This window comes from Somniosus microcephalus, chromosome 3, assembly GCF_052327205.1.
Source record: "Somniosus microcephalus isolate GS21.2 chromosome 3, FLI_Smic_1.0, whole genome shotgun sequence".
Lineage (NCBI taxonomy): Eukaryota > Metazoa > Chordata > Chondrichthyes > Squaliformes > Somniosidae > Somniosus > Somniosus microcephalus.
The window spans coordinates 212,718,791-212,790,025 of NC_140989.1; the positions used below are offsets into that span (position 1 = coordinate 212,718,791).

The window sequence follows — 71,235 nt, forward strand, 5'->3', positions numbered from 1 at the left end:
TAAGTTACTTTCTCTGAAAGTCATAATTAAATACATACATTCATACACATAAGTAAAGGAATATATACATACACGCAAAGGAATATATACAGACATACATACATAATTACTTAAAAGAATATATTACTGATGAAAAGTTTCTTTCTTAAAAATGTTGGAGTCATTTTTACATTTAATAAACACAGCAAATTCAATTCACATAGCCACAATTGCTCCTTCTACCTACAGTACTGAAAACCCGTTTTAAAAAACAAAAATAAACTTTAAAACTTACCTCAGCATTTCTTAAAATAACTTTCCTCCCTTTCCCAAACAAAAATATTGCCTTTCAGAAGCTCCACGATAACAAATATCTTCCTCCGCAGCCTCTGGAGCAACTGTACTCATGCTTTTTTCATGTGTAAGTTGCAAGGACTTGACCTCACTGAAAGCATGAATGAAAGCGGCGAATTTTACTGCGCACGCGCTGCCTGTACAGTCGCACGCGTTCTGCCTCTGAACCCCTTCGTTCAGAGGACAGGAAATGCCGGTTTTCCCCGCATGCGCTGTGCATGCTGAAAACCGGCATTTCCTCCGGCCAGACGCGTAAGTACCCCGACCGTACTCGCGCGTTTGGAAGGGAATTACTGGGCCAACATTTTACATGTCAATAAAATGAAAAATTTAACAATTGCACGATTTGCCCCCTCGCATCTGCGACTGAGGGTCCAAGGAGGTGCATTGCGCAAGAGGTCATCGTCGTACGTATCCTCACACTGTTCCCTTTCGGGAACTGTATGAAGTGGTGGAAGGATTTCTGGCCACATTAACACTCCTTCCGTGACCATAACCATCTTCGTACCAGCCATTAGGGTGGTTAGTCCTAAGGCGTGAGGGTTTTACGGGCTCCCACAACCCATCTGAGGGGGGGGGGCCACCCACACCCGCGGACGCAAGTATCCCGCTGGATGTCCACCCAGAATTTATAGTTGGAGCTCCGACTCCACTTGCCGGGACTGTCTGGAGCGGGGTTCGAAACCCTACTCCTTCTGGCCCAGCGGCGGGGATGCTTACCGCTACGCAAAAGGCCCACTCCGCGCAAAAGGTGACACCCATACGTTTCCTGCGCCTTTTCCCTCCCCGTGACTGGAGCCCTATGCTGCCACTTGAAAGACCAAGCTATCATCTGTCCTTTTTGCGGCGCCTTTGACTTCTCATTACCAATGATGAGCAGGCGCTGCGCCTCCACCTCGTTGAGGAGATTGCTGAGGTCATCATCAGTTCAATTGTGAGTTCTTTTAATGCTGTGAATTGTGCTCATTCCAGCCATTTCACGTTGCTAATCGGATTAGGCCTTTGGTGTAGCGGTAGGATCCCCGCCGCTGGGCCAGACGGGGTAGGGTTTCGAACCCCGCTCCACACAGTCCCGGCAAGTGGAGTCGGAGCTCCGGCTCTAAATTCTGGGTTGACATCCAGCGGGATATTTGCGTCCGTGGGTGTGGGTGGCACCCCCTCCTTGTATAGCTTGTGGGAGCCCGTAAAACCCTCCCGCCATAGGACTAACCACCCTAATGGCTGGTTCAAAGATGGTTACGGTCACGGAATGAGCGTTAATCACGGCCATAAATCCTTCCACCACTTCATACAGTTCCCCAAAGGGAACAGTGTGAAGACACGTATGACGACGACATTGCTAAATAAATAAATGGAATTTAAAAAATTCTTTTAGGGCTTTTAAAAGTCTTTAAATTGCTTTAATTCTGTTTAAAACTACTTCAGATTCTTCAAAATAATGTAAACGTTTTTAAAATTTTATAAAAGTTCACAAAACATTCATAAAATAGCAGATAACTTACTTTCCTTGCAGCTGTGTAACTACAAAGTCCTCTGCAGCTGCTTGGAGAGATTGGGGGCGTGTCCTACTACAATGAGACCTTAAGGGGCGTGTCTCACTTGCACAGCGCGCTCCAGGCTTCGCGCTGGCTGCACTCCTGGGCGGCGTGACGTCAAACGCTGCCCGGGATTCTTCTGTTTCAAAATGGAATTCCAGGCGTCCCTGGAGGTGAACGGCAGGCGCGTCGGGTAAGTGCATATCGGGGGCTTGCACGCGCGGCAAGCCACCGACCCGAATTACTGCCCCAATATAGGCCACAGGATTCTAGTGGATCTTAGGAACCACTGTCTGTGGGGAGCATGTACCGGCAAAGAAAGTAAAGTGGCAGTCATCCCAGAGAAACAGGGCAAGGGGACCTTGTGCACCCTGAAACCAAAGGAGGGTTACGACCTCGAACAAATGGTCAGTAACACTCCGGTGGCATGCCAGGCATTTCCTCGCCGCATTTGCCACTCACAAACACGATTGTGGGAGGGTAAACAGGGTCGAGGTTAGTGTGAGTGGGGACCCCATGACCCGACCACAGAAGCAATACAATTTCCCCAGGGAGGCGGAGGCAGACATGGAAACGGCCATGGCTTCTTTAGTAAAACAGGGGGTATTGAGACCGATAGCCACCCACGTAAACTCTCCACTGTGGCCGGTTAGAAAACCGGACAACTCCTGGAGGGCCACAGTGGACTATCGGGTACTCAACCGTAACATCCCCGCCTGTGCACCCACGGTCGCAGCCGTTGCCGACCTCATTGGAAGTATCCCAGCATTTGGGACCACCTTCTCAGTGCTGGACATTTCCAACGGGTTTTGGTCCATTTTCTACGGAGAGAGGACCAGTACAAGTTCGCCTTCACTTTTAAAGGCCAATAATACACCTGGAACTGCCTACTTCAGGGCTTCCACAACAGCCCTAGCATTTTCCACCAATGCATGGTGTTCTGCCCTCGCTACGCGATCCTATGCAGAGCTAGACAGATAGCGAACAACTTGATATCTTCCAATAAAATCACAAGGCTTGACTTTTCTTGTAACGCTTTACTGAAAGATTCTTATTGTAAAACTGAAATACAACACAGAAATGGAAGGGCACATTAGTATACAGGCGCATAATTGATATGTATACACAAATTTAGGTACGCCTGGGCAACACAGTACATCTGGCAACGACTATACATTTAGCAAGCTGGAAGGCATTCTCTTTAAATTAGTCCTGTACATAGTGTATCGAATACAGCTGCTAGTTAACCGGCTAGACAGAGAAAAGTTACAACTAAACATTTTCTACAACATACAGTGTACGTTAATCGTCTATAGGATACTTACAGACAAACAATTTCCAAGACTCAAGCATGGGGACAATACAACCGAGGAGCAACGTGGCGCAGGTCCTGTTCCGGCGGCGGCTCCACGAGGAATGGGCTCGCAGTCCTGTGGAGGGCGTGATGACCTCATCACGCTCGGGGTTGTGACATCGTCACGTTTGCCGGTCGTTGCGTCGCTGGCCGTTGGGGCCTAAGTCGGGAGCGGGAGCTGGAGGCCAGGCTGGGCCGGTGCTTGCCGTGGGAGCGGAAGATAGCGGCGCTCCCGGCGGCTGATCGATGCGGCCGAAGACGCTAGGCCGGGCTGTGCCGGCGGCCTTTCTTGAGAGCCGAGTCGGGCCGGCAGCCGCCTCACGCACGGCACGTCGTGCGTGACGTGACGTCATCACGCTAAGGCGCGTCTTAAAGGGGCAATGGCCCCAAAGGTGAGTTAAAGGGGCAACGGCCCTAACAGGTAAGTTATACATATATAAGTAGGTTATGTACATACGGTAAGGTTAAGTTAGAGGGAGAGACAGCACACTCCCCGCTTGGTACGATCCCATGCGTACCACTACAGACACAAAATAAACCTGAAGGGAACGTCCTTGGCAGCGACATACTCAGCGTCCGTTCTCTAGGTTTCTTCGGAAAGGAGGACTACGATCTCTGAGACTGGCCTCAGAAACACTTTGACAGTCCCCTCCTTGACGATCTTCACCTCCACCTTGCGGACCCTCTTGTCCCTGCTCGGCAGAGTTTTGACGACCAGTCCCACTGGCCATTCGTTTCTGTGTGCTTGGCTGTCTTTCAGCAAGACGACATCTCTCACTTTGACGTTTGGCTTGTCTTCTGTCCATTTCCTACGGTTCTGTAGGGTGGACAAATACTCTCCTCTCCATCTCTTCCAAAAAGTGTCTGCAAGACACTGGACTTGCTTCCACTGCTTCCTGTGCAGCTCAGCCATGTCAAAGTTTCCAGGGGGGGCTGAAATAGCACTCATCTTTTGAGTCAGGAGCATCGCTGGGGTGAGGACTGCAGGCATGTCTGGGTCGGTGGACACCGGCACCAGGGGTCTTGCATTCATGATAGCCATGACTTCAGCCATGAGAGTGCTCAAGACGTCGTGTGTGAGACGGGTAGGTCCCGTCCGAAGCAGCATGGCATCCAGAATACGCCTGGCAACACTGATGAGCCTCTCCCATGAACCACCCATGTGGGATGAATGCGGGGGGTTAAACACCCACGTGCATCCTTTCTTTTGGAGGTAGCTTCCTACCACTGCATCATCCGTGTGGATGTCCAACTCCTTACAGGCACCCACGAAGTTAGTCCCTCTGTCAGAGCGGAGAAGTTTGGCTGGACCACGGATAGAGAAAAGCCTCCTCAGTGCATTGATAAAGCTGTCTGTTGACATGGATTCGAGCAGCTCAATGTGCACAGCTCTGGTAGACATGCACGTAAAGAGCACTGCCCAGCGCTTGCTGCCTGCACTACCTCCTCTAGTGCGACGCGTCATGATGGTCCATGGCCCAAAGACGTCGAGGCCCACGCTGGTGAATGGAGGCTCTGGAGTGAGTCTGTCGGTGGGCAAGTCTGCCATCTTTTGGTCCTCTAACCTCCCTCGTAGCTTGCGGCAGGTAACACACTTGTGGATAACGGAAGAAACCAGGCGCTTGCTCCCGATTATCCAGTATCCGGCTGCTCGGATAGCTCCTTCTGTTATGTGTCGCCCTTGGTGAGCCACTTGCTCATGATAGTATCTCACGAGTAGTGTGGCAATGTGATGGGTGCGCGGGATGATCAGAGGGTGCTTTTCTTCTCTTGACAAGTCTGCGGATGATATGCGCCCTCCGACCCGGAGCAAGCCATCTTCGTCTGTAACTGGGTTGAGCTTTTTAAGTGGGCTTTGCTTGGGGAATGTCTGTCCCTCTTCAAGGCATTTGAATTCCTCCTTGAAGACATCGTGCTGGGCAGAGCGAATGATCACATCTTTGGCTTGTGAAAGCTCACTTGTGCTGGACGCTTCTTTGGAACATTTCCATCCTTTGCGTTCTATGTTGTCCGAATTCCCTTTGAAGGATGCTGCTACGTGAATGAGTCGGGCTGTGGTTCGGCAGAGTGTTCTCCAGCTCGAGAATCGCTCGAAGCGTTGTGAGCCCAACTGAGATTCTGAGGCTTTGGTGGCCAGGGTCGTGACTTCAGGCCGAATCTCGGTATCAGCTTCAGGCTCCACAAGGGTGAAGGGATTGGGCTCAGGAGTCTCCTCTGCGTTGGCATTAGACAGGAAAGCGGGGCCCGAGAACCAACTGCTTTGCTGTAGGTGTGCTGCTGGTATAGGCCTGGTAGCATGGTCTGCAGGGTTCAGGTCTGTGGAGACATAGCACCACTGGTCAGGGCGAGTGGATCGTCTGATACGAGTCACCCAGTTGGAAACATACACATAAAACCTTTTTGTGGGGTTGTGGATGTAACCAAGTACAATCTTGCTGTCCGTGAAGAACTTGACGGCGCCCACATCGACGTCAATCTCGTCTCTGATCAACTCGTACAGTTGAACAGCCAACACAGCTGCACAAAGCTCGAGACGTGGAATGATGTGGGCAGGCCGAGGGGCCAACTTGGACTTCCCCATAACGAATCCCACATGGTATTTCCCATCGGTGTCAGCTGCTCTCAAGTAGGCCACAGCTCCTATTGCTACTGTGGAAGCGTCTGAGAAGATGCACAGCTCTCTTCTCTGTGTTGAAGACAGCGAGCCTGGAATGTAGCACCTCTCTATGTGCAGGTCTTCGAGAGCCTTCAAGGACTCCTTCCATAGGTTCCATTTTGCTTCTTTTTCTGGGAGGAGTGGAGCATCCCACTCACTCTGATCCGATGAGAGTTCCCGTACTAATGCTTTTCCTTGCATTGTTATGGGAGCTACGAACCCCAAGGGGTCGTACAAACTGTTGACCGTGGACAGGACGCCTCTCCGCGTGAATGGCCTTTCTTCGCGGGACGCCCGGAATGTGAAGCTGTCCGTTTCTAGGTTCCAGGAGAGCCCCAGGCTCCGTTGAAGGGGGAGAGGATCTACCCAAAGGTGCAAATCCTTCAGATCCTTGGCACGGTCCTCTGCAGGGAAGGCTTCCATCACCCGTCCATTGTTCGATGCTACCTTGTGTAGTCTCAGGTTGGACTCTGCCAACATCGCTCTGGTTCTTGTCAGGAGATCTATCGCTTCTTCGGGTGTGGTAACCGAGGTGAGACCATCGTCAACATAGAACTGTCTCTCAACAAAATGCTTCGCACCGGAGCCATATTCTTGCTCACCTTTCTGAGCGGCTCGCCTCATGCAGTAGATAGCCACAGCAGGTGAAGGGCTGTTTCCAAACACGTGGACCTTCATCCTGTACTCCACCACCTTCTTGTTAAAGTCGTTGCCCTCATACCACAGGTAGCGGAGATAGTCCCTGTGGTCTTCTCGGACGACGAAGCAATAAAACATTTGCTGCACGTCTGCTGTCAGGGCTACGGGTTCTTTCCTGAACCGCAGGAGAACTCCCAACAAGGTATTGTTCAAGTCTGGGCCGCTGAGGAGTACGTCGTTCAGGGACACTCCTTTGCATTCAGCGCTTGAGTCGAACACAACTCGTACCTGGCCTGGCTTTTGTGGGTGGTACACACCGAATGTTGGCAGGTACCAGTGTTCTTTACCTTCTTCCAGAGGTGGGGCAGGCTCGGCTTGGTCGTTGTCCAGCATCTTCTGCATGAACTCTATGTAATGGCCCTTCATCTCTAACCTTTTCTCCAGTGTTCTCCTGAGTGAGCAGAGGCGCTTCATAGCTTGTTCCCTGTTGCTCGGAAGGCGGCGTCTGGGAGAGCGAAATGGTAAGGGTGCCACCCAGCTGTGTCCATCGTCCTGGTAAACCTCCTCATCCATGATGGTTAGGAAGGCTTTGTCGTCCATGGATAGTGCTGGCTTGTCATCATCCTCGGACCTTTCAAACACTGAGCATCCCAGGCTGTCTGTGCTCACGGTGAGGCCTGCCTCTTCTTCACGGGCAGAGGAGGTTGACCTATGATGCTGCATCGTGCCATCGTAGTCTTCCTTTACCTGGATCCTGTTTGGGCATGGGCTGAGAAAGGATGTGCGGCCATTGGGCAACACGTTTGTTTTATGGACGCTGACACCCGCTGGTTTGTGGACTGTTCCCAGGCAAACTCCACCCACGAGGACCCATCCCAGGTCAAGCCGCTGCGCATAAGGAGCATTGTGGGGCCCGTTGATGTGCTCACGCACTTTGTGCACCCTTAGGATGTCTCTTCCCAAGAGCAGGAGGATTGGAGCGTCCGGGTCCACAGCTGGAATCTTGTTGGCAAGTGGCTGTAGGTGGGGCTGATGGCGTGTGACCTCTGGGGAGGGAATTTCTGTCCTATCGTCTGGCATCATGTCACACTCAATTAAGGTGGGGAGGGGAAGCTGTAGTTTCCCATCCATGGACTCGATCGTGAAGTTCCCGACTCTCCTACCCGTAGTCTCTGTTGTCCCTGCACAGGTTTTTAGCGTGTATGGAGCTGCGCTGGCCTTGACTTCAAAGAGATTGAAGAATTCGGTCTTCGCTAGAGACTTGTTACTTTGTTCGTCGAGCACTGCGTACATTTTGATTGCTTTCTCCTTTTTCCCTGCAGGATATGCTTTAACCAAGCAGATTTTGGAGCATGAGCGTGGGCTGCTTGCGTTTCCACAAACCTCTGTGCACTTGGAGGTGACTGAAGAAGATGTGCTTTCGCTTTGCTCCCCGCTATCCTCTTTGTCGACCGCAGCGCTCTCGGTGGTTGAAGGAGGAGGACCTGGATGCAGGGCCGCGATGTGTTTTTCGCTGTTGCACTCAAGGCATTTGATTGTCGCCTTGCAGTCTTTTGCCATGTGCATGGTCGACCCACAACACCTGAAGCAGATGCGGTTCTCTTTCAGGTATGATTTGCGCTCATTGATAGGCTTGTCTCTAAAGCTCCGACACTTCTTGAGTGGGTGGGGCTTCTTGTGTATTGGACACTGACGATCCGGGTCATCCACTTTGTTCCCAGCGGAATTGGATTGGTTGACTGAGGGTTCGGCCGGAACATCTGTTTTGTGCACACTCACAGAGGCTTTATTGCTGTACTTTGTGGGTTTCTCTGTTCTCGGAGGAGCGTAACTGCTGGAGGTGGAGAAAGTGAAACTTGGATCATTCCTCACCCTTGCCTGTTGTTGGACAAATCTGGAGAAGAGAGAGAAGGGGGGAAATGCCACTCCATTGTCCTCCTTGTACTTGGATCCCTTAGCTATCCATTTCTCTTGAAGATTGTGGGGGAGCTTTTCCACTATTGGGTTTACTCCGCGAGCCGTATCCAAATACGAGAGGCCGGTGAGGTAACCTTCTCCCTTGGCACACTCCAGTTCCAGGAGAATGTCGCCCAGTTCTCTGAGCTCGACATTATCCTTGTTGGTTAGCTTCGGGAAGTCCTCAATCTTCTTGAGCAGTGCGTGTTCGATGACTTCTGGTGTCCCATAACAGTCTTCAAGACGTTGCCAAACCAGGTTGAGGCCTGCTGTGGGATTGAGGACGTGCGCTGAGCGAATTCTCTTCGCCTGCCTTGATGACTTGGCTCCGAGCCACTTTGTCATCAAGTCTAGTTCTTCTCTGGCTGACAGATTCAAGTCCTTGGTGGTACTCAGGAAGGACGCTTTCCATGACCAATAATTTTCAGGACGGTCATCAAATTCTAGGAGGCCTGAACTTAATAATTCTCGGCGGGTAAGGTACCTAGCGAGGTCTTGTGCGCCTTGCGGCTCGGGCGGGGACTGCTTGGCTGGATTGGCCGAGTGTTGTGGAGGTCTCTGCAGGTGAGTCTTACTCGTTTCTTCTCTTTTAAGCTCAGTGTCTCCGAAAGCGGGCCGTTTGTTGCTGTGGTGAGTAGCTAGTTCTATGTCGAGATACCTGAATGTTTCCTTTGAGAACAATTTGGAGTGTTGCTGGACATACTCATTTGTACGTTGCACTGGACTGAGGGGCTGTTCCAGATCATATGTTTCCTGGCTGGGCTCCCTGTCTTCGCTCTCCTCACCTTCTTCATAAGCTGCGGCTTCGGCTTTAGCGGCAGCGGCGGCTCTCTGGCTTTGGAGAATGTGGAGAAAGGCAGCGAGGTCGGCTCTCTGCTTCGTAACGCTAGCGTCGAGGTCAGCTTTCTGCTTCATCACGCTAGCTTCTTTTTCCGCAAGGGCCAATTGAGCCTGGGTAGCTTCTGCCTTGGCGCGTGCTTTGGCGGCTGCAGAAGCTGTCGACGACGACGGTCTGCTGGACTGCCGAGATGACCTAGAGGGCTGTGACTTGGCATCGTCTGCTAGGAGAGGCTCATGCTTCTCGCTTGACTGGTCGACGTCCTCTAGGGTATATTGTTTTCCTGAGCGTAGACTCATGGTAGCTGAGTGGTATCTTCCTGTGCTTGAGCCCGCTGTGCTGGTGTCTTTTTACTGTTCTGCCCTCGCAACGCGATCCTATGCAGAGCTAGACAGATAGCGAACAACTTGATATCTTCCAATAAAATCACAAGGCTTGACTTTTCTTGTAACGCTTTACTGAAAGATTCTTATTGTAAAACTGAAATACAACATAGAAATGGAAGGGCACATTAGTGTACAGACGCATAATTGATATGTATACACAAATTTAGGTACGCCTGGGCAACACAGTACATCTGGCAACGACTATACATTTAGCAAGCTGGAAGGCATTCTCTTTAAATTAGTCCTGTACATAGTGTATCGAATACAGCTGCTAGTTAACCAGCTAGACAGAGAAAAGTTACAACTAAACATTTTCTACAACATACAGTGTACGCTAATCGTCTATAGAATACTTACAGACAAACAATTTCCAAGACTCAAGCATGGGGACAATACAACCGAGGAGCAACGTGGCGCAGGTCCTGTTCCAGCGGCGGCTCCACGAGGAATGGGCTCGCAGTCCCGTGGAGGGAGTGATGACCTCATCACGCTCGGGGTTGTGACGTCGTCACGTTTGCCGGTCGTTGCGTCGCTGGCCGTTGGGGCCTAAGTCGGGAGCGGGAGCTGGAGGCCAGGCTGGGCCGGTGCTTGCCGTGGGAGCGGAAGATAGCGGCGCTCCCGGCGGCTGATCGATGCGGCCGAAGACGCTAGGCCGGGCTGTGCCGGCGGCCTTTCTTGAGAGCCGAGTCGGGCCGGCAGCCGCTAAGGCGCGTCTTAAAGGGGCAATGGCCCCAAAGGTGAGTTAAAGGGGCAACGGCCCTAACAGGTAAGTTATACATATATAAGTAGGTTATGTACATACGGTAAGGTTAAGTTAGAGGGAGAGACAGCACACATGGCTAATTGTTTGAAGGGCTTCAGCCAGCCCTGGCAGTTGGTGCAGTATGTGGATGACCTGCTCCTATTCACCGATGAGGGAGAGGAACACGGTCCACTACTGGCTGAACTGCTGAAGCTGCTCAGGCAAGAAGGCTTCAAAGTAAACCCGAAGAAAGTACAGATCGGCCAACAGGAAGTAAAATTCCTAGGGCTGACTGTGCGCGCTGGGGAAAGGGCCATCGATAAAGCTAGGAGGGAAGCAGTGCAGGAGTTACCAGCCCCCAAAACAGTTACAGGAGTGAGATCTTTTCTAGGGCTAACCGGGTACTGCAGGGATTTCATTGACGATTACGCAGCCACAGCAACCCCTCTGCTCCGACTCCTACACAAGGGTGTGGAGTGGGTATGGGACGAGGGCTGCGAGGCAGCATTTGTAAAATTAAAGAACGATCTGCAGACCGCGCCGGCTCTAGGGGGTATTGATGGGGGAAATGAGTTTTTCCTGGAGGTGCCAGCCAGCGGGGACAGCCTGAGTGCCGTGCTGCTCCAAGAGCGGCACGGCCAGCTGAGACCAGTGGTTTACTCCTCCAGGATACTCACCGATCTGGAGAAGGGCTATTCCAACTGTGAGAGGCACCTCCTCACCACTCACTGGGCTGTGAAAAGATCATTGATCTTCACAGGCACATCTCCGATCACCCTCCTCGCCCATCACACGCCCACCCAGATGCTCCTGGATGGGGGAATCAAAGACGGGACTGTGAGCAGTGCCCGCATTGCTTGCTGGACCCTACCTCTCTCCCAGATGGACCTAAAGGTGAAAGGTCTCTGCGAGCCGAAGCTCGCAGCCAACATGATTTACCCAGGGACTGCCCACCGGTGTTCCATTGAAGGGGTATGGGAAGTCAACATAGGTTATCTGAGCCGGGATACACCCCACAGGCCGCGAAATCTATGTGGACGGTTCGAGCACAGTATCTGCTGGCGAGCGACTTACCGGGTGTGGAGTTTATGACCCAGAGGCGGACATTGCCCTGGCAATTAAACTCCCCAGCACCATGAGTGCCCAGCAGGCTGAACTGTCCGCGGTAGTGTACGTGGTTACACACCCCGAGAAATTCTCTACCCCGTACACGATTTGCTCAGACAGTATGCTCACATGCAATTCGTGTACGGAATACCTGGCCATCTGGTCCCGTCGCGGATATACCTCCGCTGACGGGAGACCCCTCACAATTAAGCCTCTGCTGGAGAAAATCATGGCAGCCGTGGGGGAGGTAGGGAAGGTCTATATCCATAAAGTCAAAGCCCGTTCAAAGACAGAGCCCAAGTGGGAGAGCAACCGAAAGGCAGACGAGCTGGCCAAACAGGGGGCCAGGGAAGGGGTATTCTGGGATCCGTACCAAGCAGGTTCGATAGCCACAATCCGGGACAAGGGAGGCACACAGGGGGTAGCTTTGGCCCCGGACTTAAAGCAGGCCCAAGCCCAGGATGCCATCCTGAAGACCGTCCTGAATGCGCTTACAAAAGGGGAAAAGGTAGAGGGCCCGTACGGCACAGCAGCCATCACCGTTAAGGAAGGCATGCTGTTCAGGGGGGAGCAGTGGGTAGTGCCGCAGCAGCACCAAAGGGAATTCCTCCAACTGGCCCATGAGGGTCCAGGAGCGGGGCATCCCGGACCTGAGACCACCTGGCAATGGGTGGAACAGCCAGGACTCAGGGAAGATGTCCGCGAGTTTTGTGCCGGCTGTTTGGTGTGTGCTGCTAACAACCCTGACCCCCGGAAAAGGAAGGTATCTATGGGACACACCAGGAGGGTAGAGGGACCATGGCAGTCGATCCAGGTCGATTACATCGTGCCCCTACGCACCGCCCAGGGAGGCTACAAGTACTGCCTAGTCCTGGTGGATGTGTTCTCAAAGTGGGTGGAAGCTTTTCCATGCCGAACTGCTACCGCATTGGGTACGGCTAAGATCCTGGTCAGGGAAGTGTTCTCACGATGGGGACTACCGCAGTCTGTGGAGTCCGATCAAGGGAGTCATTTTACCGGGCAGTTCATGCAAGAGACCCTCAGGGTACTCGGCACTGAAGGGAAATGGCACGTCGCCTACAACCCGCAGTCATCGGGTCCTGTGGAGCATTTAAACCATACCATTAAAGAAAGGCTGCGGAAGGAGACGGGAGGCTCACCCAAGAAGTGGGTAGAAGTCTTACCGTTGGTTCTAATGGGGATCCGAGCCAGCCAGTCAAAAAGCACGGGGTATTCCCCACACAAGCTCATGACTGGTAGGGTTATGCGGACCCCCACCCATGTGCTCATGGAGGGTCAGCTCAGAGAGGTGAACCGGGACAGCTTCGTCAGGAATCTGTTTGAACACCTTAAACAGATTCACTGGTGGGCTGCTAGCAACATGGGAAAATAGCATTGGAATAACCGACTGCTGCTGGAACCCCGCTAGCACCACGAGTGGGAGATAGGGGATCAGGTCATGGTTAGGAATTTTGCTCGGGTAGGGAGTTTTGAACCATTGTACATGGGGCCATACAACATTGTCGACAAGGCAAGCCCCATGGTCTACGCCATAAAGATGCCCCGCCGCACGAAGTGGTTCCACATTAACCAGTGTAAACTGTACAAACCCGAGAAAGGGGAACGGCCAGCAAGGGTTGATGCGCTATCAATTACTCATAAAAGACGGAGAGTTAGGAGAGTAACTAAAAGGCTTTTATTAGCAAAGAACAGAGCATGCCTCTCGTGGTTGACTGGGTTCCAAGAAGGCAGGGGGCTGCAGAGCAGTCACCTTTATACCTGGGCCTGTGGGTGGAGCCAGGGGCGGAGCCAGCAGAGGCATGCATAGATACAACAGTGTGCAACAACAACAACAGTGAACAACAATAACAGTGGTTTACCACATTCACCCCTTGTTTAAAATTGAGTCCGGCGGGGTGAAGTGTACTAAAGGTTCGTGTAAGTAAGTCTATCAGGTGGCCTTGTATGCCGTCCTGATCGTCGTGGTGGCGGCGGTGATGGTGCAGCATCCAACGTTGAATCTGGCGTCTCATTGAGTGGTTGGGTGGTCAATGACGGGTCCTGGGGCTGCGGCATGCCGTCTACCGGGGTTGGGTTGTGGGTAGTGGTGGATGGCAATGGTAGTGTTTCAGGGGCACCCGAAGGTGCGAGGTCTCATATGGAGACTGTGTCCTCCCGCCCGTCCGGGTACGCCACGTAAGCATACTGGGGGTTGGCGTGGAGGAGGCTCACCCTCTCGACCAGGGGGTCCATTTTATGGGACCTCACGTGCTTCCGCAGTAGGACGGGTCCTGGAGATGTCAGCCATGTCGGTAGCGAGGTCCCCGATGTGGACTTCCTGGGGAAAGTGAACATTTTTTCATGGGGGGTGGCATTGGTGGCCGTACAAAGCAGTGACCGAATGGAGTGGAGCACCGCAGGGAGGACCTCCTGCCAGCGAGAGGTCGGAAAGCCCTTAGATTTTAAGTTTAAGAGGACGGCCTTCCAAACTGTCGCGTTCTCTCTTTCCACCTGGCCGTTCCCCCGGGGGTTGTAGCTGGTGGTTCTGCTTGTAGCAATACCTCTCGTGAGCAGGTACTGATGGAGTTCGTCGCTCATAAAGGATGAGCCCCGGTCGCTATGGATATAGCTAGGGAAGCCGAACAAGGCGAAAAGGTCATTCAGACATTTAATGACCGTGGTACTGGTCATGTCCGGGCACGGGATGGCAAACGGGAAACGGGAGTACTCATCAATTATGTTGAGGAAGTACACGTTGCGGTCAGAGGAGGGGAGGGGCCTTTTAAAATCGACGCTCAGGCGCTCGAAGGGGCGAGTGGCCTTGATCAGGCTTGCTCTGTCTGGCCTATAAAAATGCGGTTTGCACTCGGCACAGATTTGGCAGTTCCTGGTCATGGTCCTGACCTCCTCGATGGAGTAGGGCAGGTTACGGGATTTGATGAAATGGAAGAACCTGGTGACCCCCGGGTGGCAGAGGTCATTGTGGAGGGTCTGCAGTCTATCGACCTGCGCGTTGGCGCATGTACCACGTGATAGGGCATCTGGGGGCTCATTGAGTTTCCCGGGCCGGTACAAGATATCGTAATTGTAGATGGAGAGTTCAATTCTCCACCTCAAGATCTTGTCGTTCTTGATTTTGCCCCTCTGATTATTATTAAACATAAAAGCTACTGAACGCTGGTCAGTGAGCAGGGTAAATCGTTTTCCGGCCAGGTAATGCCTCCAATGTCGCGCCGCTTCCACAATGGCCTGGGCCTCCTTTTCGACAGAGGAGTGTCGAATCTCGGGGCCCTGGAGGGTCCTTGAGAAAAAGGCCACGGGTCTCCCCGCCTGGTTAAGGGTTGCAGCTAGGGCGAAGTCGGATGCGTCGCTCTCCACTTGGAAAGGGATGGACTCATCCACTGCGTGCATTGTGGCCTTCGCAATATCTTTTTTTATGAGAGTGAAGGCTGCACATGCCTCTGCTGTCAGGGGGAAGGAGGTGGACTTGATGAGGGGTCTGGCTTTGTCCGCATAGTTGGGCACCCACTGAGCATAGTAAGAGAAAAACCCTAGGCATCTCTTCAGTGCTTTTTGACAGTGGGGGAGGGGGAGCTCCATAAGGGGGCACATTCTGTCGGGGCCGATGACTCCGTTCTCCACTACGCAGCCAAGAATGGCGAGGCACGTGGTGCGAAACATACATTTGTCCTTGTTGTATGTTAGATTCAGCCGCTGGGCCGTACGGAGGAATTTCTCTAGGTTAACGTCATGGTCCTGCTGGTCGTGGCCGCAGATGGTGACGTTGTCTAGATAGGGGAAGGTGGCCTGCAGCGCGTTCTGGTCAACCATTCGGTCCATCTCCCTTTGGAAGACCGAAACCCCGTTGGTGACGCCGAAGGGGACTCGGAGGAAGTGGTAGAGACGACCATCAGCTTCAAAAGCTGTGTACTGGCGGTCCTCAGCCCTGATGGGGAGCTGGTGGTATGCCGACTTCAGATCAATCGTCGAGAACACCCGGTATTGTGCTATCTGATTGACCATGTCAGATATGCGGGGGAGTGGGTATGCATCTAACTGGGTGTAGCGATTGATCGTCTGGCTGTAGTCAATAACTAGGCGCTGTTTTTCGCCAGTCTTCACTACCACCACTTGTGCTCGCCATGGGCTAGTGCTACCCTCAATAATCCCTTCCTTCAGGAGTCTTGCTACTTCGGATTTAATGAAGCTCCTATCCCCGGCACTGTACCGCCTGCTTTTGGTAGCGATGGGCTTGCAGTCGCGGGTGAGGTTAGCGAACAAGTGGGGGGGGAAGACTTTAAGCGTGGAGAGGCTGCAAATGGTGCGCGGCGGGCGATTTAAAAGCTGCTGGCTGCAGACTGTGAGTGGGGGGAGGGGTCCGCCGTACGCTAATGTGACACTTTTAAGGTGGCACTGAAAATCCAACCCCAGTAGAACGGCAGCGCAGAGATGGGGCAGGACAAGAAGTTTAAAATTTTTGTATTCTGTGCCCCTTACTGAAAGGGTCACTACACAGTAGCCACCGGCGTCTGTTGAATGGGATTTGGAAGCCATAGAGATCCGATGGCGCGTTGGCAGGACCAGGAGAGAGTAACTGCGCACCGTGTCGGGGTGGATAAAGCTCTCCGTGCTCCCGCTGTCGAAAAGGCAGGTAGTGGCGCGGCCGTTTACCGTAATGTCCATCATGGACCTGGACAGTTGGTGAGGGAGAGATTGGTCCAGCGTCACGGAGGCCAGCGTATGGTCAAGCGAGTCGCTGTGGTCGTCAGACGAGGCGGTGGTTGAGTCCGGGTCACCCGCAATTGGAGTTGGAGGCGTCCAAGATGGCGGACAAAATGGCGGCGCCCATGATCCCGATCCCCACGCGGCTGGAGGTGTCCAAGATGGTGGACAAGATGGCTGCCCCCACGGTTCACACGCGGCGCTGCTGGCGTTAGCGGTTTTACCTTTGCAGGCGCTGACGTAGTGTCCTTTCTTCCCGCAGCCAGAGCAGGTAGCGTTTTTCGCCGGGCAGCGTGCTCTGGGGTGTTTTGCCTGGCCACAAAAGTAACATTTCGGGCCCTTGGACATCGCTGCAGCAGTTGGTGCCGGGGGTGGCGGTCCCATGACCCAAGGTTGCGGCGTCCACGGTGCGGAGTGGTTAGGGGAGAATGCGTCCATATTCTGGTGGGCCGCGTCTAGCGAGAGCGCGAGGGACACTGCCTTCTTCAGGTCGATTTCGCCCTTCTCCAGCAGTCTCTGCCGGGAGTAGTCGGATTTGAGGCCCGCAACGAAGGCATCTCGGATAAGTCCCTCCGTGTGTGTCGCGGCCGATACCTCTTTACAATCGCAGGCTCGGCCGAGTATCTGTAGTGCCCGTAGGAATGCCTCCACCGATTCCCCGGACTGCTGTTTGCGGGATCTCAGGAGGTGTCTGGCATAAACCGTATTTACCGGGCGTGTGTATTGTCCTTTTAGCAGATCGATAGCCGCCGTGTAGGTAGTCGCGTCCTGGATGAGCGTGTAGACTTGGTGGCCCACCTTGGAGGCCAGGATTTTTAGTTTGTTTCCATCTAGTGTCACGGCTGAGGCTTCCAGGTAAGCTTCGAAGCAACGCAGCCATTGTGCGAACTTGGTAGACGAACCCGCCTCTTGAGGGTCTAGGTCCAGGCATGTTGGTCTGAGGGCATGCAGCAGCGCCTGCTGCTCAGCGTTTGGTGCCGTCGTTTGCTGCAGCGCCTGCTGCTCAGCGTTTGGTGCAGCAGCCTGTTGCTCAGCGTTTGGTGCAGCAGCCTGCTGCTCAGCGTTTGGTGCCAACATTTTGTTTTTGCTAATAAAATTGATGCGCTATCAATTACTCATAAAAGACGGAGAGTTAGGAGAGTAACTAAAAGGCTTTTATTAGCAAAGAACAGAGCATGCCTCTCGTGGTTGACTGGGTTCCAAGAAGGCAGGGGGCTGCAGAGCAGTCACCTTTATACCTGGGCCTGTGGGTGGAGCCAGCAGAGGCATGCATAGATACAACAGTGTGCAACAACAACAACAACGGTGAACAACAATAACAGTGGTTTACCACAAGGGTGAACCGCCAAAAGATAGAGATCCTCAGCCAGCAGCTGTGGCAGACTCACAGACCGCACTGGTGGGGGCAGTGGCTTGTGTCACTGGAGGGGCCGCCCCACCTATTAGTTGGGACTTGGACACACCCCCGGTAGCCGAAGCCTTAAGAAGGTCTCCTCGCCTGCCACAGCCTAAACTACCGTGGTCACCAGCGCATCAGTTTCAATGGCTCAGCCCCGGAAGGATCGCAACCCGTAAAAGAATGCCCAAGGTCAGGGATCGTTCTAGGAATAGGGATCCCCAGCCTGCAGCCTCCAACGGTGAGGGACTCACAGGAGAGGTAGCGGTGGGCAAAGAGAACGAGAGGGGTCCCCAGCCTGCGGCCTCAGGCTGCGAGGAGCCCGCAGAACAGGACAGGGACTCAGCAGCCACACCGAAGGGGGTAGTGTGCTGTAGTACAGGAGGGGACACGCCCCCGATCATCTGGGATTCAGGGAAACCCCCAGTTGTTTTAAGGAGGACTCTCCGGGTCCTGCGGTACAGGCCACCTTACGCCCAGTTGTACAAGCTGCCCAGAAGCCGCAGAAGACAAAGGCCGAACAGGAATTAGCCTGGCCGCCCGGAGACAGGCGGCGGATGTACATAGCATTTCTGATGCATTTAGGTGTGTTTTTACCGTTTTGGTAGCTTTAGGTTTATTATTGAATTATCTTTGAAGTAAGATTAAGTTTCAAAACTCGATCACTTTGTCAAGCCAGAGAACCTTCTCGGGACATGGTCATCTGTTTTGTGTGTCCCTACAGAGAGGAAATCGGCATGAGAAAGGTTCTGCTCCTGCTCGCCCTGGTAGGGGTGAGCATCGGTGACCGAGGAGACGTGGAGGATTCCCACATTTATGGGTGCTCGGGAGAGAGAGCGCCAATCGTTACCGCTGGGGGTGGCGAACGGGGTGTGGAGGAGCTCGCTATTTACTTCCATGAGGAGAGGTGGCCAGGGTGGCTGAGGTCTAACTCAACCCAATACTCCAGCCAGACCGGGTTCTCCTATGGGGAGGCCTCCATCCCATGCCCCAGGGTACAGGTCGTTGCTACAAGGGTCAGTGTCACTGAGGGGCAACGTGTGTGTCTTACATGCAAGGGACGGATTCCCCTGGATAGGTGGTGGTGGCTCAGGAAGCTGAGCAGGGACATAGGGGACCGTACAGCCGACTAGGAATGACTGGGGAACAACACCTACCGGACGATCACGGGGACCCAAGGGGGAGTGAGTGTGTGTTGGGATAAGTGGTGGGAGTCGGAACACGGAATCTGTATCTGCATGTGGGGATCAGAGAGAGCCTGTCCCACAGGCATATCCATCATCTTCTCCAGACAATGGCAAGATACCAGGAAGGGGATGGGGTGGGATTCTAGCCTGTATGCGTGCACGCTCCCACACTCCCCGATCCCAGTCAACGCCACCGAACTCGTAACACGCACCCGAAAGCCCCTGCCCACGACCCCGACATCACGGACAGTAATAGAGAGGTGTCCTACCACCACCAAGGGGCCAGGGAATGGGTTAGTGCTAGAGCCGACCGAAAAGGTACTATACCGGGGGTACACTATGCATTAGCTTCAGTTATCCTAATCCTTACCGAAGTACACTTACCTGAATGGTGCCCTAAGGAGACAGAACAGCTATACCAAGCCCTACTAAAAGAAATGTTTCGGAAATTCTACGAATTCGACTTTGCCAACATAGACAAAGCAGAGCTGTACACATTACACGCTGAGCACACTATGGGCGCAGGGAGACAAAGAAGGGGAACCTGGAACGATATTTTCACAATCTACAATACAAGATCCTCGGTAATAAATCGCCTGGACGATATAGAACTGCAAATGCAAATAAATGGTCTAAAAACCCAACTACGAAAGACCCTAACGGAAGAAAACACAGTGGTAGGCTCAGAGCTACACGAGGACCAAGCTATGATGGTCCATTTAAAGGAAATCATTGCTGAGCTAGAAAGACACGCAAAAACAGTAAATGCACTCATACGGGAGGATAAGAATGCTTCGGATCAGGCTGCACAGAATGAGGTGTGTGTGCTATACGGGGCATGGTTGCTGGGCGAGGGCCGCAGCAACCTGGAGGATTTAAAACAAGGTTTAGTCCCCTCCTGGATTAGCAACAAGCACCTCGCAGCCCTCCACCTGTTTAGTAATTCACTGAGCCCATGTCAGCTCCGCCTAGCCTCTGAAGCCTACCCTGTCCCAGTAGATTGCGGGCGTTCCAATCACACTATCATGGGGATAGTAGTGAGGATGCTGGTCATGGGTGGGACAGCCCGACCCGCACCGGTATACAGGGTGGAGAACATTGGGATCATTCAAGGGGGTGCACACGTCCGTTTCGCAGCGGTCCCACCTTATGTCATAAAGTGGGAGCACGCTATGACAGGTACAGACCTCTCCGGGTGCCGGAGCCGGGGTGCACACATAATACTGTGTCCCCAGCACTTGAACGCCTATTCTAGACCACAGTGCGGGTTTAAAGCTGCTGGCGCATGACCTATTAACTGTACCATGGAGGTAATGGCACAAGGCCATGTTCCCCCACAGGTAGCATTCATAGGGGCTGATACATATTGTGTCACCACAAGTGCGCCCCACTACCAGCATGGACAGCACATCTGGTGTCCGGTGAGTGACAGCAGTTTCTGCATTAAACCTGAGGCAGAAGTTCAAGTGGCCCAGGAACGGATTGTCCCCATTCCTGAACCCTCCACTGTTCACCTCACTGTCAGGGAAAACATAACCAACCTGCAAGACTATGTCACATTCTTCGGCTATAAAATTCCCCCTCTACCTGAACATCTTACCGCCCTACTCAAAGCCGTAGAAGTATTACAAAAACATTTCTATACTCTAGAACGACAGTCAAGATAGGGGCCAAGATTTTGGATATCGTAGTTCCACCCTGGTGGGACATTTTCAAAAATATAGAGGTCCCTTCCTGGATCAGAATGGCTTCCCATATTTTAGTGGTCTGCCAGCTCAGTATAGTCTTCTACTTACTGTGCACAAAGTGCAAGGGGAGGGACAGAATGCTCCGATCCCGACATGAGAGAGCATGGGACGTGCATTACAATAAAGTCTATGACCAGGTATGGGACGAGCCTTAATCGTTATTAATATAAAGTTTTGTGGCCGGGTATTATTTTTCTATGTATATGTACCATATTTTCCAAGTGGTGCAGGGGTGTTGGACCCCCTCTGTGCTTGGATATGAATGTAACTGAATTCTTACCTGTGTATGCATCTGAACACTACATCTAAAGGGGAATGTATGTTTTGGGTCTTAGATAGGTAAACTACAGGGGAAGGTTGGCTCTCGAGGATCAAGAATTTTGCTCACCCAGTATGATACTCTAGCAAGTAAAGTATCACAGGGGGGACTGTAAGATTCTCAAAATTCACAGATCCCCCAAAACTCGGAGAAAAACCCTAAAGAAAAGGACTTTGGGCTCTTTTCTAACCACTTCAGGGTGATGAAATGTATTGGGCCTAACAGAGGGAGATTCAAGGTCAAAAACCAAGATTTGGTATTTAAAAAAAAGGCATGTTTGGGCTTATAAAGGAAAAGGCTGCAACAGGAGATGGGATCAACCTCTGTAATAGACAGTTTGAGTACTGGAGTTAATCAAACTGTCTGGGGAACTGTCTAACATCACTCAGCCCCCATCAGACAATTTACATTCTAACAATAGACCCACGGAAGAGCAGTCCCCACCCAAATTACAGGATCCATGCAAAACATGCATAAAACAAATCACCTCGCCCAACTCCATAGAAATCTCAGGCCCAGTCAGGAAACTTGCAACCTGAGCACAATGACTACAATCAAGTAAGAGCTCAACAGCTCACGGAACCATCCCGAAACCACTTCACACATTCATAAACAAGTTACTATTAACAAGCCCGCCAAAATCGTACAATAAACCGGGACTGATTTGGCGCGCAGATTAGGAGGCCCCATTTAGTATAACTGAAGGCCTGTTTTCTCAAGAAGACAGTTCAGCAGTTACACAGTTACAACAAGTTCTCTACAAGCCCTACAGTTCTCAGCAGTTCGTCGAGTTCGAAGAAGTTAACAGTTCTGGAAGCAGGTCAACACACAAGAAACCAGGGCAACAGTTCCAGTGACCATCAGACACCTCGCGGCAACAAGGGCCTTACGAAACAACCAACCGAATATTACCACCAACCAACTGGGTAATATTGGGCCACCGCGACCAAAGAAAACCAACTCGGGAGAAAACCGAAGATTCGCAAGTTTTCCACTCTGCAATCTATTCCTGACTTACCCCTGGGTAAGATTTTTACTTAAAAAGACTCTAAACCCTATCTCTAACAGAAGAAAAGTGGGTACTCACCCGATAAATCCAATACGCACCCTACCGCATCAGCGGACTCGCGAAGACTGACCAGGCACGCAGTTGAAGTCCTCTACCGCGTCCAGGGTACAGCAGGCACCAACCAACACATCCAGCGAACCCTGAAACCGCAAACCAGCTCAATTGTCAAGGATTCGTTTGGTGAGCATTATCCCTGGTCCTCTAGCGTACAACTTAGCTAGTAAAGTGGGATTGGGAGGGGTGAGGTATTTTTCTACTGTAATTTCCCTCGTGTGTATCGAAGTGTTCCCCATTTTATTAGAGTGTTAAGATTGTTGTGTTATATTTTCTCTCTTGAATAAAGATCAAAGTTTCTTGCACCAAAACCAGTTGTCTGCTGTACTTTTGTCACAACCCCCAAATAAGTCCACGGTCTAGAACCAAGGGAGTGGGAGCGAGTCAAACTGCTCATAAGTCAGAGGTGAAGCTGATACACACCACCACCCCCCACAGTGTTCCCAGGACTCTGAGGAGAATTCTCCTGCCATTCTTCAAAATAGTGCCATGGGTTATTTTACGTCCACCTGAGAGGGTAGATGGGGCCTCGCTTTAATGTCTCATCCGAAAGACCGCACCTCTGGCAGTGCAGCACTCCCTCAGTACTGCACTAGAGTGCCAGCCTGGAGTTTTGTATTCAAGTATCTGCAATGGGACTTGAACCCACAACCTTCTGACTCAGTGGTGAGAGTGCTACTGAGCCAAATCTGATACAAGTATAAAGTCCGTTCACAATGCAACAACCTGACCCCAAAGTAAATACAAGCCGAACTAGTCTACATCAGCACCTGGTTGCAATGGTGGGTAATAGCAAGTTTCAGCATTTCCAGCTGGCCTTTTTGATATCGTATGAAGATGACAGCGTAGCCACGTAAATGTAACCTGATTAATTCACTGCCATTAATCAGCCAGAATTAAAATAAAATACAAACTGCCAAAATATAGCAATACCACAAGTGGCGAGCAGAAATAGAGGAGGCGGCAATTCAAACGGCGAGTGGATTGTTGATTACATCATAAGACCACCCCTTCTCATAGATCAGCTTTAATAACTGCAAGTGCAGTTGCAGAATTATGCCAGGGATGAGGGACTTCAGTTATGTGGAGAGACTAGAGAAGCTGGGATTGTTCTCCTTAGAGCAGAGAAGATTAAGGGGAGATTTAATGGCGTTGTTTGAAATTATGAATGGTTTTGATAGATAGGGAGAAACTGTTTCCACTGGCAGGAGGGTCGGTGACCAGAGGACACAGATTTAAGATAACTGGCAAAAGAACCGGAGGAGATGAGGAGAATCTTTTTACACAGCGAGTTGTTGTGATCTGGAATGCACTGTCTGAAAGGGCGGTGGAAGCAGATTCAATAGTAACTTCCAAAACGGAATTGGATAAATACTTGGAAAAGAAACATTTTCAGGGCTGTGGGGAAAGAGCCGGGGAGTGGGACTAATCGGATAGCTTTCTCAAAGAGCCGGCACAGGCACGATGGGCCGATTGACCTCCTTCTGTGCTGTCTGATTCTATGTTTAATCAGACTAACAGTCTGATTGGCAGCCCAGCCGTCCTGTGCACTGAACGTACCATCCAGCCCTTCTAAGTATTTCACAAACTGATACTCAACAATCTTAATAAACACCTCTGCGACTGGATTTTGCAGCCTACAGCATAAGACTGTATGAAAAGTTTTGCGATATGGTGCACAGGTGGGGTCTCAGACAGCGGAGCATTCAGACCCTGCACGCTGCAGTGTGTTACCAATCAAGCTGGGCCCTCCTTTGGATTTTTCGACCCAAATGCAAGTAGGATTTAATGAAACAACCTCCCTCGTCCTTTCCAAGAAACAGCCTGATCACATGAAAGAAAAGGCAAACGCTTTAAGAAAAAAAAGTGACCAAGTCCTGCCTGGGCTTGGCAAGCTAACCATATGCTTCCCCGCCTTGTAAACTTCATTTATGTTTCAATTTGTTTCACAGATTACAACAAACCCGAAATTAACATTAAGCAAGAGGCGGTTTACAAATATCGTATTACCAGGAAACAGTCTGTTATTAAGACACTTTCACTTTCAATAATTTTAATGGAGTCTGGGCAGAATTGGAACTAGCAAAATCAAGCTACTGTCAGAAATTAAATCAAACACCAACAGGTCAGTTACAGCTTTTAAAATGGTCAGATTCTAAACTCACCTACTTACAAACTGTTTGTCCAAAGTTCTCTGTCCTTTTTCTTTTTAAGAAAACAGATTGAGCAATATACTTCCTGCTTTTCTACCCACCCTCTGTTTTTCATTAGTGCTCGTTGCGTTTTGTGTTGAAGGTGGGTGGGGTGTTGAACCCAGCTCTACACCATTGTGTCCCGCCCCCTAAACACATCAAACTAAACAGATGAGAAAGTGGAAAAGTTTAACATGTAAGAGTGGCCCAGAGGGCTTCCCTCTTCTCCTATAACATAAACTAGCTTGACAAAACTCTCAAGCCTTAACTTCACTCCAGAGGTCGCAGAAATTGAGAAACTGTTGGAGAAATGCAATTGACAATGGTGCTCATTTTGCCAGCAGGATATTTCCACGGCTTTAATGAAGAATTATCGCACCTTTCTCGACCTCAGGACTTCCCAAGGTGCTTTACAGCCAATTAAGTACATTTGAAGTGTAGTCACTGTTGCATTCATAGAATCATACATCACAGAAGGAGGTCATTCAGCCCATCGTGTCTGTTCTGGTTCTTTTAAAGAGCTATCCAATTACTCCCACTCCCCCGCTCTTTCCTTATAGCCTTGCAAATTTTTCCTTTTCAAATATTTATCTAATTCCGGACTTCAAGGGTTAAGTTACAAGGAGAGATTACACAAATTAGGGTTGTATTCCCTAGAATTTAGAAGGCTAAGGGGTGATCTGATCGAAGTTTTCAAGATATTAAGGGGAACAGATAGAGAGAAACTATTTCCGCTAGTTGGGGATTCTAGGACTAGGGGCATAGTCTAAAAATTAGAGCCAGACCTTTCAGGAGTGAAATTAGGAAACACTTCTACACACAAAGGGTGGTAGAAGTTTGGAACTCTCTTCCGCAAACGGCAATTGGTGCTAGATCAATTGTTAATTTTAAATCGGAGATTGATAGCCTTTTGTTAACCAAAGGTATTAAGGGATATGGGCCAAAGGTGGGTAAATGGAGTTAGGTCACAGATCAGCCATGATCTAATTGAATGGCGGAACAGGCTCAAGGGCTGAATGGCCTCCTCCTGTTCCTATGTTCCTAATTCCCTTTTGAAAGTTACTATTGAATCTGCTTCCACCACCTTTTCAGGCAGTGCATTCCAGATCACAACAACTCGTTGCATTATGCAGGCAAACAGCAGCCAATTTGCGCACAGCAAGGTCCCACAAACAGCAACGTGATAATGACCAGATATTCTATTTTAGTGGTGTTAGTTGAGGGATAAATGTTGGCCAGGACACCGGGGAGAACTCCCCTGCTCTTCTTTGAAATAGTGCCATGGGATCTTTTACTTCCACCCGAGATTGCTTCAGGAGGCTCAGGCTATTGCGCCAGGTCGTCGCAGAAAGTTGTTGCTTGCTGGAACAAGACCTGCTGTCCAGAGGACCTGGTGGACATGCTGTTAAAGTCACCAGCGCCCTCAACTTCTTCACCTCAGGCTCCTTCCAGGGATCTGCAGCAGACATTTGTGGGTTCTCAGTCAGCCGCCTACAGATGCATCACCCAGGTGACCGATGCCATGTTTGACAAGTCAGCCAATTATGTCAATTTTGCCACTGATGAAACCAATGTTACTGAGCAAATTAATTTTTAAAACATATCACGTTAAATTAAAATTATATTGGTCGAGGTTATTTTGCTTTTGCTGCGATGTGGCCAAGTCGGCTTTAATATCGGCGCTGGAAACGGGCCATCGATGACCGCATCAGACCGCTCCCTTTAACTGGGCCGGGAAAGGCACGTGGCTGGTTTAGTTAATTAGGGCCATTAAGTAAAAGTCGCCCTGAGCCCAACATCGCGTTCCTGACCCGCTGCGCAGCCCGCACTGGATCGCGGCCTAACACACTCAACTCACGACAAGGCCTGTGCAGAGAGGGGCCGGCGACGTCATCGCGGATCACGTGCTCGGACCGGCAGCGTCCTCACGTGATCACATGACCTCACAAAGCGCTCTCTGCTGAAGGGTGAAAGGTGAAATTGCTGGTGGGCCGCGGGCCGGGGGAGAGACCGCGCTGAACAGGGGCCTCCCGATGACTCGAGTCCCGCGGCTCGTTTACCTGATCCGACTTTCGTTCGTTCGTACTTTTCTTTTAATATTGTTTGTTTCTGTTAGTTGACGAGAATCCCGTCACCGTCCGGTGCCAATAGGCGGAATTTTGAGGTTGTTAAAAAGTAGCCAATAGGCGGAATTTTGAGGTTGTTAAAAAGTATTTATAGAAAGAGAGAGAGACCTCGAGGGAGTGAGCCCCTCTCCTGGTGGAGAGAGACAGAGTGAGCCGCACTTCTGGCGGGGGGAGAGATAGAGAAAATGAGCCCCACTCCTGGGGAGAGGGAGTGAGCCCCCCTCCTGGTGGAGAGAAACAGAGTGAGCCGCACTTCTGGGGAGAGGGAGTGAGCCCCTCTCCTGGGGAGGGGGAGAGAGAGAGAGAGAGAGAGAGAGAGTGTGTGAGCCCCACTCCGGGGGGAGAGAGAGGGAGTGAGCCCCATTCCTGTGGGGGAGTGAGCCCCATTCCTGTGGGGGGGGGGGGGGGGGGGAGAGGGAGTGAGCCCCATTCCTGGGGGGGGGGGGAGAGGGAGTGAGCCCCATTCCTGGGGGGGGGGAGAGAGGGAGTGAGCCCCATTCCTGGGGGGGGGGAGAGAGGGAGTGAGCCCCATTCCTGGGGGGGGGGGGAAGAGGGAGTGAGCCCCATTCCTGGGGGGGGGGGAAGAGGGAGTGAGCCCCATTCCTGGGGGGGGGGGGAGAGGGAGTGAGCCCCATTCCTGGGGGGGGGGGGGGGAGAGGGAGTGAGCCCCATTCCTGGGGGGGGGGGGGGAGAGGGAGTGAGCCCCATTCCTGGGGGGGGGGGAGAGGGAGTGAGCCCCATTCCTGGGGGGGGGGAGAGGGAGTGAGCCCCATTCCTGGGGGGGGGGGAGAGGGAGTGAGCCCCATTCCTGGGGGGGGGGGAGAGGGAGTGAGCCCCATTCCTGGGGGGGGGGAGAGGGAGTGAGCCCCATTCCTGGGGGGGGGGAGAGGGAGTGAGCCCCATTCCTGGGGGGGGGGAGGAGTGAGCCCATCCTGGGGGGAGAGGGAGTGAGCCCCACTCCTGGGGGGGGGAGAGGGAGTGAGCCCCACTCCTGGGGGGGAGAGGGAGTGAGCCCCACTCCTGGGGGGGAGAGAGAGAGAGAGAGTGAGCCCAACTCCTGGGGCGGGGGAGTGAGCCCCTCTCCTGGGGGGGAGAGAGAGGGAGTGAGCCCCACTCCTGGGGGGGGGGGGGGAGAGGGAGTGAGCCCCACTCCTGGGGGGGGGGGGAGCGGGGAGCGCGCCCCGCTCCTGCGGGGGGGGGGGGGGGGGGAGAGAGCGGGAGCGAGCCCCGCTCCTGCGGGGGGGGAAGAGAGAGGGAGTGAGCCCTGCTCCTCGGGGAGAGAGAGAGGGAGTGAGCCCCGCTCCTCTGGGAGAGAGAGAGGGAGTGAGCCCCGCTCCTGGGGGAGAGAGAGGGAGTGAGCCCCGCTCCTGGGGGGGAGAGAGAGGGAGCGAGCCTCGCTCCTCAGGGAGAGAGAGAGTGAGCTCCGCTCCTGGGGAGAGAGGGAGAGAGAGAGAGGGAGCGAGCCCCGCTCCTAGGGGAGAGAGAGCGGGGAGAAAGCCCCGCTCCTGGGGGAGAGAGCGCGGGAGCGAGCCCTGCTCCTGGGGGAGAGAGAGCGGGAGCGTGCTCTGCTCCTGGGGAGAGCGAGAGGGAGCGAGCCCCGCTCCTGGGGAGAGAGAGAGTGAGGGAGCCCCGTTCCTCGGGGAGAGAGAGAGGGAGCGAGCCCCGCTCCTGGAGGAGGGAGAGCGGGAGCGAACCCCGCTCCTGGGGGAGGAGAGAGCGGGAGCGAGCCCCGCTCCTGGGGGAGGGAGAGGGGGAGCGAGCCCTGCTCCTGGGGGGGGGGAGAGAGCGGGAGCGAGCCCCGCTCCTGGGGGATAGAGAGAGGGGGAGCGAGCCCCGCTCCTGGGGGAGAGAGAGAGAGGGAGCGAGTCCCACTCCTGGGGGGAGAGAGAGGGAGCGAGCCCCGCTCCTGGCGGGGAGAGAGAGGGAGCGAGCCCCGCTCCTGGGGAGAGAGAGAGAGGGAGCGAGCCCCGCTCCTGGCGGGGAGAGAGAGGGAGCGAGCCCCGCTCCTGGGGAGAGGGAGCGAGCCCCGCTCCTGGGGAGAGAGAGAGAGGGAGCGAGCCCCGCTCCTGGGGGAGAGAGAGAGGGAGCGAACCCCGCTCCTCGGGGAGAGAGAGAGGGAGTGAGCCCCACTCCTTGGGGAGAAGAGAGTGAGCCCCACTCCTTGCGGGGAGAGAGAGAGGGAGTGAGCCCCGCTCTTGGGGAGAGAGAGAGGGAGCGAGCCCCGCTCCTCGGGGAGAGAGAGCGGGAGCGAGCCCCGCTCCTCGGGGAGAGAGAGCGGGAGCGAGCCCCGCTCCTGGGGGAGAGAGAGGGGGAGCGAGCCCCGCTCCTGGGGGAGGGAGAGGGGGAGCGAGCCCCGCTCCTGGGGGAGGGAGAGGGGGAGCGAGCCCCGCTCCTGGGGGAGGGAGAGGGGGAGCGAGCCCCGCTCCTGGGGGGGAGAGAGAGGGAGAGGGAGCGAGCCCCGCTCCTGGGGAGAGAGGGAGAGGGAGCGAGCCCCGCTCCTGGGGAGAGAGGGAGAGGGAGCGAGCCCCGCTCTTGGGGAGAGAGAGAGAGAGAGAGAGGGAGTGAGCCCCGCTCCTCGGGGAGAGAGAGAGGGAGTGAGCCCCGCTCCTCGGGGAGAGAGAGAGGGAGCGAGCCCCGCTCCTCGGGGAGAGAGAGAGGGAGCGAGCCCCGCTCCTCGGGGAGAGAGAGCGGGAGCGAGCCCCGCTCCTCGGGGAGAGAGAGCGGGAGCGAGCCCCGCTCCTCGGGGAGAGAGAGCGGGAGCGAGCCCCGCTCCTCGGGGAGGGAGAGCGGGAGCGAGCCCCGCTCCTCGGGGAGGGAGAGCGGGAGCGAGCCCCGCTCCTCGGGGAGGGAGAGCGGGAGCGAGCCCCGCTCCTGGGGGAGGGAGAGGGGGAGCGAGCCCCGCTCCTGGGGGAGAGAGAGAGGGAGCGAGCCCCGCTCCTGGGGAGAGAGGGAGAGGGAGCGAGCCCCGCTCCTGGGGAGAGATGGAGAGGGAGCGAGCCCCGCTCTTGGGGAGAGAGAGAGAGGGAGCGAGCCCCGCTCCTGGGGGGAGAGAGAGAGGGAGCGAGCCCCGCTCCTGGGGAGGGAGAGAGAGGGAGCGAGCCCCGCTCCTGGGGGGGGAGAGAGAGGGAGTGAGCCCCGCTCCTGGGGAGAGAGAGAGAGGGAGCGAGCCCCGCTTCAGGGGAATGGGGAGTGAGTCGCCAGAGGTGTCTCTTTCTGTAAATACTTTTCAACAACCTGAAAATGGCAGATGACGAGATCGGTTTTAAAGAGCGTCTTAAGGAGGAAAGAAAGGTTTAGCGAAGAAATTCCACAGCTCAGGGCCTAGGCAGCTGATGGCATGGCTGCCAAGTCTAGCGCGATTAAAACCGCGGATACTCGAGGGCAGAATTAGAGGAGCGCAGAGATCTTTGGGTGTGGGGCTGGAGGAGATTACAGAGATAGGGAGGGGTGAGGCCATGGAGGGATTTGAAAACAAGGATGAGAATTTTAAAATCGATGCATTGCTTACCTGGGAGCCAATGTAGGTCAGCGAGCACAGGGTAGATGGGCAAACGGGACTTGGTGCGAGTTAGGAGTTTTGGATGACCTCAAGTTTATGGAGGGCAACACGTGGGAGCCCAGCCAGGAGTGCATTGGAATAGTGAAGTCTTGAGGTAACAAACGCATGGACGAGAGTTTCAGCAGCGAATGAGTTGAGGCAGGGGCAGAGTTAGACGATGTTATGGAGGAGGAAATAGGCCGTCTTAGTGATGCTGTGGATATGTGGTAGTAAGCTCATCTCTATCAAATAGAACGCCATGGTTGTGAACGGTCTGGTTCAGCCTCAGACAGTGGCCAGGGAGAGGGATGGAGTCGGTGGCTGGGGAACGGAATTTGTTGCGGTCTTCCCAATAATTAATTGGAGGAAATTTCTGCTCATCCAGTACCAGATGTCAGACAAACAGTCTGACAATTTAGAGACGGTGTGTGGTGAGGTAGAGCATACATGTGGAAACTGACATTGTTTTCGGATGATGTCGCCGAGGGGCAGCATGTAGATGAGAAATAGGAGGGGGCGGAGGATAGATCGTTGGGGGACACCAGAGGTAACGATGCGGGAGTGGGAAGAGAAGCTGCTGCAGGTGATTCTCTGGCTACGATTAAATAGATAAGAATGGAATCGGGCAAGTGCAGTCTCACCCAGCTGGGAGACAGAGGAGAGGTGTTGGAGGAGGATGGAGTGGTCAACTGTGTCAAAGGTTGCAGACAGTTCAAGAAGGATAGTTTATCACAGTCACATAGGATGGCATTTGTGACTTTGATAAGAGCCGTTTTGGTACTGTGGCAGCGGCAGAAACCTGATTGGAGGGATTCAAACATGGAGTTGCAGGAATGTTGGGCATGGGTTTGGGAGGTGACAACACGTTCAAGGACTTTGCAGAGAAATGGGATGTTGGAGACGGGGTGGTTATTTGCAAGGACAGCAGGGTCAAGTGTGGGTTTTTTGAGGAGAGGAATGATGATGGCAGATGACTGCAAATTTGATGGGGAGGGTTAAAGTAACTGGAGAGGGGACTGTTAATATCAGCTAACATTGGGGCCAGGAAGGGAAGTTGGGTGGTCAGCCATTTGGTGGGAATAGGGTCGAGAGAGCAGGAGATGGGTCTCATAGCCAAGGTGAGCTCAGACAGGGCATGAGGGGGAGATAGGAGAGAAAGGCACTGATCAGGCCACAGTGCTCCAGTGTGATGGAATCCTCTCCACCACCTGCAAGGCACAAGTCAGGAGTGTGATGGAATCCTCTCCACTTGTCTGGGTGAGTGCAGCTCCAACAACACTCAACACCATCCAGGACAAAGCCGCCCGCTGGATTGGCAGCCATCACCTTTCGAAATCCTGGAATTCCCTACCTAACATTGTGGGATTACCTTCACCACACGGACTGCAGTGGTTCACGACGGCGGCTCACCACCACCTTCTCAAGGGCAACAAAGGAGGGCAATCAATGCCAGCCTTGTCAGTGATGCCCACATCCTGAGAATGAATCTTTAACACCTCCTACAGAGGTGCCGTCTCCTGCCCATAAGTCAGTGCCCAGACTCCATTATAATTCTGAGCAGAAGGATGCAAATGATGACTATTGGGAAATGTGATGTTACTGATCTTCAAAGCAAACGCTCTGATGCATTTTTCAGCTCACGGGAGGATATTCAGCTTGGAGTCTGGTTACAGATAAGTAACCGTAGGGAGGCACTGTGTGTACGCTGTCTCTCGCCTCTGAGACTGGGGTTCAGTTTAGAAAAGTGCAGTATGTGGTCCGTTAGTGATATATTGGTGCGGACATTAATAATTATTTCATAATAACAACAGAAAATGCTGGAAAAACTCAGCAGGTCAGGCAACATCCGTGGAGAGAAATTATTTCATGTTGTTGACAGGGAGCCTGGAACCTGTGATCATTTCAATATGGTAAGTAAATTTTTAATACAATATAATTGTGCTTGTAAATATCTTACCTTTTGTTAATCTTGAGCAGCAAAGCAGGATACGAATGATGAGTTTATTTTCATGTTGATGTCACCATGAGGCTCAAAGTAAACGCTCTGATGTGTCCTGCAGCTCACTGGGAGCAGATTTCACCATAAGACTTTATGGAAATGGGGCTTTAGTCTCTCTAGCTAGTTGCACCGTCTTTAATCTTGTTCCCTTGCTCATCGAGTCATTCCACAGATAACTGACGGTAACGCTCACTACTCCAGGATAACTTGGGGGTCGTGCTCATTGTCTGTTTGGGATTCTTTTCATCGCCAGCTTGGCTCTGCAGATAGACATCTTGTAAAGCCAAAACATTCCTGTTTGGGGCAGGGCGTGGGGCTGTAAGGGGTTTTCTCTGATACTGGTCCCCCGCTACACACAGTTCTTGGATGCCAGGATTTATAAGGACAAAATACACACGGCACAGGGTTTTGGCTCAACCTTTGATTCGTTCGTTTATTGAACACACACAATTACCTCCCCAGTATAAATCCCTGCGATTTATATCAGGCTAACAACCCCAAAATACAAACCCCTACGCAAGGGTCATTTGCATCGACACAATATGACACAGTTAAACCCGTCCGCGATTTGACTGTTACATATAGAGTTACCCAGACTCGATCACAAAGCCCTTATTGTGATATGACTGAAACTCACAAACTTACTCAGACTCGATCACAAAAGCCACCTCTATGATTTGACTGAAACACACAATCACCACTCCCGATCAGCGGTCTCTTGGAGTTGATTGTAGGCCCGAATCTTTCTGTTCGCTGTTCTGCTGTTGGCTTCCCACACCACTGTCTTCGAAGTGATCTTACTTTAAACCAAAACCAAGGGTATTTCCTGGCCCCCTCCTGAGCATACGATTCATTTCAAAATGTGTGAATTGTCCCTGGTATTGTCCATTGATTAGAGATATCTTTCTGACAATGCAACTTTCCCAAAGTGACTGCATATGCGAAGTTGTTGGTTTCTGTTAGCATTCGTTATCAAAAGACTCAAGGCCCAGCCCATTGTCTAGGCCTGTACTGAAACTAGTTATTCGGCGGCCATGGTCTAAGGTGGACAATGTAACCCCTTAAGTTACATGAATATGCGGATGTTCTTGTTCAGATTTTAGATTCGTAGTTTTGGCTACAATGTTTGAATTAACCCTTTATTGCCAAGCCCTTTCTGCGGGCTCTGCAGTTCTGGGTTTTTATATTTCATAGTCCAATATTTTTACCGTTGGGGAGAAATCAATCCTACACGGCGATTGGTGCTTGATCACTTTTGTAAAGTATGATTTAGTCTTTGAAGTGATTTATACTTTTCTGTAACTCTGAGGGAAAATTGTTGTCTAAAACCAGTTTGTTTTCTCTCTGATGTGACTGATCAGTTTACCGTGCAGAAACGAGGCTCAACGAATGGGCAGTTTTTAAAAAAGCAAAACAAATACCTCCGCTGTGCTGGGCTGACGTTAACTCTTGTCTTTGCTGTGATCAAACAGGGACTGTCCCATGAGAACAGAGTGGGCCGATGGGCATTGATTGTGGATCTTGCTACTCTGAGGAATCCAGACCAGGCGTTGAAAGTGTTTGAATCACAGATTGCACAGTGTGTTGGGCCTTTACCTGGTACAGTGACTTACTCAAGCTCAAGGAATGAACTTTTTTTTTTAAACAAAACAGTATGTTCTTTGTGAAGGGAGGATCCTCTGGTCACTGGGACCATGTATTTGGAGGGGAGTGTTTTGTAGATAGAATAAGATAAAACTGAACCCTTGACTGAACAGACTGCAGGATCTGATTAGATGCACGGCTAGAGCTGGATTTCTTGTTTTATTTCTTTGTTAGGCCAATTAAAAATTTCAAAACTGAGATCGATAGGTTTTTGTTAGGTAAGGGTATGAAGGGTTTTGGAACCAAGGCAGGTAGGTGGAGTTTAGACACAGATCAGCCATGATCTAATTGAATGGTGGAACAGGCTCAAGGGGCTGAATGACCCGCTGCTAGCCCTATGCTGTGTGGTGTATACACTGGGCAAGGAGCAGTGCAGGCGACTGTGTTTTTTCAATAGATGGCCTGCCCTCCCATTGTTTATTCCCTCTGCTCTGCCCTTTGGCGGAGCTCTGGGCATCCTCTTGTCCGGGCTGAGTTATGCTGTAAGGCAGCGCAGATCTGATCCTGCGGCCTACCAGCCTTGCACAGTCCACAGGACTGCTGGCACATTGCAGGCTGTGAAATCCAGTCCATAAATCAGACATTGGTACTTCAGCTTTTTTTTCCTACTCTTGGTAAATATGGAGGTGATACTTTACTTAAAAGGACAACTGTGGAAAAGGGGTGTAATATGGAGACCGGGTTCTACACTTTAATAAAGCAAATCTCTGCCTGGTCCCTGTTCTTGATTCAGGGCTGGTGCCGTCCCACCTGCAGTATGGCAGCAGCTTTTGATGTGTTAAAGCCGATTCAATTGGAAGTTCCTGCTGTGCACAGAAATGTGTAAATAATCAGCAGTGCTGCTAATGAGAAATAACCCTGCCCACTGCAGACGTGTGTAGAGGGCTTCAGCTGTTCAGGAATAGATCTCCTTCTCTTCTCGCCCCCTAATCCCCACTATCTATCTGTCAAAATCTTAGAACTCCCTACTGAACATGGTGGGCAGCCCGCTTGATCAGCACCCCATCCACTATCTTAAGCATTCACTCCCTCCACAACCGGTGTACTGTGGCTGCAGTCTGTACTATGCAATGTTCCCGTTAATTATTTTTTGGTACGCAGCCCATTCAAAATGCATGTACGGTTTTTCCCATTGTAAAGCCGGCTGCGTGGGAGGTCCAGAGAGCTGCGCAGCTTAAAGGGAACATTGGTACTATGTGCAGGGTGCACTGTAGCAACTTGCCAAGGCATCCTCGGCGGCACCTACCAAACCCGCAACCTGTGCCACAAAGAGGGACATGGGTACCAGGTGCACAGGAACACCATCACCTCCAGGTTCCCCGCCAAGTCACATCACCCTGGCTTGGAAATATATCGCATTTCAAATTCCTGGAATTCCCTACCTAACATTGTGGGAGCACCTTCACCACACGGACTGCAGCGGTTCACGACGGCGGCTCACCACCACCTTCTCAAGGGCAACAAAGGAGAAACAGAAGAGGAGCAGGAGTAGGCCATTCGGCCCCTCGAGCCTGCTCCACCATTTAATGAGATCATGGCTGATCATCCAAATTCTGTACCCTGTCCCTGCTTTCTCCCGATATCCCTTGATCCCTTTAGCCTTAAGAAATATATCTAACTCCTTCTTGAATATATTTAATGAATTGGCCTCAACTGCCTTCTGTGGTAGAGAATTCCACAGTTTCATCTCTCTCTGGGTGAAGAAATTCCACCTCATCTCAGTCCTAAATGGCTTACCCCTTATCCTTAGGAGGGCAATCAATGCCAGCCTTGTCAGTGGTGCCCACATCCCGAGAATGAATCTTTAACACCTCCTACAGAGGTGCCGTTTCCTGCCCATAAGTCAGTGCCCAGACTCCATTATAATTCTGAGCCGAAGGATGCAAATGATGACTATTGGGAAATGTGATGTTACTGATCTTCAAAGCAAACGCTCTGATGCATCCTTCAGCTCACGGGAGGATATTCAGCTTGGAGTCTGGTTACAGATAAGTAACCGTAGGGAGGCACTGTGTGTACGCTGTCTCTTGCCTCTGAGACTGGGGTTCAGTTTAGAAAAGTATGCAGTATGTGGTCAGTTAGTGATATATTGGTGCGGACATTAATAATTATTTCATGTTGTTGACGGAGGGAGACTGGGCCTGGAACCTGTGATCACTTCAATATGGTAAGTGAATTTTTAATACGATAAAATATTAAATATCTATCTTTTGTTAATCTTGAGCAGCAAAGCAGGATACGAATGATGAGTTTATTTTCATGTTGATTCCACCATGAGGCTCAAAGTAAACGCTCTGATGTGTCCTGCAGCTCACTGGGAGCAGCTTTCACCATAAGACGTCATGGAAATGGGGCTTTAGTCTCTCTAGTTGCACAGTTTTAAATCCTCTTCCCCTGCTCATCTAGTCATTCCACAGATAACTGAAGATAATGCTCACTACTCCAGGATAAGTGCGGTGGCACGGTGGCATAGTGGTTAGCACTGTTGCCTCAGCGCCAGGGACCCGGGTTCAAATCCGGCCTCGGGTGACTGTCTGTGTGGAGTTTGCACATTCTCCCCGTGTTTACGTGGGTTTTCTCCGGGTGCTCCGGTTTCCTCCCACAGCCCAAAGATGTGTGGGTTAGGTTGATTGGCCATGATAAAAAAAAAATTTGCCCTTAGTGTTAGGGGGGATTAAATATGTGGGGTTACGGGGATAGGGCTTGGGTGGGATGGCTGTCGGTGTAGGGACCGGGTGCTAGGGTTTGGATGATCAGCCATGATCTCGTTGAATGGCGGAGCAGGCTCGAAGGGCCGAATGGCCTACTCCTGCTCCTATCTTCTATGTTTTTATGTAACCTGGGGGTTGTGCTCACTGCCTGTTGGGATTCTTTCATCCCCAGCCTGGCTCAGTAAATGGACACCTTGTAAAGACAAGAAATTCCTGTTTTTTGGGGGTGGAGGTGATTGGTGCTTGATTATAGCCTGTTCACTTTTGTAAAGTTAGTCTTTGAAGTGATTTATACTTTTCTGTGACTCTGAAGGTGCATGCTGCCGCTTAAAACCAATTTGTTTTCTCTCTGATGTGACTAGCTTGGCTAGAAGCGCAGCTAGTTTTGGAGCACAGGTCTTCAGCACTACAGCCAGGATGTTGTCAGGGCCCATGGCCTTTGCTGTATCCAATGTACTTGGCCATTTCTCTATCGTGTGGAGTATTCAGCCTGGAGCCCCTGGTTACAGATAAGTAACCGTAGGGAGGCACTGTGTGTACGCTGTCTCTCGCCTCTGAGACGGGTTCAGTTTAGAAAAGTTTGCAGTATGTGGTCAGTTGGTGATATATTAGTGTGATCACTAATAATGATTTCATGTTGTTGACAGAGGGAGCCTGGGCCTGGAACCTGTGATCATTTCAATATGGTAAGTGAATTTTTAATACAATAAAATTGTGCTTGTAAACATCTATCTTTTGTTAATCTTGAGCAGCAAAGCAGGATACGAATGATGATTTTATTTTCATGTTGATGTCACCATGAGGCTCAAAGTAAACGCTCTGATGTGTCCTGCAGCTCACTGGGAGCAGCTTTCACCATAAGACTTTATGGAAATGGGGCTTTAGTCTCTCTAGCTAGTTGCAGAGTTTTTAATCTTGTACCCCTGCTCATCTAGTCATTTCACAGATAACTGACGGTAACGCTCACTACTCCAGGATAACTTGGGGGTCGTGCTCATTGCCTGTTTGGGATTCATTTCATCGCCAGCCTGGCTCTGCAAATAGAAATCTTGTAAAGACAAGAAATTCCTGTTTTGGGGCAGGGCATAGAAACGTCGAAGATAGGAGCAGGAGTAGGCCATTCGGCCCCTCGAGCCTGCTCCGCCATTCAGTGAGATCATGGTGGTCACCCAAATTCAGTACCCTGTCCCTGCCTTCTCCCCATATCCCTTGGTCCCTTTAGCATTAAGAAATATATTTAATGAATTGGCCTCAACTGCCTTCTGTGGTAGGGAATTCCACAGGTTCACCACTCTCTGGGTGAAGAAATTCCTCCTCATCTCTGTCCTAAATGGCTTGCCCCTTCCTGTGACCCCTGGTTCTGAACTCCCCAACCATCGGGAACATCCTTCCAGCATCTAGTCTGTCTAGTCCTGTTATAATTTTATAAGTTTCAATGAGATCCCCTCTCATTCTTCTAAACTCCAGCGAGTATAAGCCCAATGGACCCAATCTCTTCTCGTACGCCATTCCGGCCATCCCAGGTATCAGTCTGGTGAATCTTCGCTGCACTCCCTCCATGGCAAGAACATCCTTCCTCAGATAAGGCGACCAAAACTGCACACAATACTCAAGGTGTGGTCTCACCAAGGCCCTGTACAACTGCAGCAAGACATCCTTGTTCCTGTACCCGAACCCTCTCGCTACGAAGGCCAACATACCATTTGCCTTCTTAACCGCCTGCTGCACCTGCATGCTTGCCTTCAGCGACTGGTGCACAAGGACACCCAGGTCTCGTTGCACTTCCCCTTCTCCCAATCTACTGCCGTTCAGATAATAATCTGCCTTCCTGTTTTTGCCACCAAAGTGGATAACCTCGCATTTATCCACATTATACTGCATCTGCCATGCATTTGCCTAATCGCCCAACCTGTCCAAATCATACTGGAGTTTCTCGGCATCCTCCTCACAGCACACACGCCCACCCAGCTTTGTGTCATCTGCAAACTTGGAGATATTACATCTAGTTCCCTCGTCTAGATCATTAATATATATTGTGAATAGCTGGGGTCCTAGGACCGATCCCTGCGGTACCCCACTAGTCACTGCCTGCCACTCGGAAAAAGACCCGTTTATTCCAACTCTTTGCTTTCTGTTTGCCAACCAGTTCTCTATCCAAGTCAGTACCTTACCCCCAATCCCATGTGCCTTAACTTTACATGCTAATCTCTTATGCGGGACCTTATCGAAAGCCTTCTGAAAGTCCAAATACACCACATCCACTGGTTCTCCCTTATCTATTCTACCAGTTACATCCTCAAAAAATTCCAGTAGATTAGTCAAGTGTGATTTACCTTTTGTAAATCCATGTTGACTTTGTCCGATCCTGTCACTGTTTTCCAAGTGCTCTGCTATTACATCTTTTATAATGGACTCCAGCATTTTCCCCACTACCGATGTCAGGCTTACAGGTCTATAATTCCCCGTTTTCTCTCTACCACTTTTTTGGAATAGTGGGGTAACATTAGCTACCCTCCAATCTATGGGAACTGTTCCAGAGTCGATAGAATTTTGGAAGATGACCAGCAATGCATCTACTATTTCTAGGGCTGCTTCCTTAAGTACCTTAGGATGTAGATTATCAGGCCCTGTGGATTTATCGGCCTTCAATCCAGTCAATTTCCCGAACACCATTTCCTTTCAAATACTGAATTCATTCAGTTCCTCCCTCTCATTAGACCCTGTGTTCCCCAACATCTCTGGGAGGTTATTTGTGTCCTCCTTTGTGAAGACAGAACAAAAGTATATATTTAATTGGTCTGCCATTTCTTTGTTCCCCATTATAAATTCCCCTGATTCTGACTTCAAGGGACCTACGCTTGACTTCACCAATCTTTTTCTCTTCACATATCTATAAAAGCTTTTACAGTCACTTTTTATGTTCCGTGCAAGCTTACTCATACTCTATTTTCCCCCTCTTAATTAATCCCTTTGTCCTCCTTTGCTGAATCCTAAACTGCTCCCAATCCTCAGGTTTGCTGCTGGGGTGATTGGTGCTTGATCACTTTTGTAAAGTATGATTTTAGACTTAAAGTGATTTTATATTTCTCTGTGACTCTGAGGGCAGACTGCTGTTTAAAACCGGTTTGTTTCCTCTCTGATGTGACTTGATCAGTTTGCAGTGCAGAAACGAGGCTCAAAGAATGGGCAGTTTTTAAAAACCAAAACAAATACCTCAGCTGTGCTGGGCTGACGTTAACTCTTGTCTTTGCTGTGATCAAACAGGGACTGTCCCGTGAGAACAGAGTGGGCCGATGGGCGTTGATTGTGGATCTTGCTGCTCCGAGGAATCCAGACCAGGTGTTGAAAGTGTTGGAATCACAGATTGCACAGCGTGTTGGGCCTTTACCTGGTACAGTGACTTACTCAAGCTCAATTAATGAACCATTTTTTAAAACAAAACAGTATGTTCTTTGTGAAGGGAGTATCCTCTGGTCACTGGGACCATGTATTTGGAGGGCTGTGCTTTGTGGATAGAATAAGATAAAACTGAATCCTTGACTGAACAGACTGCAGGATCTGATTAGATGCACGGCTAGAGCTGGATTTCTTGTTTTATTTCTTTGCTAGGCCAATTGACAATTTCAAAACTGAGATCGATAGGTTTTTGTTAGGTAAGGGTATGAAGGGTTTTGGAACCAAGGCAGGTAGGTGGAGTTTAGACACAGATCAGCCATGATCTAATTGAATGGTGGAACAGGCTCAAGGGGCTGAATGACCCGCTGCTAGCCCTATGCTGTGTGGTGTATACACTGGGCAAGGAGCAGTGCAGGCGACTGTGTTTTTTCAATAGATGGCCTGCCCTCCCATTGTTTATTCCCTCTGCTCTGCCCTTTGGCGAAGCTCTGGGCAGCCTCTTGTCCGGGCTGAGTTGTGCTGTAGGGCAGCGCAGATCTGATCCTGCTATGAGTGAGGCAGGTACGGGGATCCAGGAGGTAGTGTTGGAGGAGCCGCAGCCCTTGCTCTTGTCCAACAGGTTCGAGGCTCTTACTCCCTGTGAGGACGGGAACAGGGACTGCAGGGAGGATGAGCAACCTGGCCACAGCACCGTGGAACAAGGGGCCATTCAAGTGGGGGGAGTAAAAAGAAATGTTGTAGTGGTAGGGGATAGTATCATTCGGGGAATAGATAGGGTTTTTTGCAGCCGAGAGCGAGAGTCCCGAAGGCTGTGTTGCCTGCCCGGTGCCAGGGTTAAGGACATCTCCTCTGGGCTGAAGAGAAACTTGGAGGGGGAGGATCCAGTTGTCGTGGTCCATGTTGGTACCAACGACATAGATAGGACAAGGAAAGAGGTTCTGCTGAGGGAGTATGAGCAGCTAGGGGCCAAATTAAAAAGCAGAACCACAAGGGTAATAATCTCTGGATTACTACCTGAGCCACGAGCAAATTTGTCTAGGGTAAATAAAATCAGAGAGTTAAATGCGTGGCTCAAAGACTGGTGTCGGAGAAACGGGTTTTGCTTCTTGGGACACTGGCACCAGTACTGGGACGGGAGAGAGCTGTTCCGGTGGGACGGACTTCACTTGGCCAGTGCTGGGACTAGAATCCTGGCGAATCGAATAACTAGGGCTGTAGAGAGGGCTTTAAACTGATTAGTGGGGGGGAGGTTTCAAGAGAGCGAAAAATAAAAATGTCAGCGGAGAAGGCAATAGCGCATGGTAGTGGGGAAATTAAAAACCAGAGCGTGTCAGGAAGGGACAGAATGTATAAAGATAAAGGTAGAGTAGTAAAAGGGGTAAAAGCAGGAATAAATTGTCACAAAACATATTTTAAAAGCTCTTTATCTGAATGCACGCAGCATTCATAACAAAATAGACGAGTTGACAGTACAAATAACTACACGAGTATGATCTGGTGGCCATTACAGAAACATGGCTGCAAGGTGACCATGACTGGGAACTAAACATACAAGGGTATTTGACAATTAGGAAGGACAGACAGGAAGGGAAGGGAGGTGAGGTGGCTATGTTAATAAAGGATGGAATCACTGCAATAGTGAGATGCTATTAGGTCAAAGGATCAGGATAGTGAAACAGTTTGGGTGGAGATAAGGAATAATAAGGGGAAAAAGTCACTAGTGGCGTAGTCTATAGGCCTCCTAACAGTTACAACTCTGTTGGTTGGAGTATAAATCAGGAAATAGTTGGGGCTTGTAATAAGGGAACAGCTATAATCATGGAGGATTTTAACTTTCATATTGACTGGGCAAATCAAATTGGGCAGGGCAGCCTTGAGGAAGAGTTCATAGAGTGCATTAGGGACGGGTTCCTTGAGCAGTATGTAACTGAACCAACCAGGGGGGCAGGCAATCTTAGATCTGGCCCTATGTAATGAGACAGGATTAATAAAAAATGTCCTAGTAAAGGATCCCCTTGGAATGAGTGACCATAACATGGTTGAATTCCAAATTCAGTTGGCGGGTGAGAGAGTTGGACCTCAAACCAGCGTACTAAGCTTAAATAAAGGAGGCTATGAAGGTATGAGAGCAGAGTTGACTAAAGTGGACTGGGAAAATAGATTAAAGTGTAAGACGGTACATGAGCAGTGGTGTACATTCAAGGAGATATTTCACAACTTTCAAGAAAAATATATTCCAGTGAGGAAAAAGGGGCGTAAAAGAAAAGACAGCCATCCGTGGCTAAGTAAAGTAATAAAGGATAGTATCCGACTGAAAACAAGGGCATATAAAGTAGCCAAATCTAGTGGGAGGATAGAAGATTGGGAAGCATTTAAAAGTCAGCAAAGAATAACTAAAAGATTAATTAAGAAAGGGAAGATAGATTATGAAAGTAAACTAGCAAAAAATATAAAAACAGACAGCAAGAGTTTCTACAGTTATATAAAAAGAAAAAGGGTGGCTAAAGTGAATGTTGGTCCCTTAGAGGACGAGACCGGGAAATTAGTGGTGGGGAACGTGGAGATGGCGAAAATGCTCGAACAGATATTTTGTATCAGTCTTTACAGCAGAGGACACTAAAAATATCCCAACACTAGACAAACAGGGGGCTATGGGGGGGGGGAGGAGCTAAACACGATTAAAATCACTAAGGAGGTGGTACTCGGTAAGATAATGGGACTAAAGGCGGATAAATCCCCATGACCTGATAGCTTACATCCTAGGGTCTTGAGAGAAGTAGCGGTAGGGATTGTGGATGCATTGGTGGTAATTTTCCAAAACTCCCTGGATTCAGGAAAGGTCCCAGCAGATTGGAAAACTGCTAATGTAACGCCCTTATTTAAAAAGGGAGGCAGACAAAAGGCTGGAAACTATAGACCAGTTAGCCTAACATCTGTGGTTGGTCAAATGTTGGAGTCCATTATTAAGGAAGCAGTAACAGGACATTTGGATAAGCATAATTTAATCGGACAGAGTCAGCATGGTTTTACGAAGGGGAAGTCATGTTTGACAAATTTGCTCGAATTCTTTGAGGACGTAACAAACAGGGTGGATAAAGGGGAACCAGTGGATGTGGTGTATTTGGATTTGCAAAAGGCATTTGACAAGGTGCCACACAAAAGATTACTGCACAAGATTAAAAAATCACGGGATTGGGGGCAATATACTGGCATGGGTGGAAGATTGGCTATCTAACAGAGAACAGAGAGTTGGGATAAATGGTTCATTCTCGGGCTGGCAATCGGTAACTAGTGGTGTTCCGCAGGGGTCAGTGCTGGGACCCCAACTCTACAATCTATATTAACGATTTGGAGGAAGGGACCGAGTGCAACGTATCCAAGTTTGCCGACGATACAAAGATGTGAGGGAAAGCAGTGAGTGAGGAGGACATAAACCTGCAAAAGGACATAGATAGGCTAAGTGAGTGGGCAAAAATTTGGCAGATGGAATATAATGTTGGAAAGTGTGAGGTTATGCACTTTGGCAGAAATAATCAAAGAGCAAGTTATCTAAATTGAGAGAAACTGCAAAGTGCTACAGTTCAAAGGGATCTGGGGGTCCTGGTGCATGAAACACAGAAGGTTAGTATGCAGGTACAGCAGGTGATCAGGAAGGCCAATGGAATCTTGGCTTTTATTGCAAGGGGGGTGGAGTATAAAAACAGGGAAGTCTTGCTGAAGTTATACAGGGTACTGGTGAGGCCACACCTGGAATACTGCGTACAGTTTTGGTTTCCATATTTAAGAAAAGATATACTTGCTCTCAAGGCAGTTCAGAGAAGGTTCACTCGGTTGATTCCAGAGATGAGGGGGTTGACTTATGAGGAAAGGTTGAGTAGGTTGGGCCTCTACTCATTGGAGTTCAGAAGAATGAGAGGCGATCTTATCGAAACATATAAGATTGTGAGGGGGCTTGATCGGGTGGATGCGGTGAGGATGTTTCCACTGATGGGTGAGACTAGAACTAGGGGGCATAATCTTAGAATAAGGGGCTGCCCTTTCAAAACTGAGATGAGAAACTTCTTCACTCAGAGGATGGTAAATCTATGGAATTTGCTACCTCGGAGAGCTGTGGAAGCTGCGACATTAAATAAATTTAAAACGGAGATAGACAGTTTCCTAGCTGATAAGGGAATAAGGGGTTACGGGGAGAGGGCAGGGAAGTGGACGTGAGTCTAAGTTCGGATCAGCCATGATCCTATTGAATGGCGGAGCAGGCCCGAGGGGCCGTATGGCCTACTCCTGCTCCTACTACTTATGTTCTTATGACCGCTGTGGAAAAGGGGAGTAACATGGAGACCGGGTTCTACACTTTAATAAAGCAAATCTCTGCCTGGTCTCTGTTTGTTCTTGATTCGGGGCTGGTGCCGTCCCACCTGCCGTATGGCAGCAGCTTTTGATGTGTTAAAGCTGATTCAATTGGAAGTTCCTGCTGTGCACAGAAATGTGTAAATAATCAGCAGTGCTGCTAGCAGGAAATAACCCTGCCCACTGCAAACGTGTGTAGAGGGCTTCAGCTGATCAGGAATACTTCCTCCTCCTTCTCTTCTCGCCCCCTAATCCCCACTATCTGTCAAAATCTTGGAACTCCCTACTGAACATGGTGGGCAGCCCGCTTGATCAGCTATCTTAAGCATTCACTCCCTCCACAACCGGTGTACTGTGGCTGCAGTCTGTACTATGCAATGTTCCCGTTAATTATTTTTTGGTACGCAGCCCATTCAAAATGCATGTACAGTTTTTCCCATTGAAAAGCCAACTGCGTGGGAGTTCCAGAGAACTGCGCAGCTTGAAGGGAACATTGGTACTATGTGCAGGGTGCACTGTAGCAACTTGCCAAGGCATCCTCGGCGGCACCTACCAAACCCGCAACCTGTGCCACAGAGGGACATGGGTACCAGGTGCACGGGAACACCATCACCTCCAGGTTCCCCTCCAAGTCACATCACCCTGGCTTGGAAATATATCACATTTCAAATTCCTGGAATTCCCTACCTAACATTGTGGGATTACCTTCACCACACGGACTGCAGCGGTTCACGACGGCGGCTCACCACCACCTTCTCAAGGGCAACGAAGGAGGGCAATCAATGCCAGCCTTGTCAGTGATGCCCACATCCCGAGAATGAATCTTTAACACCTCCTACAGAGGTGCCGTTTCCTGCCCATAAGTCAGTGCCCAGACTCCATTATAATTCTGAGCCGAAGGATGCAAATGATGACTATTGGGAAATGTGATGTTACTGATCTTCAAAGCAAACGCTCTGATGCATCCTTCAGCTCACGGGAGGATATTCAGCTTGGAGTCTGGTTACAGATAAGTAACCGTAGGGAGGCACTGTGTGTACGCTGTCTCTTGCCTCTGAGACTGGGGTTCAGTTTAGAAAAGTATGCAGTATGTGGTCAGTTAGTGATATATTGGTGTGGACATTAATAATTATTTCATGTTGTTGACAGAGGGAGACTGGGCCTGGAACCTGTGATCACTTCAATATGGTAAGTGAATTTTTAATACGATAAAATATTAAATATCTATCTTTTGTTAATCTTGAGCAGCAAAGCAGGATACGAATGATGAGTTTATTTTCATGTTGATTCCACCATGAGGCTCAAAGTAAACGCTCTGATGTGTCCTGCAGCTCACTGGGAGCAGCTTTCACCATAAGACGTCATGGAAATGGGGCTTTAGTCTCTCTAGCTAGTTGCACAGTTTTAAATCCTCTTCCCCTGCTCATCTAGTCATTCCACAGATAACTGAAGATAATGCTCACTACTCCAGGATAACCTGGGGATTGTGCTCACTGCCTGTTGGGATTCTTTCATCCCCAGCCTGGCTCAGTAAATGGACACCTTGTAAAGACAAGAAATTCCTGTTTTTGGTGGGTGGTTGGGGGTGGAGGTGATTGGTGCTTGATTATAGCCTGTTCACTTTTGTAAAGTTAGTCTTTGAAGTGATTTATACTTTTCTGTGACTCTGAAGGTGCATGCTGCCGCTTAAAACCAATTTGTTTTCTCTCTGATGTGACTAGCTTGGCTAGAAGCGCAGCTAGTTTTGGAGCACAGGTCTTCAGCACTACAGCCAGGATGTTGTCAGGGCCCATGGCCTTTGCTGTATCCAATGTACTTGGCCATTTCTCTATCGTGTGGAGTATTCAGCCTGGAGCCCCTGGTTACAGATAAGTAACCATAGGGAGGCACTGTGTGTACGCTGTCTCTCGCCTCTGAGACTGGGGTTCAGTTTAGAAAAGTTTGCAGTATGTGGTCAGTTGGTGATATATTAGTGTGATCACTAATAATGATTTCATGTTGTTGACAGAGGGAGCCTGGGCCTGGAACCTGTGATCATTTCAGTATGGTAAGTGAATTTTTAATACAATAAAATTGTGCTTGTAAACATCTATCTTTTGTTAATCTTGAGCAGCAAAGCAGGATACGAATGATGATTTTATTTTCATGTTGATGTCACCATGAGGCTCAAAGTAAACGCTCTGATGTGTCCTGCAGCTCACTGGGAGCAGCTTTCACCATAAGACTTTATGGAAATGGGGCTTTAGTCTCTCTAGCTAGTTGCACAGTTTTAAATTTAGTTCCCTTGCTCATTCCACAGATGTTACACTCACTATTCCAGGATAACCTGGGGGGGGGGGTTGTGGTAGAAAACATGGGCATTATGTGGGAAATATACATTATTGAATGTAGTAATGTTTGTGTGGTGGGTGGTGCAAGACCGAAGTGTGAAACGGGCTCAAGAACAAGTGTGGAGAGCAGTCTGCGATTCGCTGATTGTCATCCCTTGCAGGTGATGCTGTGACATCAGTGTCCAGTGGAAAGGTTGGTCCGACTGTGTAGAATCGGGGCGGGAGGGTTAATGTGTCAGATGAAAGATCTCCACCTCAAACATTGATCTGTCTGTCGTCTCTATTTACAGATGCTGACTGGGGACCTAGTGTGTATTTCCAGCACTTGTGGTTTTTCTTATGAAGACCTGAACTGAGTTTCATGTCTCCGGCCGTCCTGATTGTTTGTTTGTTTGTTGTCTGGGGTTGTTTTGTAAATCCAAGTGACCGTTCACTCATTATGCGCACTGTTCTCGAGCACAAGATAGCTGTTCTCTGTCTGCAGCTGATTATTGTACTGTCCTGCATAGTCACTTGTTGGCCTGAATAAACCTCTTCCCTTCCATGACTCCTGTTTATCTGCTAACAAGATGGTTGATTCTAGTAATTTTTTTCCCCCTCATTTGCATTGAGAATCTTTGTATCCCATACAAACCACTTCTCACAATAACATGTCGTACTCAGACTTTGCTCGCTCCTTCTTCCTGATCCCATTTGTGCTGGGACAATTTCTAACATGTTCTCAGTTAGGGGTGCTAAGTGCATGTGATTGTTTCCTGCTATATATTTTTTGGATAATTGAGTTTGGCTAGATTAGCAGCAATGCAACATGGTATAAAATATAAATTCTAACATTAATCTTCATGATTAAACTTTTGGATAATAGATTTACATGTTAAATAGTGCAGGAGGAGGCCATTCGGCCCATCGTGTCTGCGCTGGGTCTTTCCAAGAGCCCAGTTAGTCCTACTTCCCTGCTCTTTCCCCATATCCCTGCAATGTTTTTCTTCAGGTATTTATCCAATTCCCTTTTTGAAGGCTACTATTGAATCTGTTTCCACCACCGTATCAGGCAGTGTTCACGTTAAGCTGCGCAGTCACGCAGTGGTCTGGAGGTCCCGCGCAGGCTGCTTGCTGGCTTTTAAATGCAGAAACTGTGCAATAATTTGGGCCGTGCACCCAAAAAAGATTAGCGGGAACATTGCTATCGGGCAGTGCATTCCAAATCCCAACCACTCGTTGTGTAAAAAAAAAAGATTTTTCTCCTGTAGCTTCTGGTTCTTTTGCCAATCACCTTAAATCTGTGCCCTCTGGTCATCGACCCTTCCCCCATTGGAAACAGTTTCTCTTTATTTACTCAAGCTGAACCCTTCATGATTTTAACCGATCTCCTCTTAGCCTTCTCTGCTCTTGAGAACAACCCGAGGTTCTCCAGTCTATCCACGTAACTGTAATCCCTCATCCCTGGAACCATTCTAGTAAAGGAAGATGGTTGTGGTGGTTGAAGGTCAATCATCGCAGCCCCAGGACATTGCTGCAGGAGATCCTAGGGGCAGGGCCATTCACAACTCCTCAGATAACGAAGCAATCCATGCCCGCATGCAACAAGACCTGGATGACGTTCAGGCTTGGGCTGATAAGTGGCAGGTAACATTTGCACCACAGAAGTGCCAGGCAATGACTATCTCCAACAAGTGAGAATCTAACCACCTTCCCTTGAGATTCAATGGCATTACCATAGCCGAATCCCCCAGCATCAACATCCTGCGGGGTCACCATTGACCAGAAACTCAACTGGACCAGCCACATAAATACTGTGGCAACAACAGCAGATCAGAGGTAAGGTATTCTGCAGTGAGTGTCACCTCCTGACTTCCCAAAGCCTTTCCACCATCTACAAGGCACAAGTAAGGAATGTGATGGAATACTCTCCACTTGCCTGGATGAGTGCAGCTCCAACAACACTCAGGAAGCTTGACACCATCCAGGACAAAGCAGCCCGTTTGATCGGCACCCCATCTACCACCTTAAACATTCACTCCCTCATACCGTGGCTGCAGTGTGTACCATCTACAAGATGCACTGCATCAACTCGCCAAGGCTTCTTCAGCAGCACCTCCCACACCCGCGACCTCTACCACCGAGAGAGATGAGGGCAGCAGGCTTGTGGGAACACCACCACCTCCGAGTCACGCACCATCCTGACTTAGACGTATATAGCTGATCCTTCATCGTCGCTGGGTCAAAATCCTGGAACGCCCTCCCTAATAGAAGTGTGGGAGTACCATCACCACACAGACTGCAGCGGTTCAAGAAGGCGGCTCACCACCACCTTCTCGAGGGCAATTAGGGATGGGCACTGAGACACCTACAGTAACACTAGCCCCCACCCCCCCCACACACAGACACCTATAGTAACGCTATAACCCCCCCCCCCCCCCCACACTGAGACACCTACAGTAGCACTATAACCCCCCCAAACTGAGATCTCTAGTTGGTTCCTCGACATATTGGTCCAGGAAACCATCCCGTAAACACTCCAGGAATTCCTCCTCTACAGTATTGTTACTAATTTGGTTAGCCCAATCTATATGTAGATTAAAGTCACCCATGATAACTGCTGTGCCCTTATTGCACGCTTCTCTAATTTCCCTTTTTATGCCATCCCCAACCTCCACATTACTGTTTGAAGGTCTATATACCACTCCCACTAATGTTTTCTGCCCCATGGTATTTCTCAGTTCTACCCATGCAGATTCCACATCATCAGAGCTAATATCCTTCCTTACAATTGTGTTAATCCCCTCTAACCAGCAATGCTACCCCACCTCCTTTTCGCCTATCCTGAATATTGGAATACCCCTGAATGTTGAGTTCCCAGCCTTGGCCACCCTGGAGCCATGTTTCTGTAATCCCAATCAAATCATATTTGTTTACCTCTATTTGCGCAGCTAATTCATCCACCTTATTACGAATGCTGCTCGCATTAAGACACAAAGCCTTCAGGCTTTTAACGCTCTTAGACTTTTTAGAATTATTATTTACTGTGGCCATGTTTGATTTAAACCGTTGATTTCTCTGACTGCCACTTTTGTTTTTCTCCTTCCTATCTTGCTTTTATCCTTGTTTCCCTTTCCTCTGTCTCCCTGCTCAGGTTCCCAACCCCCTGCCATTTTAGTTTAAACCCTCCCCCACAGCACTAGCAAACACTCCCCCAGGACATCGGTCCCAGCCCTGCCCAGGTACAAACCGTCAGGTTTGTACTGGTCCCCCCACCTCCCCCAGAACCGGTTCCAATGTCCCAGGAATTTGAATCCCTCCCCCTTGCACCATTCCTCTAGCCACGTATTCATCTGAAATAACCTTCTATTTCTACTCTTGACTAGCACGTGGCACTGGTAGCAATCCTGAGATTACTACCTTTTGAGGTCCTATTTTTAAATTTACCTCCTAACTCCCTATATTCAGCTTTTAGGACCTCATCCTGTTTTTTACCTATATCGTTGGTACCTATATGCACCACGCCAACTGGCTGTTCACCCTCCCCTTCCAAAATGTTCTGCAGCCGCTCTGAGACATCCTTGACCCTTGCACCAGGGAGGCAACACACCATCCTGGAGTCTCGTTTGCGGCCGCAGAAACGCCTATCTATTTCCCCTTACAATAGAATCCCCTATTACTATAGCTCTACCCCTCTTTTTCCTCCTGTGCAGCAGAACCACCCCTGGTGCCAGGAAGTTGGCTGCTACTGCCTTCCCCTGATAAGCCATCCCCCTCAACAGTATTCAAAGTGGTATATCTGTTTGAGAGGGGAATGTCCACAGGGGACACCTGCACTACCTGCCTGCGCCTACTATTCTGCCTGTTGGTCACCCATTCCCTTTCTGCCTGTGCAACCTTTACCTGCGGTGTGACCAACTGCTTAACTGTGATATCCACAACGTCCTCAGCATCGGGTACTTAAGGAAGTGGCCCTAGAAATAGTAGATGCATTGCTGATCATCTTCCAAGATTAAATTAGAATCTGGAACAGTACCCATGGGTAGCTAATGTTACCCCACTATTCAAAAAAGGTGGTAGAGAGAAAATGGGGAATTACAGACCGGTAAGCCTGACATCGGTAGTGGGGAAAATGCTAGAGTCCATTATAAAAGATGCAATAGCAGAGCACTTGGAAAACAGTGACAGGATCGGACAAAGTCAACATGGATTTACAAAAGGTAAATCGTGCTTGACTAATCTGGAATTTTTTGAGGATGTAACTGGTAAAATAGATAAGGGAGAACCAGTGGATGTGGTGTATTTGGACTTTCAAAAGGCTTTTGATAAGGTCCCGCATAAGAGATTAGCATGTAAAGTTAAGGCACATAGGATTGGGGGCAAGGTATTGACTTGGATAGAGAACTGGTTGGCAGACAGAAACCAAAGAGTTGGAATAAACGGGTCTTTTTCCGAGTGGCAGGCAGTGACTAGTGGGATACCGTAGGGATCTGTCCTTGGACCCCAGCTATTCACAATATATATTAATGATCTAGACGAGGGAACTAGATGTAATATCTCCAAGTTTGCAGACGACACAAAGCTGGGTGGGCGTGTGTGCTGTGAGGAGGATGCCGAGAAACTCCAGGATGATTTGGACAGGTTGGGTGATTGGGCAGAAGCATAGCAGATGCAATATAACATGGATAAATGTGAGGTTATCCACTTTGGTGTCAAAAACAGGAAGGCCGATTATTATCTGAATGGCAATAGATTGGGAGAAGGGGAATTGCAACGAGACCTGGGTGTCCTTGTGCACCAGTCGCTGAAGGTAAGCATGCAGGTGCAGCAGGCGGTTAAGAAGGCAAATGGTATGTTGGCCTTCGTAGCGAGAGGGTTTGCATACAGGAACAAGGATGTCTTGCTGCAGTTGTACAGGGCCATGGTGAGACCACACCTTGAGTATTGTGTGCAGTTTTGGTCGCCTTATCTGAGGAAGGATGTTCTTGCCATGGAGGGAATGCAGCGAAGATTCACAAGGCTGATACCTGGGATGGCAGAAATCACGTATGAGGAGAGATTGGATCGATTGGGCTTATACTCGCTGGAGTTTAGAAGAATGAGAGGGGATCTCATTGAAACTTATAAAATCCTGACAGGACTGGTCAGACTAGATGCAGGAAGGATGTTCCCGATGGTCGGGCAGTCCAGAACCGGGGTCACAGTCTAAAGATAAGGGGCAAGCCATTTAGGACAGAGATGAGGAATTTCTTCACCCAGAGAGTGGTGAACCTGTGGAATTCTCTACCACAGAAGGCAGTAGAGGCCAATTCATTAAATATATTCAAGAAGGAGTTGGATATATTTCTTAAGGCAAAAGGGATCAAGGGATATGCGGAGAAAGCAGGGACAGGGTACTGAATTTGGATGATCAGCCATGATCTCACTGAATGGCGGAGCAGGCTCGAGGGGCCGAATGGCCTACTCCTGCTCCTATCTTCTATGTTTCTATGTAACACTATAACCTGCCCCCACACTGAGACACCTACAGTAACACTATAACCCCCCCCCCACACTGAGACACCTACAGTAACACTATAACCCCCCCACACTGAGACATCTACAGTAACACTATAACCCCCCCACACTGAGACACCTACAGTAACTCTATAACCCGCCCCCCACACTGAGACACCTACAGTAACACTATAACCCCCTGTTGTATGAACGCATTAAAGCATAGAGTCAGGCAGACAGGCTTATAACTGTGATCTTCACTTTATTGTGTAAAATGGCTGACTGCCGTTTTCCCGGGTAATTCCCATAATGCAATGCACATTACATTACCGTATTCACTGGTGTCAAACTCGCAATCAATACACGACATCCCCCTTTTCCTTGGAAACAAACTTGCAGTTTACAAACAGTTGCTTACAATAACACTGCATAACTTATTTGGTTTACAAACTTGTGTCTTACCACACAACTAAATAATTCCCAGGTTTAAACATTTACCATCACCCATGCAGTTCTCGCACAGTTTATGTTGTGACATAATCAGACAGGCTTTGGGGTTTTCTTCTAACCCTTTGAGGTCTGGCTGTATTGGGTATGTCTGACATGTTGGTGTCAGTGGGTATTGCCTGTGTCACAGTGGTATGTGTGTCAGGGTCTATTATACTGTTCTCAGTCCCTTGTGTTTCCTCCTGCTCATGGAGTGTCTCCTTTGGTCCATTGGTTCTGTATTTCTTCACAAACATAGTGTTTCTCGAGTAGCGTGCTCCGTCTGGAGATTCTACTACTACTTGACTCCCTGTTTTACTCAAAACTTTGTGGGGTGTGGCATTAAAAGGAGTAGTGAACTTGTCCACTTTGTCCTGCCGTACCAGCACCGTGTCGCCAACTTCCATCTCTGAGTATTGTGTTCTACGCTGTTCATCTGCGTACAGTTTGGACTTGCCTTTTTGTTCTGCGTCCCGGTCACGTACTTCCATGTCTGCGTGCGACTCTGATGTCTGGCAGCTTTCCTCTCATTTTCCATTTAAAGAGCAGCTCTGCCGGGCTCTTTCCTGTCGTGGCATGGTCAATGCTCCTGTACACAGTCACATATTTTCTAAGATCAAGTTTCCAATCTAGTCCTCCTGACTGAGCAATTCTGATTCTCTTCATCAGCGACGCATTCTGGCGATCGACTTCTCCGTTAGCCTGAGCCCATTTTGCTGTCATTTTCAGGTGTTTGATCCTGTTGTTTTCACAGTATTCTTTGAATAATTCAGATCTGAATTGGGGACCATTATCAGATTTGCAGGTGATTGGCAAACCATGACGGCTGAAGATTGACTCTAAACTATCAATAACCTTCTCTGTTGTTGTGGAGGGCATGATCTCGTATTCATAGTAGCGACTATAATAATCAACTACCACAAGAATGGAGTGGTTGGATGGCAAGGGTCCCAGTAAGTCTATAGCTACATCCTGCCAGGGGCCCTCCGGTAATGGTGTTGGTCTCAACAGTTCAGGTGGGTCGGGTCTGGCTGCTATCTGACAGCTGTGGCACGCTTTACAGTGTTTTTTAGCTGCCTTGTCCATGCCAGGCCATCAAACCTTGGTTCTGAGATGTTGCTTTGTTCCAACTATTCCCAAGTGTCCTTCATGTGTGGGTCCATGCCAGGGCTCATGCGTGTAACACTGTGGGTAGCACGATGCGTGTTCCCCGAAGAACTAGGTACCCCACTACGCACAGCTCATTTGCAATTGCTGTATAAGCTTTACAGTTCTCAAAATGTCTGTTTGTGATTGCCTTCCGTACCTCAATCAGCTCTGGGTCGCTAGCAGAGGCTTCCTCCACCTCTCTAGTAGTGAGTGCTTTTGGTGTCGCACTCACAGCAACAAATCTCACGTATTCATCTGAGCCATGAGAATGTCTCTCCTGTTTTGCTGTCTCCCCCAGCAATCGTGACAGTGGGTCTGCAATGTTTTGCTTGCCTGGAATGTGTATCACCTTAAAATCGTACGGCTGTAATCTAAGTTACCCATCTCTCTATACGGGCACAGGGTTTAGATTGTGGGCCATATATCACTTGTAATGGCTTATGGTCAGTTACCAAGTTGAATTTTCGGCCATACACCTATGGATGCAGCCTCTCACAAGCCCATACAAGAGCTAAGGCCTCTCTCTCTGTTTGAGAGTATTTCCTCTCAGTCTGTTAAACTACGACTTACATAGCATATTGGCACCTCTTGTCCCTGTTGGTCCTGGGCTAGTACTGCGCCTAAACCTACAGGACTGGCATCTGCTATCACCTTGGTTGGTGCGTCCTTATCAAAATATGCTTAAGTGCCGGCTCTGGCCAACTCTTCCTTGAGTGCACTGAATGACTGTCTCTGTTGTGATCCAAATTTAAATGTTGTGTCTTTTCTCATCAGGCGTCACAGTGGCTCTGATAGCGTTGCAAACTGCGGGATGAATCTGCTACTGTACCCAACGAGTCCCAAGAAACTCCTCACCTCTGTAGCATTCTCTAGTTCCCGAGCTTCTGCCACCGCTGGCACTCTCTCTGCTGTTGGTCTGATGCCCTTTTCAGACAACAGGATTCCCATGAAAATCAATCGGTCCATGTTGAATTGGCACTTCTCTGAGTTTAGTGTCAGTCCACTTTCCATTAGTCTGGTCATGACAGCGTGCAGGCGTCTGTCGTGTGTTTCCTGGTCGTGTGCATGCACGATAATGTCGTCTGAGATGTTTTCAACACTTCCAGCTAAGGCATTAGCTATCTCATGCTGATATTGCTCACTAGCTGAAGATACACTGACTATCAGCCTCTTGTACCTGTATACTCCGTTATGTACTGCAAACGTTGTGATTTCTCGTGACTCGGGTCAGTTCTAGCTGGTGATAACCCCATTTCAGGTCTAGCTTACTAAACACCGTCGAGCCGTTCATACCTTGGAGTATCTCATCAACGGTGGGGATTGGATATCGTTCCCTCACTATTGCCTGGTTTGCTCGTCTCATGTCTAGGCATAACCTTACATCCTTATCCGCTTTTGGTACAATAACCACAGGATTTACCCATGGGGTGGGACCAGTTACAGGTTCGGTAATGTCCATGTCCCTCAATTGTTTTATTTTGGGCTTTACTGCCCCCCTTAATTTGAATGGTATACGCCTGAGCGGCTGGGCCACAGGCTTCACTTGTGGGTCGATATACAAGCTGATCTGTTTTGTGTTCAACCTTCCTACTCCCTGGAACATCTTTCGATGTAGCTGTCTTACATCTACCACAGCTGAGACATCTGCGCCTATTTTTAAAACTCCCAGTTTCATGGCTGTCTCCCTTCCTAGCAACGGCTCTCCATGGCCTTTAACCATAATGAACTCCGCCTGCTCAGTTCTCTTACCTATTGTAATCCCACATGTGAATACACCTTTAACTGACAGTGGTCGGCTAGAAGCATAAGAGAATAACTTTCTCTCTGTCTTAGGGACATGTGACTGACACTTAATGTGTTCTGACTTTAATCCTTCCCATGTATTCTCATCTATCACATTATTAGTTGCACCCGAATCGATTAACATTCTCAGGTTTACTCCCCCCACACAAAAGGTAAGTCTCTCTCTCACGTTATTTCCAGTAACAGCAAATGCACAGTCATTTTGTTCCTCTACATTGCTCACACTGTGTTTCTTTGTACCCTTTGTGCAGCATACTTTGGAGAAATGATCCTTTCCCTTGCACTTATGACACATTTGTCCACATGCTGGGCATTTCGGATCTCTGCCCATGTGGTCTGTGTGTCCACATCTGTAACATTTCCTTTCGTTCCTATCGCCATTTCCCTTTGGTTTCTGTCGAGCTTTTCACATATTACCCTCTTTTCTGTGTAACACAACAAACAGTATCTGTCTCCACCTTCTCTGTACATGACATGGCTGACATTTGCTCCTCGACGTTTTCACATTGTGAGGCCAATTGTAACGTGCGGGCAAGCGTTAGACCATGCCCTTCCTCTAGCAATTTCCTCCGCACATAGGCTGACGTGCACCTACTCAGGATAGCGTCTCTTATTTGATTATCCGCATCACCCCAAAAGCACAGTCTTCGGCAGCCTGCCGCAAGCGAGTAGCAAACTGTTGCACAGTCTCACCTGTCTTCTGGGCAACTTATGAAAAGTCTGTCTAGCAAATGCTGCATTGACCTGGGGCACGAAGTAGTGATTCAAAACACTAACCGGCGCCGTGTAGTCTGCCGGCTCTCCTGTGTTCGGTAGAGTCGAAAAGATATCCTGGACATCTGGTCCTGCTAGGTGTAGAATTAGAGCTCTGCTTCATGGCAGCTGTAGAGGTATCATCAATAATGAGTCCTTTGCCGTCGGCATAAAGCTCAAAAGACGTTAACCACCTCGTCCATCTTGGACCCAACGTGGCTGGCTCGGCGAAGCATGCATAATTTTGAATGCCGGTCTTCTCCATCCTAGCTAATTAAAACTTGGGCAATTACCTATTTTAAATGATTCCTGTTCATTATCCTCGTCGCCAATGTTGTATTAATGCATTCAAGCATAGAACCAGGCAGACAGGCATATAACTGCGATGTTCTCGTTATTCTCTAAAATGGCTGACTGCCGTTTTTCCCCGGTAATTCCCATAATGCAATGCCCATTACATTACCGTATTTACTGGTGTTAAACTCGCACTTTACATTACCGTATTGACTGGTGTCAAACTCACAATCAATACACGCCAGAGAGAGAGGGCAACACAAACTGGGGGGGGAGAGAGAGAGAGAGCAACACAAACTGGGGGAAGGAGAGAGAGAGAGCAACACAAACTGGGGTGGGGGGGAGAGAGAGAGAGAGAGCAACACAAACTGGGGGAGAGAGAGAGAGCAACACAAACTGGGGGAGGGAGAGAGAGAACAACACAAACTGGGGGAGAGAGAGAGAGCAACACCAGCTGGGGGAAGGAGAGAGAGAGAGAGCAACACAAACTGGGGGGGAGAGAGAGAGAGAGAGAGCAACACAAACTGGGGGAAGGAGAGAGAGAGAGCAACACAAACTGGGGGAAGGAGAGAGAGCAACACAAACTGGGGGGGAGAGAGAGAGAGCAACACAAACTGGGGGAGAGAGAGAGAACAACACAAACTGGGGGGGAGAGAGAGAGAGAGCAACACCAACTGGGGGAAGGAGAGAGAGAGAGCGCAACACAAACTGGGGGGAAGAGAGAGAGCAACACAAACTGGGGGAAGGAGAGAGAGAGCAACACAAACTGGGGGAAGGAGAGAGAGCAACACAAACTGGGGGGGAGAGAGAGAGAGCAACACAAACTGGGGGAGAGAGAGAGAACAACACAAACTGGGGGGGAGAGAGAGAGAGCAACACCAACTGGGGGAAGGAGAGAGAGAGAGCGCAACACAACCTGGGGGGGAGAGAGAGTGCAACACAAACTGGGGGAAGGAGAGAGAGCAACACAAACTGGGGGGGAGAGAGAGCAACACAAACTGGGGGAGAGAGAGAGAACAACACAAACTGGGGGGGGGAGAGAGAGAGAGCAACACCAACTGGGGGAAGGAGAGAGAGAGAGCGCAACACAACCTGGGGGGGAGAGAGAGAGTGCAACACAAACTGGGGGAAGGAGAGAGCAACACAAACTGGGGGAAGGAGAGAGAGAGCAACATAAACTGGGGAGGGAGAGAGAGAGAGCAAAACAAACTGGGGAGGGAGAGAGAGAGAGCAACACAAACTGGGGGAAGGAGAGGGAGAGAGCAACACAAAGGGGGAGAGAGAGCAAAACAAACGGGGAGAGAGAGAGAGAGAGCAACACAAACTGGGGAGGGAGAGAGAGAGAGCAACACAAACTGGGGGAAGGCGAGAGAGAGAGCAACACAAACTGGGGGAGAAAGAGAGAGAGTAAAACAAACTGGGGGAGAGAGAGAGAGCAACACAAACTGGGGAGGGAGAGAGAGAGCAACACAAACTGGGGGAGAAAGAGAGAGAGCAAAACAAACTGGGGGGGAGAGAGAGAGAGAGAGCAACACAAACTGGGGAGGGAGAGAGAGAGCAACACAAACTGGGGGAGGGAGAGAGAGAGAGAGCAACACAAACGGGGAAGGAGAGGGAGCAACACAAACTGGGGGAGAGAGAGCAAAACAAACTGGGGGAGAGAGAGAGAGAGCAACACAAACTAGGGGAGGGAGAGAGAGAGCAACACAAACTGGGGGGGAGAGAGAGAGAGCAACACAAACTGGGGGGGAGAGAGAGAGAGCAAAACAAACTGGGGGAGAGAGAGAGAGAGCAACACAAACTGGGGAGGGAGAGAGAGAGCAACACAAACTGAGGGAGAAAGAGAGAGAGCAAAACAAACTGGGGGGGAGAGAGAGAGAGCAAAACAAACTGGGGGGGAGAGAGAGAGAGAGAGAGCAACACAAACTGGGGGAGGGAGAGAGAGAGAGAGCAACACAAACTGGGGGAAGGAGAGGGAGCAACACAAACTGGGGGAGAGAGAGAGAGCGAGTGTAGAAATAGGGGGTTATACTGGGGTTATTGTCTCTGGCCAGTCAGAAGTATCTGAGCTGCTCCAGAGCCCCGTGCGGTTTCGAATCGCTCCCCTTTTCTGGTTCTGACCGCTGGATTTATTCAGTAGCAATGTAGACAAAACAAGACTCATGGTTGGGTGCAAAGAAAACCAGTATTTATTGAAATAAAAAGAAATAAATTGAAAATAATCAATACAGCACACCTATGCTTAATACAGCACTTTTACTTAATACAGTACACTTTTGCTTACTACAGCACTCTTTTGCTTAGTACAACACTCTTTTACTTAATACAACACTTTTACCTAGTGCAACACACTTTTACTTAGTAGGGGAGGAGAAAACGGACACATCGATGGAAAATTGACTAAAATTACAATTTAACAAAAATTCCCCTTAATTCCAACCCCTAATACCTATCTAGGTTGCCTTGTGATGGGCCAGAAAATCTATGCTCACCAGAGAATGCCTGCTCCGTGCCCTTGCGGTCTTAGATTCTTCACCGCCCCGAAGTAGAGATACCCCAGTATTTAAAAGTAACTGCTGGTATTCCACTTCTTTGGGCGGGCTGTTGAGTTGTTCTTCTTGCAGGCAGAGCACGGAGGCGAGGCGGCAGAGAGAGAGAGATGGCTTCCTGATGTTATGTATTATGTGTTCTCCTCCCACCTGTGGTGGCGCTGTCACAGCAGATAAATGGTTGGGTGTTCTCTTGGTTAAGTTTAGCTCTCTTTGTTCAGAACTATCCAGAACTTCCTTTCCTTCCAATAAAGCACTTCATGTTTGAATCTCTGAGTGCTGAGTCCTAAATTGTGTCGAGGTAGAAAGGTACCGACACAACAAGTGGCGATGAGGATCGGATGCATCTGCGTTGTGGGAACTTTCTTCTTTTCGACTACAAACCACTCGGAACAGAGATTGAAGCATCACATTAACGTTCCGGCAGTGAGTAAACAGAAATTTTAATTTGAAATGTGAGATGTCTACTATATTAGGAAACATCGGTGATTTTGATGAAAATGTGGAGCAATGGAGCGCATATACGGAACGTTTTGACTATTTTGTATTGGCGAATGCGATGGCAAATGAAAAGGTCGTGCCTACTTTTTTGAGTGTAATCGGGCTGAAGACATTCAATTTACTTCGCAGCCTCGTGCAGCCAGATAAGCCAGGAATTAAAACACATAAGCAACTAGTGGAAATTCTTGGAGCACATTTTTCACCAAAACCTCTGGTTATTACTGAGAGATTTAGATTTCACAAACGGAATCAAGAGGAGGGGGAATCAGTGATGATGTTTATTGCTGCTTTAAAAAGGTTGTCGGGACACTGCCAGTTCAAGGAGGTGCTGAAGGACACCATTAGAGACAGACTTGTGTGTGGTCTGCAAAATGCAGCCACACAGAAGCGCCTTCTTACTGAGGACAACTTTACTCTTGAAAAGGCCATTGAAGTTAGTGTCTCCATGGAGATGGCGGAAAAGGAGGCTCACCAGTTGAGTTCAACAGGGAGAGTTCACAAGGTGCCGTCTGAGCCTAAAGGTGCGCGGAACGGCACATGTTACCGTTGTGGGAAAACGGGCCATCACGCTAATGACTGCTGGTGTACGGAGCTGGAATGCCGAAATTGTGGCAAAAAGGGTCACATTGAACGCGCCTTTAGAGGTAAAAAAAAGAACAAACAGAGCTGGGAAGCATGGAAGCAAAATGTCTGTATTTGGACAAGAGAGGAAAAAGAGTGTTCATTCAGTGCAGTATGATGGAACAAGCAAAACAGAGGGGAGCGACACCTCTGAGGAGGAAGAGGTGCACATACTGATGGTTGTAGGTAGTTCAAATGGCTACTGGGTATCACCACTGGTGGAGAGACAATCAGTGCGGATGGAGGTGGACACAGGCGCGGCTGTGTCCCTTGTTTCAGACACTGTCTACAACAAAATGCTAAAGCATCTTACCCTTCAGCCAACAAACATTGTGCTAAAGACGTATACCGGCGAACCTGTTGCCATGAGAGGCGCCATTGAGGTGACAGTTAAATTGAACGGACAGACTGCGAAACTGCCACTATATGTGGTAAAGGGAAATTACCCATCACTACTTGGACGTGCGTGGCTAGAGAAAATCACGCTGGACTGGCAGCAGTCCGCATGATGTCAAAAGGGGAGTCAGGTCTGACTGCAGTGTTAAACAAACACGCAGAACTCTTAAATGGGGAACTTGGGAGCATGAAAAAGATCAGCGTGAGACTGGACATTAAACCTGACAGCAAGCCGAAGTTTCACAAAGCCCGACCTGTACCCTATGCAATTAGGCCAAAAGTTGAGGCTAACTTGGAGGCCTTAGTCGAGAATGGAGTCCTGGAGCCTGTGAGCGTGAGCAAATGGGCCACACCCATTGCTCCGGTCTTGAAAAAGGATGGATGTGTTCGAATCTGCAGCGATTTTAAAGTGACTATTAACCCGGTGCTGTCTGCGGAACAATACCCTCTTCCCCTCATTGATGATCTCTTTACGGGCCTGGCCGGAGGGCAAAAGTTCAGCAAAATAGACTTATGCCAGGCTTATCTACAAATGCATGTCGATGACAAATCAAAGGAGCTGCTGACAATTGTGACACACAAGGGGCTATACAGGTACTGCCGCCTTCCGTTTGTAATTACGTCGGCCCCTGCTCTATTCCAAAGGGCAATGGATCCGATTTTGAGTGGACTGCCAGGAGTCCAGTGCTACCTGGATGACATCCTTGTCACTGGGACAAATGAGGAGGATCATCTTCTGAACTTGGATGCGACACTACAACGACTGAAAGAGTACGGACTCAGGGTTCTTAAGGACAAATGTGAATTCTTTCAGTCTTCAGTTGAGTACCTGGGGCATGTGATTGACGCTACTGGCCTGCATAAGGCGCCGTCAAAGGTCAAGGCGATCGTGGAGGCCCCAGCACCCCAGAATGTGAGCCAGTTACGTTCATTTCTGGGGCTACTTAACTACTATGGGAAGTTTATTCCAGACTTAGCAACATTGCTGAAGCCGTTACATCAGTTGCTATGTCAAGGCAAAATATGGAAATGGACTGAACTATGCAACGAAGCTTTCGCCCAAGCAAAGAAAGCATTGCTGAAATCGGAGGTCCTGACACACTTTGACCCAAAGCTACCCGTGCAGCTAGCATGTGATGCGTCACCATATGGTGTGGGAGCAGTCATATCCCACATCATGCTTTCTGGTGAAGAGAAACCTATCGCCTTCGCATCACGCACCTTGAACAAGGCCGAGAGTAACTATGCACAGATTGAGCGCGAGGCCTTGGGAACCGTTTTTGGAATTCGAAAATTTCATCAGTACCTGTTTGGGAGAAGGTTAACACTCCTGACGGACCACCGTCCATTGACTTCAATCTTCGGGCCCCACACCCGAATTCTGTCTCTTGCTGCAAGCAGGATGCAAAGGTGGGCTTTACTGTTGTCAGGACACACATATGACATCAAATATCACAAATCAGACTTGCACAGCAACACAGACGGTCTTTCGAGGCTACCCTTGCCTGTTACTCCCCCAGAGCCTCGTCAGATAGACAACTTCTACTTTAGACAAGTGGAGGGAGCACCTGTCACGGCAGTTCAGGTGCAAAGGTACACCCGCAACGATCCAGTCCTGTCTGAAGTAATGGACAATGTCATTCGAGGGAGAGCTATAGGAGATTCTCCTAGTTTGAAACTTTACGTTTCAAAAAGAAATGAGCTCTCCGTCCAGGCAGGTTGTCTTCTTTGGGGACGCCGTGTCATCATTCCGCCACCTCTGAGGGAACCGATACTGCAACAACTTCATACTGTAACGGCTTCAGTGGCACTTCCCTCTGCTCACCGCCTGAGGGCGGTTTTTGAGGCCTCGGTGCACTGCTGCCGTGCCTTCTGGGTCCCTCTCCTCGCCTGTTTCTCGATTAATTGATCTCATCAGAGTAATTAGGCTAGTTAATAAAGTTGTTTGGTTTTTTGTCTCTGTGCCTCTGGCCTCACCTGTGTGTTGTTAATGTATTTGTCTCCTGTCTCATTTGATTAAATATGTCACGTGACCACGCTGACCTGTATTTAAGCTTCCTGTCCTCTTTGCTCAGTCCTGGGTTCGCCCGCCTGCAGATAGCAGCTCTCGCGAGTCTCTCTGTGTTTTTGAGGTTCAAGGAATCGCCTTTCGAGTATTACTATGTCTCTGTGTTTTCGAGTCTCAAGTGAATCTCCTTTCGAGTGTTACCCTGTTTCTATGTTCTCAAGTCTCAAGGAAGCATCTTTCAAGTTCTATCTGGTCTCGAGCCCTTGGATAGGTTTCCTGCACTTGGGTCCACCACTACCGAAACCCTAGCAAAACGGCCCCGTGAATGCACGGCCCCGTGACAGTAGGACTGAGCCATACATGGACCCAGCAGAAACCAACCAGCCAAGGTTTGGAACTCTCGAGTTAATTTTCGAGCTCTTTTGGGCAATATTTGGTCTCCTAGGAAGAAGACTCCCCGCTGTGTCTTTGTGTTTAATTTTTGAGTCTCCTAGGAAAAAGACCCCCTGTTTTTCGAGTCAACTTTCAAGTTTCCTGGACTTTCATTGTGTTAACTTTCTAGTTAACTTTCAAGCTTCCTGGGCCTCTACTGTGTTAGACTCCCAAGTGAACTTTCAAGTCTCCCATGTTAAATTCAAGTGAAATTTCGGGTCTACTGGGCCTTCATAGTGTTAAACCCCCAAGTGAACTCTCAAGTCTCCTGGGCCTTCATTGTGTTAAAATTTCGAGTGAACTTTCAAATTTCCTGGACTTTCATTGTGCTAACTTTCTAGTTAACTTTCAAGCTTCCTGGGCCTCTACTGTGTTAGGCCTCCTGTTTGGCCTTCATAGTGTTAGATTTTCGAGTCAACTTTCAAGTTTCCTGGGCCTCCCGTTGTGTTAAACTTTCAAGTCAACTTTCAAGTTTCCTGGGCCTTCATAGTGTTAAATTTTCGAGTGAACTTTCAAGTCTACTGGACCTTCATTGTGTTTAACTCTCAAGCTTCCTGGCCCTCTACTGTGTTAAATTCTCAAGTCAACTTTCAAGTCTTCTGGGCCTTCATTGTGTTAACTCTCTAGTTAACTTCCAAGTTTCCTGGGCCTTCGTTGTGTTACATTTTCAAGTCAACTCTCAAGCTTCCTGGGCCTCTACTGTGTTAGACCCCCCAAGTGAACTCTCAAGTCTCCTGGGCCTTCATTGTGTTAAAATTTCAAGTGAACTTTCAAATTTCCTGGACTTTCATTGTGCTAACTTTCTAGTTAACTTTCAAGCTTCCTGGGCTTCTACTGTGTTAAATTCTCAAGTCAACTCTCAAGCTTCCTGGGCCTTTGTTGTGTTAAACTCTCGAGCTCTCTTGGGCAAATATTTGGTCTCCTAGGAACAGGACTCCCCACTGTGTCTTTGTGTATAATTTTCAAGTCTCCTTGGACGAGGACCCCCGCTGTGTTTGCTACCCTCCTGGTTTGGACAAGATAAACTTTCGAGCTGTCCTGGGCAAGATAAAGTTTTCAAGTTCTCCTGGGCAAGTTACACTTTCAAGTTGCCCTATTTAGTACTGATAAACTCTCGAGCACTCTTGGGCAAATGTTTGGTCTCCTAAGAAGAGGACTCCCCCCTGTGTTTCGTTCTCGGGTCCCCTAGGAAGAAGACCCCCACTGTGTTTTGCTACTCTCCTGGGCAAGTTAAGTTCTCGAGTTCTCCTGGACAAAATAAACTCTCGAACTCTTCGGTTTTGGTATCAATAAACTCTCGAGCTCCCCTGGATAAGAAACTTTTGAGCTCTCCTGGATAAAAGTCTCAAGCTCCCCTGGATAAGAAACTTTCGAGCTCTCCTGGATAAGATACTCTCAAGTTCCCCTGGACAAGTTAAACTCTCGAGTTCTTCTGGAGCGTATAAACTCTCAAGTTCTCCTGGACAAGTTAAACTTTCGAGCTCTCCTGCAGAAGATAAACTCTCAAGTTATCTTGGGCAATATTTGGGCTTTTGCTGTGTTTTGTGCTGTTAAACTCTCGAGCGCTCTCGAGCTCCCACTGTTTTTTGTGTTTAATTCTTGAGTCTCGCTAAAAATAAAGTATAAAGAGAAGAAAAAAATAAATAAATAAATAAATAAAATAGTGATCATCTTAGGCTTATGGGACGTCAGGTGCTGTCCCTAAAGGGGGGGGGGTACTGTAACGGCTTCAGTGGCACTTCCCTCTGCTCACTGCCTGAGGGCGGTTTTTGAGGCCTCGGTGCACTGCTGCCGTGCCTTTCGGTCCCTCTCCTCACCTGTTTCTCGAGTAATTGATCTCATCAGAGTAATTAGGCTAGTTAATAAAGTTGTTTGGTTTTTTGTCTCTGTGCCTCTGGCCTCACCTGTGTGTTGTTAATGTATTTGTCTCCTGTCTCATTTGATTAATTATGTCACGTGACCACTCTGGCCTGTATTTAAGCTTCCTGTTTCCTGTCCTCTTTGCTCAGTCCTGGGTTCGCCCACCTGCAGGTAGCAGCTCTCTCGAGTCTCTCTGTGTTTTCGAGGTTCAAGGAATCGCCTTTCAAGTGTTACTATGTCTCTGTTTTCGAGTCTCAAGTGAATCTCCTTTCGAGTGTTACCCTGTTTCTGTGTTTTCGAGTCTCAAGGAAGCATCTTTCAAGTTCTACCTGGTCTCGAGTCCTTGGATAGGTTTCCTGCACTTGGGTCCACCACTACCGAAACCCAAGCAAAACGGCCCCGTGAATGCACGGCCCCGTGACACATACAGGCCACAGTGTGATGGTTCGGATGAAGGAAATGGCAAGAAGCTACTTCTGGTGGCCAGGTCTTGATGGGAATATTGAGGAGAAAGCCAAAACATGTTCCCCATGTCAAAGGGTCCAGAATGTTCCACAGCTGGCAACCCGACACCCCTGGGATTGGCCTGCAGAAGTGTGGCAGCGAGTACATGTGGACTTCGCCAGTCCTTTCGAAGAGAAGATGTTTATGATGGTTGTGGACGCTCGTAGCAAGTGGCCGGAGGTCGCTGTGATGAGGTCTACCACGGCAGAGAAAACAATTGAGAAACTTGGTGAGATGTTCAGCCGTTATGGCTCACCGGAACAACTCGTAAGTGACAACGGTCCACAATTTGTATCACAGGAGTTTGCAACCTTCCTGCATGTGAATGGTGTCCAACACATCAGGTCTGCACCCTATCATCCCTCTACTAATGGCCAGGCAGAAAGGTTCGTGCAAACTTTGAAGCATGCCTTGAAGGCATTGCAAGGTCAGGGCTCAATCCACCAATGTCTGATCAGCTTCCTGTTGTCCTACAGGAACGAGCCGCGAGCCGCATGCCACAACCAAAACTTCCCCCACTTCGCTCATGATGAAGAGGCAGTTGCGGACTTTTGACTTACTCAAACCTCCAAGGGCAGAACAGGTTGTCCATTGTCAACAACAAGCTCAAGTTGAAAAGAGAGAGAAAAGAGCCAAGGAGAGATGGTCTCACCCTGAAGAGCACGTCCTAGCTCGAAACTACAACACTGGACCAAAATGGGTTCCAGCTACGGTGATCGCGCAGACAGGCCTTGTGCCTTACATGGTTGAGACTGCCGAGGACGTCGTCTGGAGAAGACACACAGATCAATTGTTGCTAGGAGCAGAGACAGCCACAGAGGCTCCAATGGCTGGTTGGCCTGAACTGTTTACGGATGACCCCGCAAACCAGCATTCTTTGCCAAAGTGCTCTTCTCCAACACAGGAAGTCATAGAGACTGTTCCACCTGTGCAAACTCCTGACTTTCGACTGACACAGGCACCTTCTCCATCCAGGCCTGTGTCAATGCCTACTGCTGTGGAAGCCAGCGATGGCCGCCGGTATCCTGTCAGGGAGCGGCGGCCTCCAAGACGCTTGGATCTGTAGGCTTAGTGACTTACCCACAAGACTGGGGCAGAATAAACCCCAGGTTAAAGTCAGGGTTTGAAGCAGTCTACCTCTACCCTTGGTTAGTGAGTGCATTGAAAGTAACTTAACTGTTGAGGAATAATGTGGACCTTTCATTTAAGAGGGGATGAATATGTTATGTCTTGTGTGTTCTCCCACCTGTGGTGGCGCTGTCACAGCAGATAAATGGTTGGGTGTTCTCTTGGTTAAGTTTAGCTCTCTTTGTTCAGAACTATCCAGAACTTCCTTTCCTTCCAATAAAGCACTTCATGTTTGAATCTCTGAGTTCTGAGTCCTAAATTGTGTCTGGGTAGAAAGGTACCGACACAACACCTGAGAGGCTATTTTATACCCATTGGGAGCTATAATCTTCATGTCCAAAGCCGGTTGTATCTGGGCTATACAAAAGGAATCCAAACTGCCCCCATTGTCTGTAATGGGTTTGGATGTATTCCCCATTTGTTTAAACTGGTATTCGTTCAGTTTAAATGTCTTACTGATATCTCAAGTGCTGGACAAACGAAGTGTCAATAGCACTAAGTGGTTTGTAAACAAACCCATTGTCAGTCCAACCGCAATTGATTGACAGCTTTAAGTACTTAAGCCTTTGTCAACATTGTAGTGGGCCCTGTAAACAAACATCCCCTTTGTCCTGCGGTTTCAAACTTCCTAAACTGCAGTTGATTGATAGTCTCAAGTACTTCATGCATTTCGCAAAGGCTGGTGTTTTTTTTCAAATCCCTTGCAGACACACAAGCAGGCTGTTCTTTTGTACCCTGCCATGAGTTCTGACAGCCATTTTTTGATGCCCTGGATTTTTACGGCATTCCACCCAGGTTTTCTTTAATTAAAAAAGTCTTCAGAGCTGTAGAGATTTTCAAAATTCTTGCAAAACCTTACAAGAGAGAGCAACACAAACTGGGGGAGAGTGAGAGAGAGAACAATACAAACTGGGGAGGGAGAGAGAGAGAGAGAGCAACACAAGCTGGGGAAAGGAGAGAGAGAGAGCAACACAAACTGGGGGAGGGAGAAAGAGAGCAACACAAACTGGGGAAGAGAGAAAGAGCAACACAAACTGCAGGAGAGAGAGAGCAACACAAGCTTGGGGGGGGGGAGAGAGAGAGCAACACAAACTGGGGGAGAGAGAGAGAGAGAGAGAGCAACACAAACTGGGGGAGAGAGAGAGAGAGAGAGAGAACAACACAAACTGGGGGAGTGAGAGAGAGCAACACAAACTGGGGGAGGGAGAGAGAGAGAGAGAGAGCAACACAAACTGGAGAGAGAGAGAGAGCAACACAAACTGGGGGAGAGAGAGAGAGCAACACAAACTGGGGGAGAGCGAGAGAGAGCAACACAAACTGGGGAAAGGGAGAGAGAGAGCGCAACACAAACTGGGGGAGAGAGACAGCGAGCAAAACAAACTGGGGGAGAGAGAGAGAGCAACACAAACTGGGAGCGAGAGAGAGAGCAACACAAACTGGGGAAAGGAGAGAGAGAGATCAACACAAACGGGGGGAGAGAGACAGCAACAAAAACTGGGGGAAGGAGAGAGAGAGCGCAACACAAATTGGGAGAGAGAGCAACACAAACTGGGGGAAGGAGAGCGAGAGAGCAACAGAAACTGGGAGGAGGAGAGACAGAGAGAGCAACACAAACTGGGGGAGAGATAGAGAGAGAGAGTAACACAAACTGGGGGAGAGAGAGAGAGAGAGCAACACAAACTGGGGGAGGGAGAGAGAGAGAGCAACAGAAACTGGGAGGAGGAGGGAGAGAGAGAGCAACACAAACTGGGGGAAGGAGAGAGAGAGAGCAATACAAACTGGGGGAGAGAGAGAGAGAGAGCAACACAAACTGGGGAAGAGAGAAAGAGCAACACAAACTGCAGGAGAGAGAGCAACACAAGCTGGGGGGGAGAGAGAGAGAGCAACACAAACTAGGGGAGAGAGAGAGCAACACAAATTGGGGAGAGAGAGCAACACAAACTGGGGGAGGCGGAGAGAGAGAGCAACACAAACTGGGGGAGGGGGAGAGAGAGCAATTCAAACTGGGGAGAGAGAGAGAGAGAGCAACACAAACTGGGGGAAGGAGAGAGAGAGAACAACACAAACTGGGGGAGAGAGAGAGAGAGCAACACAAACTGGGGGAGGGAGAGAGAGGGTGCAACACAAACTGGGGAGAGAGAGTGCAACACGAACTGGGGGAAGGTGGAAGAGAGAGCAACACAAACTGGGGGAGAGAGAGAGAGAGCAACACAAACTGGGGGAGGGAGAGAGAGAGAGAGCAACACAAACTGGGGGAGAGAGAGAGAGAGAGAGAGCAACACAAACTGGGGGAGAGAGAGAGAGAGAGAGAGCAACCCACACTGGGGTAGAGAGAGAGAGAGCAACACAAACTGGGGGGGAGAGAGAGAGTGTAGAAATAGGGGGTTATACTGGGGTTATTGTCTCTGGCCAGTCAGAAGTATCTGAGCTGCTCCAGAGCCCCGTGCGGTTTCGAATCGCTCCCCTTTTCTGGTTCTGACCGCCGGACTTATTCAGTAGCGATGTAGACAAATCGAGACTCATGGTTGGGTGCAAAGAAGACCAGTATTTATTGAAATAAAAAGAAATAAATTGAAAATAATCAATACAGCACACCTATGCTTAATACAGCACTTTTACTTAATACAGTACACTTATGATTTCTACAGCACTCTTTTGCACAGTACAACACTCTTTTACTTAATACAGCACTTTTACCTAGTGCAACACACTTTTACTTAGTAGGGGAGGAGAAAACGGACACATCGATGGAAAATTGACTAAAATTACAATTTAACAAAAATTCCCCTTAATTCCCACCCCTAATACCTATCCAGGTTGCCTTGTGATGGGCCAGAAAATCTATGCTCACCAGAGAACGCCTGCTCCGTGCGCTTGCGGTCTTAGATTCTTCTCCGCCCCGAAGTAGAGATACCCCAGTATTTAAAAGTAACTGCTGGTATTCCACTTCTTTGGGCGGGCTGTTGAGTTGTTCTTCTTGCAGGCAGAGCACGGAGGTGAGGCAGCAGAGAGAGAGAGATGGCTTCCTGAGAGGCTATTTTATACCCATTGGGAGCCATAATCTTCGCGCCCAAATCCGGTTGTATCTGGGCTATACAAAAGGGATCCAAACTGTCCCCATTGGCTGTAATGGGTTTGGATGTATTCCCCATTTGTTTAAACTGGTATTTGTTGTGTCGGTACCTTTCTACCTAGACACAATTTAGGACTCAAAACTCAGAGATTCAAACATGAAGTGCTTTATTGGAAGGAAAGGAAGTTCTGGAAAGTTCCGAACAAAGAGAGCTAAAACTTAACAGAGAACACCCAACCATTTATCTCCTGTGACAGCGCCACCACAGGTGGGAGGAGAACACACAATAGAACACACAATACATAACATTTCCTCCCCTCTTAAATGGAAGGTCCACGTTATTCCTCAACAGGTAAGTTACTTTCAATGCACTCAACGAACCTAGGGTAGAGGTAGACTGCCTCAAACCCTGACTTTACCCTGGGGTTTATTCTGCCCCAGTCTTGTGGGTAAGTCACTAAGCCTACAGATCCAAGCGTCTTGGAGGCCGCCGCTCTCTGACAGGATACCGGTGGTCATCGCTGGCTTCCACAGCAGTAGGCATTGACACAGGCCTGGATGGAGAAGGTGCCTGTGTCAGTTGAAAGTCAGGAGTTTGCACAGGTGGAACAGTCTCTTTGACTTCCTGTGTTGGAGAAGAGCACTGTGGCAAAGGATGCTGGTTTGCGGTATCATCCGGAAACAGTTCAGGCCAACCATCCGTTGGAGCCTCGGTGGCTGTCTCTGCTCCTAGCAGCAGTTGATCTGTGTGTCTTCTCCAGACGACGTCCTCAGCAGTCTCAACCGTGTAAGACACAGGGCCCGTCTGCGCAATCACCGTAGCAGGAACCCATTTCGGTCCAGTGTTGTAGTTTCGAGCTAGGACGTGCTCTCCCGGATGAAACCATCTCTCCTTGGCTCTTTTCTCTCTCTTTTCAACTTGAGCTTGTTCACAGAATCACAGAATCACAGAAACCCCACAGTGCAGATAGAGGCCATTTCGGCCCATCGAGCCTGCACCGACACATATCCCACCCTATCCCCGTAACCCCACGTATTTAATCCCCCTAACACTAAGGGTCAATTTATCATAGCCAATCATCCTAACCCGCACATCTTTGGACTGTGGGAGGAAACCGGAGCACCCGGAGGAAACCCACGCAAACACGGGGAGAATGTGCAAACTCCACACAGACAGTCACCCGAGGCCGGATTCGAACCCGGGTCCCTGGCGCTGTGAGGCACAGTGCTAACCACTATGCCACCGTGTTGTTGACAATGGACAACCTGTTCTACCCTTGGAGGTTTGAGTAAGTCAAAACTTGTCCGCAACTGCCTCTTCATCATGAGCGAAGCGGGGGAAGTTTTGGTTGTGGCATGCGGCTCGTTCCTGTAGGACAACAGGAAGCTGTTCAGACGTTGGTGGATTGAGCCCTGACCTTGCGATGCCTTCAAGGCGTGCTTCAAAGTTTGCACAAACCTTTCTGCCTGGCCGTTAGTAGAGGGATGATAGGGTGCAGACCTGATGTGTTGGACACCATTCACATGCAGGAAGGTTGCAAACTCCTGTGATACAAATTGTGGACCGTTGTCACTTACGAGTTGATCTGGTGAGCCATAACGGCTGAACATCTCACCAAGTTTCTCAATTGTTTTCTCTGCTGTGGTAGACCTCATCACAGCGACCTCCGGCCACTTGCTACGAGCGTCCACAACCACCATAAACATCTTCCCTTCGAAAGGACCGGCGAAGTCCACATGTACTCACTGCCACACTTCTGCAGGCCAATCCCAGGGGTGTAGGGTTGCCAGCTGTGGAACATTCTGGACCCTTTGACGTGGGGAACATGTTTTGGCTTTCTCCTCAATATTCCCATCGAGACCTGGCCACCAGAAGTAG

At 49.5% G+C, this 71,235-nt stretch overlaps 1 protein-coding gene and 1 pseudogene across 5 annotated transcripts; both read left to right on the top strand.

The window, feature by feature from the left end:
• Positions 1-17,282: 17,282 nt before the first annotated feature.
• LOC147121704 (uncharacterized) lies at positions 17,283-22,349 on the top strand (annotated as a pseudogene).
• A 3,692-nt stretch (positions 22,350-26,041) lies between these two features.
• On the top strand, positions 26,042-46,871 carry LOC147121705 (uncharacterized). 5 transcript variants are annotated; one of them, XR_015077598.1, is made up of 8 exons: positions 26,049-26,311; positions 31,709-31,807; positions 33,369-33,495; positions 36,899-36,937; positions 39,516-39,642; positions 45,144-45,182; positions 46,003-46,041; positions 46,615-46,871. XR_015077598.1 is itself a non-coding variant. In XM_085982149.1 (6 exons), the coding sequence occupies exons 1-5, from the start codon at positions 26,267-26,269 to the stop codon at positions 46,026-46,028; spliced, it is 336 nt and encodes a 111-aa protein (XP_085838275.1). In that variant the 5' UTR covers positions 26,042-26,266; the 3' UTR covers positions 46,029-46,041; positions 46,615-46,871. The 5 variants fall into 5 exon arrangements, 2 of the variants coding, with proteins under 2 accessions (XP_085838275.1, XP_085838276.1); XR_015077597.1 differs by lacking the exon at positions 33,369-33,495 and having other exon boundaries at positions 26,062-26,311; XM_085982149.1 differs by lacking the exons at positions 33,369-33,495; positions 45,144-45,182 and having other exon boundaries at positions 26,042-26,311.
• Positions 46,872-71,235: the final 24,364 nt, after the last annotated feature.

Coding starts and splice junctions, on each gene's coding strand:
- LOC147121705 (XM_085982149.1), top strand. CDS start 26,267: ATGACTCGAGTCCCGCGGCTCGTTTACCTGATCCGACTTTCGTTC. Junction 36,938..39,515: donor CCTGTGATCATTTCAATATG/GTAAGTGAATTT, acceptor GTGATCAAACAG/GGACTGTCCCGTGAGAACAG. Junction 39,643..46,002: donor GCGTGTTGGGCCTTTACCTG/GTACAGTGACTT, acceptor TGTTGTTGACAG/AGGGAGCCTGGGCCTGGAAC.